Source organism: Ursus maritimus, unplaced genomic scaffold, assembly GCF_017311325.1.
Source record: "Ursus maritimus isolate PB19 unplaced genomic scaffold, ASM1731132v1 scaffold_27, whole genome shotgun sequence".
NCBI classification, from domain to species: domain Eukaryota; kingdom Metazoa; phylum Chordata; class Mammalia; order Carnivora; family Ursidae; genus Ursus; species Ursus maritimus.
Window position 1 is genome coordinate 26607760 of NW_024425230.1, and position 67974 is coordinate 26675733.

Consider the following 67974-nt stretch of genomic DNA (forward strand, 5'->3'; position numbering starts at 1 on the left):
TCGGAGGGGCTCCTGCGCTTTGGCCCGCGGCTCGGGGCAGAGCCCCCTCTGCCCGCCCCCATCTGCGCCTGCGCCGACCAGGCCCTGGCTTCCCCAGCTCCCCCCTAACAACCCCGAGCCTCTGACTACCGACCCGTGTTGGGGTGGGGGGCATCTGCAAGTGAGTTGTCTTTATTATTTCCAGAATGGGTCGCCTTAAACCCAAAACAAAAGGAGACATTTTGCAGGACCCAGGGAATGTAAGAATTGGGGCCAGTCTCTCAGGCCCCCAATTAGAGCATTCTCATTCTCTAGGCAAAAGCCCCTACATTTGGAAAATACTGCAAATCAGATGTACAACCAAGGACTTGTATCCAGAAGGTGTAAAGAACCCCCCCCCAACTCAGAAGTCAGAGTACATAGGTGTGAGGGTCTTGCAGGGGGTGATGCAAGTGTTCTAAAACTGAATTATGGTGATAAACTTACTAAAACTCCAGTTGTACACATAAAACGGGCAAATTTTATACTATGTATGTTATACCTTAATAAAGTTGTCTTTAAAATCTCAACAGTAAAAAAACTAAAACCCAATTTAAAGAATGAGCAAGGGTTAAAGAGAGGTCAGCAGATAGGGTGTCCGTAGGCAAAAAAAAAAAAAAAAATTACATGTAAAGATGTTCAGTATTATTAGCCGTTAGGGGAAAGCAAATTAAGAGCTAGCGGATAGAGCACTTTGCGCCCACTGGGATGGCTAGGATAAATCCATACCAAGTGTGGACGGAGATCCGGAGCTCACGTACCTTGTTGGGGGGGATGCAGGATGGTTCGGGGGCTCCAGAGCCCCGTCTTACCGCATCCGGGAAGTTAACATACATTCCCCGCGTAACCCAGCGGTCACACTCCTGGGTGTTGATGTAGAGTGAAAACTCACAGAAAATCCCATACCCGTGAGTGTTTGTAGCGGCTCTAGTCATAGCTGCTCAAAACCGGTCACTACCTAAGTGTGCGTCGGCTTTTGCAGGGCAGACTGCTTACTGCTCAGCGAGAGACACTGTGGGCATGGTGCTGAGGGACGGAAGCTGCCCTCTCCGAGGCTGCACACCGTGTGATTCATGAGCTTGGCGTTCCCGAGAAGACCAGACCCTGGTGACGGAGAGGCAGTCAGCGGTTGCCAGGGCCTGGCCGGGAGGGAGGTGTTTGGGGGATCGAGCTCTCCCGTGTCCTGATGACACCAATCTACACGTGTTAACATTCAGAGAACGATACACAAAAAGCCAATTTTATTGTATAATTTTAAAAATGGAATTTAAAAAAAGTCTTCTGTTGCACAAGTATTGTAAGAGCCTATCACGTGCCAGGCCCTGGGCAAACTCAGTGCGCCGACCAATCAGAGCATCTGTGAGGGAGGCAGCTCGCCTGGCCTTGTGAGCAGCAGGTGTCCCGGGCTGTGGAGCTCCGAGGAGGGTCCACTGCTCAGAGGGGGGCGTCTGAGCTTGAAGAAGGAACAGGAATCAGGCATTCATTCATTCAACCTTTATTAAGCACCTGCTGTGTGCCTAGTGCTGTCCTAGGCCCTGGGGGTAGTGTGAACATGAAGGACCAGGCTCCTGCTGTCACAGAGCTCACCCCTGAGTGGGTGAGATGTGGACAACAGACACCACCAGTGAGAACTTCCAGTACCCAGGAGGGCTGGAGGACGGCGGGGTGATGGGAAGGCCTTGCGGGGACATGACACTGGGACAGAGGATGAATTGGGTGCTGCAGCCACTGGGGGAGCGTGGGGGGCACCGGGGGAAGGACGTACAGCCATTGCAAAGGCTTTGAGCTGGAAAGGATCCCGAAGTGTGTGAGGGTCTGGCAGAAGCCCAGGGCACCTTGTGGGCAAGGGGAGCAGAGGGCAACGGGGTGGCCATGGGGCCGGGATGTGGACAAGATTCCATGCACGTCCTTCTCCCCACTTCAGGGAGGGAGACTGGCCAGAATCACACTGTCCAAAGCCCCTGCTGCTGGGGTTCCCTGCGGTTCCTCTAAGGCCTTCAGCTAGGGCAGCCCTGGCTTCCATCCTGTCCTGCCCTGGCTGTGGCTGTTTGGTGGGGTCGACGGGCGAGGGACTCAGGTCCTCTCACCCCGCAGCCCGGCACGCAGGGCAGCCTAGGGCCCCTCAGAGGGCGTGTGGGTCTGGAAGAGGGGAGGCAGGAAGAGCCCCACCGTGCCCAGCACACACACAACCACAAACACCCACAGGAACAGCCGGTCCACCACCATGGCCACGTACTTCCAGTCCTCCACGACCTGCGGGCAGACAGAGCGGCTGTTACAGGCGCCCACCCTCCTGCTGTCCCTCCTTCCCCCACGCGGGGCCCTGGCTGTGGGGCCAGGGAGCCCCCCTCTCGGCTGGTGTGGTCACCCCTTGCCCCTACCCGCAGCATTGTAGGACCCCTCCAGCACTCGCAGCATTGCAGGACCCCCCATCCCCGCCCTCAGCATTGCAGGACCCGCCCCCCGACGAAGCTGCTACGGATGGAAGGGTTAGTAATACTGGAGAACCACGAAGGTGATAAAGAAGACGGTGAGGCCCCTTCTCTTATTTTTCACCCCCAGCCTCCTGCCTGAGCTTTGCCCAAAGGAAGATTTGGGGCACGCCTCGCTGGGGGTGGGGGCAGGACACCTGGAAACCCAGCTCCGGAATCCACTCAGTTCCCTAAGGGCAGCAGCGTCTGCTATTCCTGAATGGAGACCAGCCTCCCTTGGCTGCATTGGCTGGATAGTCCCCCTCCCCGCCCCCAGCCCCCCCTTCACTTCCCAGAGCCACCGTAGGCACCCTGCACCCTGGTCTGTCGTCCCACCCCCGACCCCAGGTCATCTGACCCCCTTGCCCGTGTTCTCCGCTGGAGAGTGGCCTGACCGTAAGTCAGCAGAAGCTCTGGGCTTGGAAATTTGGGCTGTGGCGTACGAGCTGACGTCAGTGACCCAGTTTGTCGGGGCCCCTCCAGGGTGATCCCGTGTCAGGCGGCCCCCCCACCCCCCTCCTTCCGGCACCGGCAGGCCCCATGCAGCGTGCACCCCCTGCGCGGCCTCTGCTCGGCTCTCTGGGGTTCATTTTGACAGCCCTCATTTCAGACGACTGTATTTTTGGTGTGTGTATCTTTTCCCCTCTTTTCATGTTTTGTGTGCTATTTATAGTGACCAGTTAATCCGGGGGTGGTGGCGGTGGAGGTGCCGAAGATGAGGGGTAGCCGTGCTCTGAAGGGGACGAACTGGGCACGAGGAAGGCAGCAGCGTGCGCTCAGGGCAGGCAAGAAAGTCTAAGGACAGTGGAGAGATCTGCGTGTGGGTGGCTCTGCCCTGCCCTTGCTGCGTGGCCTGGGGCGAGGCAGCCCTCGTCTCTGAGCCTCGCGCTCCCTGACGTGGAGTGGGGTTCGCATACCTGCCACTTGCCAGGGTTCCTGGGGATTGGCAGTGATATAGGTCCGGTCCTGGCAGAGGACCCCGTGTGTGCTCGCAGCTCAGGGAAATGTGATCATAACAGGGGACCCCGTCTGGCTGCTCCCCACAATTGAATTAGAAATGGCGGGAGGCCTGTGAGTGTCACTGGGTGGGGGGGACCTTTAGAAGAGGACGGGAGCTCAGGGTGGGTGGCAGCTCAGCCAGGAGCACGGACACCCGGCTTCTCAGCCTGCATGTGTGCATGGAGCCCAGGGGTCGGGGTGACAGTGCAGGCTCGGGGGGCCTCCCAGAGAGAACGGGGCCCTGGTGGCCCCGGAGCTGGACCGTGAACAGTTACCCAGAGGCTCCCTGCAGCCAGCAGGGCCCCGCGCTGTGCGCCAGCACCCGGGGCCCAGGGGATTAGCCGACGCTGAGCTCCTGGATGGTTTAAAAGGAAGCACAACCACATGCATCTTTCAGAAAGCGAAATCTGAAGGTCTTCTAGAGCTGGGCTGCTCCAGCTGGCATGTGACGTGGGGTCTGCTGGAAATGCAGGTTCGGAGTCCCGTGCGGGCCAGGCCCAGGCTGCATTTCTGACAGCGGGCAGGCGTGCGACCCACGCTCCCAGGAGCTCCCGCCCCACGTCCGGTTGCTGATGTTCTCTTCCTCTTTCCCAGGGTGGAGGGGAAGTTCTGCAGCCCACCCCTGTCCCTCCGTGCGAACTACTGGAAACCCGTGAACTCCCCGGAGAAGGCGCCCGGCAGAAGGTGAGCGCGAGGCTGTGCCCTCCTTTCCTCCCGCAGCTGCAGGCCACCGTGTGGGCAGACCTGCGCCGGGGTCTGGTCTGTAAGGTGTGGAAATGCGGGCATTCGAGACACCGAGATTCACGCCCTCCGGCCCAGTGCAGACGCGTGCGGAAAAACCTCTAGGCCGGGCCATCTTGCTCTGAGGTCTGATACCACCAGGCCAGCCTGCACAGCCTTGGAGACCCTCTACGTTAGCGCCCCTGGCTGTGTCCTGTGACAGTAAACGTAACCTCTCTTTACAAATCTGTCATCGTCACCCTGTTCGACATCATTACCCTGCTAGCAGTGACGTTCTGATTGCTATTTCTGTACTCCCCAAAGCTGTCCTGCTTGTGTGGCTTCTTGGCAAGCTGGGTGAGCAGGGGAGCAGATGCTCTCGGTGCCCGGCCCACCCTCGTCCCCAAGGCTGGGGTCACCTTCCAGCCCAGTGACAGCCGCCGGCTCGGGGTGCCCGTGGCTCCTCCCCCCTCTGCCCCAGTGTGAGGCTGGACGGGCTGGGGAGTGACTGCCCGGGGCCACTGTCCGCCCTGGGTGTGGGAGCCAAGGGTGTGTGCGCCCCTGCGTCCTCAGTGCCCCCAGAGCCCGTGGCAGTCACGGGCAGCCCGCTCCGCCTTCCCTGGTGTCCCCTGCGCCCTCCCTGCGCTTCCTAGGCTTGAAGCTCACTCTGCAGGTGAAGTGCCTTTGCCTGGCCCTCGCCTCAGGGCTGCTTTTGGGGACCCCAGAACAAACAAAAAGGGATCCTTGGTACTCCTTCCTCTTCCTGATGCCTGGAGCTACAACAAAACTCAGTTCAGTTCTGGGTTCCACGCTCCAGCCAGGGGTCTGGGAGCTCTGCCCCTGTGAGTGAGCTGCGGGCAGCGGGGCGGGGACGGGGCTGGCGACTTACACTCTGGTCTTGGTCGTCACTCCTCATGTGCTGGGCAATGAAGCTGACGCCCTCTAGTGCGTCCTGCACCTCGTGCTGGAACCTCCCGGAAGACCTCAGCCGGAAATCCCTGGCCGTGCCCGCTGCGTCGGAGCCGGAGCCAGAGCCGGCCGGGGACTTGGGGGTGGCAGACGCCGGGTTCACAAAGTACATGGAGCTCCCGTAGAGGTGGGGGGCGCCGGCAGGGCCCGCGGCTGAGGCGGCGGCTGCCTCGGACCGGGTCGGGCGAGGCCGGTTGGGCCGGGGGCTCCTCGAGGGGCTGCTGTCCGGGCGCTTCATGAAGAGGAAGGCGGGCAGCTTGTGCAGGAAGCAGCGCCGGACCCAGGGCGCCATGGTGTGCGTGCTGGGCGAGCGGTGGTGCACGTTGAGCACGCACACGCTGGTGACGATGGAGAAGGTGACGAGCACCATGGTGAACATGAGGTACTTGCCGATGAGCGGCACGTCCAGGGAGGTGGGCGGCACGATCTTGGAGATGAGCAGCAGGAAGACGGTGAGCGCCAGCAGCACGGAGATGCAGAGCGTCATCTTCTCGCCGCAGTCGGACGGCAGGTAGAAGACCAGGATGGCCAGCGAGGTGATGAGCACGCAGGGGATGATGAGGTTGATGGTGTAGAAGAGCGGCTTGCGGCGGATGACGAAGTCGTAGGTCACGTCCACGTAGCTGGGGTCCCGCGGGTTCACGGTCCGCCGGCCCGGCAGCGCCACGATGTCCCACTCGCCGCTGGGGGTGAAGTCGTCCATGCTGGCCGTGGGCGTCTTGAGCACCAGGTCGATCTCGGTGTGGTCGTAGGTCCAGGAGCGGAACTTGAGGGAGCAGTTCTGCTGGTCGAACGGGAAGTGCTTCACCTCGATCTTGCAGGCGCTCTTGTAGATGGCGGGCGGCAGCCAGAAGATGCTGCCGTTGGAGCGCACGACCACGTTGGTGTAGAGGGACACCTCGTAGGTGCCGTCGGCGCTAGGGGCACGGAGAGGGCAACACGGTGAACTTGCCAGCGAGCCCTGGGGGCCGTTTCTCAGCCGCCACCCTTCCAGCCCCTGGCGCCCTCCCTGACAAGGCCGACCTCACGTGGCAGCTGCGTGGCACAGGGCGCCCTTCACGCGGATGAGCTCACGTGTGCCTCGTGGCCGTTGGAGGTACATTTTACTATGATCCCCATTTTACAGATGGGGAAACCGAGGCTCAGAGAAGTTAAGTGACTCCTTCAAGGTTGGAAAACGAGGAAGCCGTCCGGTGAGGACCTGAACTTGGTTCCTGCTTTTGCTGGGAACACGGGACTCTCGCTCCCTCCACCACCCAAGATATTTACGCTGCCAACACCCAGCACTGACAGAGCATCCGAGGGCCGACAAGATAGGTTGGAGGCCAGAAAGAGCACTGGATCTGGGGCCCAGACGCTGGCCCTGGGCCCAGCTGAGCCCGAATGAGCGAGTGAGGCTCTCCTCCCGTCTCTGGGCCTCCAATTCCCCACCTGTCATGGAAGGTGCTGACTCTGCCCAATCCCTCTTCCAGCCTGACCGCCTGGAGGTCTGAGCCAAGCACAGATGAGGCCCAGGGCTGGCCTCAGGACCCGAGGGCCCCCATGGCCGGGCCCGCTGCCCTGGCCTGGCCCTCGCCGCCCCGGCCAACCCTGCCACTAACTTGTTGTAAAGCACGATGTCCGGCAGCCAGACGCGCTTTGCAGGGACCCTCAGGATGTTCACGCCTTCGTAGCGGGAGCTGTTCCAGGCCAGGCGGTAGTCGGTCCACTCCTGAGCACACAGGCACGGCCCTGTCACTTGGAGGCCCGTAGCCACCAAGGGGCGGCCCTGGAGGAGATGCCTCGTGGGCTGGGGGTCCTGCGGGACACTTACCTGTTTCAGCCAGACATTGGTGGTCATGATCTGTTCTCGCTCATTCTGGGGAGGGAAACGGGGATATGAGTTCACCAGGTGGGAGGAGCCCCCACACACAGACCCCATGTTATCACGCAGAAGGCTCGGAGCTCAGGGCCATGTGCCCGGCCGCTGACCCACCATCTCTGGGATGGCTCAGAGGTGTTTCACACCCGGCGTGTTTGGGACAAAGCTTGTGATCGTCACCCAGATCTGGTCCTCCGCTGGCATCGCCTACCCCAGCCATGCAGCTCCAGGAGCCAGAAACCTGGGGGCTGTCTCTGCACCCCATTCTCTGATCCCCCCAGGGAGTCCTGTAGATGGCACCTCCTGTGTACATCTCAGACTTGTCTGCTTCTGTCTCAGCTGCTGGCGTCATCTGCAGCTGGATGACTGCTGTCGCCTCCCTGCCGGTCCTGCCCCCCACCCCGGGCCTCCCCGCTGGTCCTCCTCCCTGCCTGGGCCTCGCCGCTGGTCTTCTTCCCCACCCGGGCCTCCCCGCTGGTCCTCCTCCCTGCCCGGGCCTCCCCGCTGGTCCTCCTCCCTGCCCGGGCCTCCTTGTCCCCGCTGTCTCTACTTAGCAGCCAGGGGATCCTTTCAAAAGGCTCCTCTCAACTTCTCAGACTGTGTTGCTCTGCTGAAACCCCCCACTCCTTCCCCATGTCACCCAAAGTAGAAGCCGAAGGCCTGCTCAGGCCCCATATGGTCCTGGGCTGTCTGCCCCCTCCTCCGGCCTCCCCATCAGCTCTCCAGCCCCACATCCTCCATGTACCATATTATAGTCTTTTCTGCATTTTCCATCTTTTTCCTGTCATCTGTGTAGACATTTTCTATCACCCTCTCTTCCAGTTCATTAACCTTCTCTTCTGTGACCAATCTATTAACCTCATCCAATAAACTTTAAATTCTCCATCATCATAATTGTTTTGAATGTACAGATGGCTGTTGCTTTCCTTTTAGGAAAATTTATTTATTCAGGAAAGCTTATTATTAAATTTATTTATTTATTTTTGATAGTGGTAAAATGTGCATAACATAAAATTTGCCCCATTAATGGCAGTTGCTTTAGGTCTTGGTCTGATCACTCCAACACCTGAATCACCTGTGTGTCTGTTTCCATTGTCTTCTTTTTCTCTCGGTCTTTTCTCATTCCATCTTGTCTGTGTGCCTAGTGAATTTTTATCTGCCTTCAAAGGCTCAGGGAGTACTGACTTTGGCGCAATGGCGGGCAGAGCAGGGGCGGATCCCCTTCCTCTAGTCTGTGTCTGAGCTGGTTCACAGCAGCTTTAGTCGTTTTGAGGGCTGGTCTGTTTTTGATTCATTTTTACTCTTACGGGCGGTCTTTTCAGGGTCTCCCCATCTCGTGGGGCTCGAACGCTGGTATGAGTCCCCCAGCCTTGCGAGAGTGCCAGACACTCAGCTGGGCTCCAGCCTCGCAGCCAGCACTCTGCACTCAGCTCCTTAGCCCCTCGGGCTTTTACCGGGTACCTGTCATCAAATGCGGGGAAAAGCGCCATAGACCAAGGGTCACCTCCTGGAACCTGGTCCCTCGAGTCCTGGCTGAGCTCTCCAAGACTGTCACACAGAGATTTTTGGAGGGGGAGGCATTTTTATAAAGCTTTTCTAGTTGTACTAGTGGAAAAGTTAGTCTGCAACGCTTAACATCTTCATCTGTCTTTAAAAATATTTTTTTCAAGTTGCGGTAAAACGTACAGTGACGTGCATAGGTCTTAAGCAAACTATTTGCTCAGTTTGAACGAACATATGACCCACACAGCCCACTGCCGTTCGAGATCTATCATGCTGCACTTCTCTTGTGTCTCAGTCCTGTCCCTCCCTCTCCAGCGGTGGCAGACCTCGCCCGAGGACGCCAGCTCGAGACCTGGCCATCCCAGGGTGCTTCCTGCACACACGCCTTGCTTCCTCCCTGGAAACTTCCATCTTTAAACTGGTCATGCCCGTAACCTCCCTCCTGGAAAACCAGACCCTGGAATACCAAAGAAATAAACCCTCGAACTGAACACCTAGTCTCTGAACGGCGTCCGGGCTGATCACAGCTCACAGGAGCGCGCTCACAGCGTAGGTGGGAGGCCGGGTCCCCTCCTCCTTCTGGTAACTTCTGTGACCTCACGCGGCCCACAGAGTAGATCTGGCAGGGGCAGCCTGAGCCTGGAAGCGCCACCAGAGCCGCCTGCCTGTTTCCCCTCGGCAGGGCAGCAGCTGCGGAGCGCCAGCTGGGCTCACCGCATTAAGCAGAAAGCTGTGCTGGACCGTAAACCTCGACACTAGCCTGGCCTGGCTCCTTATTCTTTCTGGGAGGCCTGCAGAGGGGAGAGGGACAGAGAGCACAGGCTGTCCGTCCCTCCCCCATTGTCTGGCTATGTTTCCTCCTGGGGGGCCTCCTCCCAGCCTTCTGAGGGGCTTTGTTTGGAGGGGTGGGTTTGTGGCGACCACTTGTGCTGCGGAGAGAGGACAGAAGGCAGCCACCTGTCCCCAGGACGTTCAGCTCCCTCGGTAACCTCCTTCCCCGCGACCAGCCGCGGCGCCTACAATGTTCCCCTCACAGCCACTTCCCGGCCCTGTTCCCACCCCGTGGATGGGTCTGTGGGAAGGGCCACACAGGGAGGTTAACCGTGAGCTGTGGTTCCTCCGGACTCTCGGCTCAGACGCAAGGGGAGGCGGAGCTCCCCGGCACCTCAGCACCCCTACCCCTGCCCCACATCCACACCTCAGGAGCTGACAACGGTACTTGTGAAGTCTGCAGCCTGTTCCTCCTTTCCATGCCTGCGCAGGCTGCCCTTACCTGTCCAGACTCTCACCCCCCACCACCCCTCCAAGGCAGCAGCTGCCTCTGGTCCCGTCCCCACACCGGGCCTCGGCACCCATCAGGTCCCACAGCCTAGTTCCTATCTCCCCCGGCAAGTGGGGGGATGCGAGGTCCTCTCTTGGGTAGGCTAGGGGAACCTGATAATAGGGTAGAGCTGCCAGGACAAGGAGGACAAGTTTACGGCCGCGGTGGACCCCCACTGGTTCATGGCAGGCCTGTTGGCCGCCCACCCAGCGGTCATTCCCCCTTCACATCTTTTGTTAACAGAGCCGTGACTTTGTTAGGGTACTGGACACTCGTGAACTTCATGAGCCCTTTTCCGGCCTCCTGGCCAGCTGTGGCGAAGGCTCCGGCACGGGCTCCAGCCCCGGCCCCTGGGTCCAGGGCTCGTCCACAGGGCAGGTCTCTGGGACAGGTCACCTCCTCCTCAAAACGAGACCTGAGAGGGGGTCTGCCAGCTCCTGCCACAGACACTGTCATGTGAGGGTTTTATGTTTGGAGCTGTGGCTGCTGTCTGATGATTGTGGGGATCAACAGAATCGGAGTCCTGCCATCACGGACGGCGACCCAGAACTCTGACACCGCCGAGCCCCCGACTGACTGGCACGGACTGGCGACCCAGAACTCTGACACCGCCGAGCCCCCGACCGACTGGCGCGGACGGCGACCCAGAACTCTTGACACCGCCGAGCCCCCGACCGACTGGCGCGGACGGCGACCCAGAACTCTTGACACCGCCGAGCCCCTGACTGACCGGCACGGACATGCTGTCTGCTCTTGCTGGGTTGTTCTCAGTGTTTCAGCCACTGGGACTTGGAAGTTCTGTGACTTGAAGTTAAAGCATTTTCATGGATGTTACGATCAGGGATTAACAGGTGCCCTGAACGGTGGGACTGGTGTGCATGCAGCGGGCAGGGCTCGCCCAGCAAGGAGGGGAGGAATGCTGTGACCTTGTCTAGAAGTCTGGGCCAAGCCAGAGGTGCCCCCAGCCCCGCACTCCGGCCCCGCGGCCTGGACCGGGGCTGCCGGCACCTACCACGCTGATGAGCTGGGCCAGGGACAGCTGCAGCTGGATGGAGATGAGCTGGGCCGAGCTGGTGGCTGGGCGGATCAGCTTGTTGTAGCGGGTTCTGTTCAGAAGGTCATCTATAAGCCTCTCCTCTGCATTGGCCACGCGGCAGTCCCCTGGGGAGACACACGGTCAGACGTGCCGGGCCCTCACTGCTGGCTGTGAAGGGGAGAGCGGGGCGGGGCGCACAGGGGCCGGGGCGGGCTGAAGCAGCGAAGGTGGACTGGGTCCACCAACTCAGTACAATCGAGGCAGAGCTTCACTCTGCCCTCCCACGTGCTGCCCCTTCTTCCTCCCCTTCCCGCTAGGATGAAGGGCAGCCCACACTCAGATGCTGCGTCCAGAAACGGGGTGCTGCCTGCAAGTGTCTCTGTACCCCAGGTAACCCCGTCTGTCCTCCCGCTCCCCCCCTCCAGCCCCGGTCTGGCACCCTGCCCGGGCTCTTCCTGTAGCCTCCTTGCGGTCGTCCCCGCCTGACTCTGCCCCTGCCGCCACGTGCCACACAGCACGACAGTGGCCATCGCCCCTCCCCCCCCCCCGGGTCCTTCCCCGCCTGAGCCTCTCAGAGCTGGAGGCAGAGCGAGCCCTTTGCCCCTGGCGCCAGCGGACCCTCCTCAACCTGACCTTTTCTCGCCGTCCACGCGGATGCTCGGTGCTCTGCCATCCCTCCTGTGCTCTCCCCACCCCGTCCACCGTCGTATTTCGAGCACGCTCTCGGTGTTGGCCCAAGCCACCCACCCTCCAGTGTCGTCCGCCTTGTGCCAGGCACCGTGCGACGTGCCGGGGATGACAGCAAGCAAAGCAGCAGGAGTCCTGCCTTGGGGTAGTGGATGAGGGATGCTACCATGGGTTTGTGTGCAGAGTGGGGTGGAGGCTGGTGCGTTTACAGGGTGACCGCGGGGAGTGTCCCCAGTTAAGAGCCTCAGACAGCAAAGCGCCTTTGAGACCCCAAGTGCTGGGGTCCAGCTGGCAGTTGGCTCCGGTCCAGAGCTTAAAGGAGCGGGGTGGGCTCAGGGCCTACTCTGTGCAGCTCCGGTAAGAAGTGCGGCCAGCCCCTGGCCCCTTGAGCTCCCGCAGGCCTGGATCTCTTGCCAAGTGGGGTGCGGGTCTTGGTCCCATCTCCTTCACAGGTCTGGGAGTGAAGGTGAGGTTCACGGACCTGGTCTTGTTAACCCTGGTGTCTTCTGGGAGAATGTGTCCGCTGAGGGCCGAGGTGGGGGTGGTGCCTTGGAAGGAGACTCTGGGGAAGGTCAAGGACACTTGGACGGGAGAGCCCAGCAGCAGGGAAGGGGAGATGAGCAGAGCGGGTGGCATCTGGCAGAAGAGCAGGTGGGAGAAGATCAGGGAACAGGGAGGCTGAGGAGGTGGGGGTGGGGCTGCCGGGAGGGGCTCGGTCTCATCAGGGTTCAGATGACATCCTTCCCCGAAGGGCCAGTGGGTGGCTTTTTGCCAAGTCCCTCCCTCTGGGTGGGGCCAGAGGGCCCAGAGTGTGAACTGCCCAGAAGCTGGCCTGATGTGGCCTCCTGTGTGGGTGCTGGGCTGGACACACGGCCACGGGAGCTGCCGCCACGCCGGCCTGCTCCATGCACTTTCCAACTCGCTGCCTATCTGGAGCAGATGCAGTACTTAGTGCCTTGTGAACGATGCTCGATGCTCGCGGGTGCACCTGCTGCCTGCTGCCCCTCCCCCAGACTGCCCGGGGCTGTCCAGAGGGGGTCCTCTGGATGCGGCCTAGATTCGGAGCTCCGCCCCTCATGCCCTGGACCCCTCCCAGAGGCCAGCTGTTTGAATGCCCTGGAAGCCAGCCTGTAGCCCCAGGCTGGAGCTGGGTCCCTCCCACAGCCCCTCTTTAGTGTGTATATTTGCCCACGCCCACGGGCATCTCTGAGGCTGGCCTGGGGGGGTCAGAATCTGCAGCTGCTGGACCTATAGGGGCAGGGAGAGGCTGGAACCCACATCTCTGGGGCCCCAGAGGCTGGTCCCCCAGGTTCCTGAGAGGCCAGGAGTTCTGCGGGCTGAGGTGCTCAGGCTGCTCACCTTTGGGGCTGTCCTGCCTCCTGGGCATTCAGCTGGCCCAAGGGACCGTCCCCACCCTGAGGACAGGCCGTGGGCTCCAGAGTTAGGGGTTCTGGAAACCTCAGACCATTTCATGTGTTCCCTGTTTCTCACCCGGGAAACGAAGACCCAAGAGGGAAGGCACTTGCTTGAGGAGCCCCAGCAGGTCAGAGCAGAGCCAGGTCTCAGAGCCTCCTTCAGAGGCTCCTCCCGGACCCCAGGGCCTCCTGTCCTGCCCTCGTGAACGTCCCCAGAAGGAGACGGCCCTGCCGAGGCCATACTGGCAACCATAGCCGAGTGTGCGTTCCTTCGCCCACGTCTGCGCTTGTATGTGTATGCGTGTAGGGGTCGGGGGTGGGAATGACCAGCAGAGCTGCTGTGGGCTGCGATGTTCTCCCACCCCCACCGAAAAGGCGGCGGGAGCCTAGAACATCACACATTTGTTGCGTTCTGCCTGTGAGGCCTGCTGGGTTCGAAAGATAAGGGCCTGTCACCCCTCCGTGACAAGGGAGGCCCAGAATGGGGGGAGCCTCCTGGGCGCCTCTGGGGGTCATGTCCCAGCCCTGGGGTCGACACGAGTCAACAGAGAGGCCACCACTAGGGGTCAGTCATGACCCAGGGACTCTGAGGAGTCATGGGCTGCACTGTGTCTGTCCAGGGCCTGGCCTTTCTCTGGCAACCAGCTCTGCAGCAAAAAGGGATTAACATCTGAGAGGAAGCCACAGCTCGGACCCTCCACTGCGCTCAGTATGTGTCCAGTTCGCAAAAGCATAATCTTAACGGCTAATAGGGGAACAATGAAGAGAGAACAGCTCGTGGTTTGGAACATAAGCTGGAGAAGGTAAAGACCAACAGAATCTCCTGGCAACGCAGCACCCGGAGGACAGAGTGACTTTCAGTTTGGGGTGAGGGTCCCTGAGGAAAGGAACAGGAGACTTGTATGTATTCAAAGGCAGCTCTGGATTTTTTTTTTTTTTAAAGGTTGAGATTTTTACCGTTTACAGTAAGCTCCCCGCATATTATCAGTCGTGTGTAAGAATCACCTGGGTGTTTGTATAAGGCTCCAGGCTCTATTTCCAGAGATTCCTGTCCCATGTGGCTAGGGTGGGGCCCGGGAATTGGTATGGGGTAATCTGGATGCAGTGGCCCTAGGACCCCACTTAAGAAACACCACAACTGACTCACATCTGAGTCCCCAAGGACATAGGCAGGGCGTATCATTCCTATAGAACAGATGGGGAAACCGAGTCCCCGAGAGAGGAAAGGAATGGCATGGGGTCACCTGGCAAGTGTGACAGAGCCAGGACACACACAGAGTGGGGACACCGTCTTTGGTGAGAGCTTCACTTCCCTATAGGAACCTGCATGTCCTGGCAGCCCTGCCTCCCACACCCCAGTGGTGTGTCCTGTCCACAGCACATGTAGTCCCACCTGGTCTTCTGGGCTAACCAGGGCTCAGAGGACAAGCTTGGGCCAGACAGGAGGAGCTAAGGGTCCTTGGAACTGGGGGTTGGGGGGCTGAACCTGAGGCCCAGAGAAGGCAATCCTCATCACATCTGGACCCCTCCAGGGAGGGGCGGATAGGGTCTCCCTTTCAGGTGTCAGAGACTATGGCACTCGGCTTGGCCAGCCTGACCCTCCGCCACGCTGTCTGTCCAAGCCAGCCCAGCCCCAAGGGTGGGCGACCAGAGGCAGTGGTGTCTTAAAAGTGTGCTTCCCAGGAGACCCGCCCCACACTGCAAACCGTTCTGGGTCTGGCGATCTGGGCAAGCCCCTTCCCGTCGGGGCTGAGTTCCCCGATCTCTATCCTAGCAGCGTGGAGCCCTCTCTCCAAGGCCGAGTAGTGGGGCGTGCTCCCTGGCGTCTACACCTGGCAGGTGAGGAGCCTTGTTGGCACCTGACATCGGTGTCCCGCAGACCCCCTTCGCGCTGGTGCAGAGCCGGCGCCACGCAGCCCCGGCTCAGCCCAAAGGTTCTCGCTGCGGAGGCTGCCCGGGCAGGTGCACAGGGAGGAGAGGCAGTCCCCACCCCAAACCTTGGAGACCCACCGCCCTGGCCCGCCCCCGAGGCCTTGGCCAGTGGGCTCACCCCGCCCACGCCCCCGGCCGGCCGGTACAACCTCGGGCCACTCCCCCGGGCGCGGGCACCCCCCCCCACCTGTGGCCAGTGCTGCTGGGCGCCGCAGCCCGGGCGCTCCTCCCTCCTTGCCCGAAAAGAACTCACCGCGCCGGCAAAGGGCAACCAGGGAGAAAAGGACCAGGGGCTGCGCACTCCTCATGGCGGGCGGGGGCCGGAGAGGCAGCCGCGGCAAGCCCGGCTGTCGGAGCACGCGGGCGCCGGCGAGCCGCGAGCAGGCAGGGAGTGCTGTGCCGGCCTCGGATTCTGACGGCTCCTCCGGCGGGCACTAGGACCCGGCGGAGGGCGGGGGGGGGCGCGTGGGCGGCCGCGGTGAGCCCCGCCCACTCGGGAAGGGGTGGGGCCGGTTGGGGCTCCGGGACCTGCGGCAGCGGGTGGTCGCCCCCGCCGCGCTCTCGCCTGGCTCCCACCTGCTCCGGCCGCGCCCGCCCGCGCGTCCGGTGGGGAGATCCGGGGACGCTGGCACAGGGTCCCCGCACTGTTGGGGCGCGTGGTTGTGCCCCAGGGAGGGTCCGTACGCTGGGGTTTGCCGAAAGAAAGGGGCGTCGCAGGGAGTAGGGAGCGAGCCAGCTGGAGAGGGGCTCGGCTCTCTGCAGACGGGGGGGGCGCTTAGGAAAAGTGGGTGGCATTGGGGAGGGCGACTAGCTCAGGGTCCCCTGACCTGGCTTGGGGGACTGGGGAAGCGAGCAGAGTTGGAGGGATCGGATGGGGCCCGGAGTGGGCTGCCTGTGTCCCTCCTCTCCCCTTACGCCCTTGGCTTTCCACCGGGGCTGACCCCAGGCAGCTCAGGTGACTCAAGGGAGCACGCAGCCCCTCCTCCTGCCCGGTGGTCCTCACCGGGTGCTGGGATCAGTACTGTTTCCCTGGGGGGTCGGGGCCTTCACGGGACCGACATCAGCACTGGGGCAGCCCTACTTCGGGACTTGGCCAGAACTGGTGCCGCATTCCGGGATCTGAAAGGGCCTCCGGTGATTCCCGAGGCCCCCGGCACAGCCTGTCCCTCCAGCCTCTTACCTCCTCCCCGTCTGGATCCCAACAGGCAAACGGAACCACTGGAGGAACCAGGCCGGGGCGGGGCGGGGGCAGGATCTGGGGCAGTGATCGCCTTCTTCCCGGGGTTCTCAGTCTTGCTTTCATATGGCTTCCCCAGCGTCTTTTTGGTACGATGTGATCCATTCACATATGATCTTTTAAAAAGAACACTGTTGAAATGTAGTTGACTTTCACATTGGGATGGCTTGGTGAATTTAGGTTCGAGTGCACCCTCTCTTCCCCAAACTGCAACGATAAATAGGTGAAATTAAAAAGTCATAGCCAGGCTGAAAAATAAGATCTCCGTGAATCAAAATCAGAAAAGAAATGCAAAATGGTGGGGGGTGGAGCCTGGAGCCTGCAGGGTTCCAGAAGCCAAAGGCAGCGAGTGGCAGGTCCTTTGGGATAAAGGGGAACTGGAAGACTGGACTAGAAGCTGGGGGTTTGTGTGTCCCTCAGTCCCTGAAAGGAAGCTGGGGGGGGGGGAACCTGCTGCTGATCTGTTGCCTGAAGTCCTAGCTTTATAGGGTGCACGTTTCCCCTGATATACTACAGGATGGGAGCTTAAAAATGCCCAGCTAGAAGCAGCTGCAAAACTGTCAGGTGAGCAAAGGTGCGAGGGTAGGAAGACGGGGAGAGAATATAACGTCCATCGGAAATAGCCTACAACTGCCAGAAAGTACCAGAAGGGCTTGGGGAATGGTGGGGACATGTCAGAGGGACACGCGAGCCGTCTTGAAGGGGCTCCACCAACCAAATCTGGAACAATGTGAGCGTGAAAATAAGTAATAATATTGACGAATACTCATTGAATAAGAGCTATGAGCATGTATCAAAGTAAATAAATGATTGAAAGTTTGATAAGAAAAGGGATACCTACATAGTTTCAAAGTAGCTCCTCACAAAATAGCTATTAATTATAAGGGGAGAAAGTTAACTCTCCAGGGGAGAAGCCTGGCAGGTACCACCCTGGTAGGCTGAGGAATGACTCCAAAGACGTCCACGTCCTGATCCCAGAACCTGCAAATGTTACCCTATATAGTGAAAGGGACTTTGCAGTAGTGATTGAATGAAGGATATTGGGATGGGTAGATTCTCCTGGTGGGCATGATGGTGTCACAAGGGTCCTTACGAAAGGGAGGCAAGGGGTCTGGGTGGGGCAGTGTGATATGAAGAGGAAAGCAGAGCTGGAGTGGGACAGCCTCAGAAGCCGGAAGAGGCAGGGAATGTTCCCCTTCGGAGCCTTCAGAAGGACCCGGCCCTGCCAGTACCTGGATTTCATTCCTGTCAGACTGATGTTAGACGTCTCATCTCTAGACCTGTAAGAGAAAAAAACCTATGTTGTTTCAAGCCACTCTGTTTGTGGTGATCTGTTCCAGCATCAGTAGGAAGCTAGTCACCTCCTTAACCACGGGATCAACATTAACTCCATCGGTGGTGGGGCAAATCCCAATGGTGTGGCACCTGGTGGGATACGACGGGAAGAGCACAGAGTCCTCCTGTGATCTTCCTGCCAAAGATGGGTGACTCGAATCTAGCCGTGACGATACATCAGACAAAGTGAAATTAAGGGACATTCTACAAAATAACTGGTCTGTTGTCTTCAAAAATGTCAAGTTATGAAAGTCAAGAAAAGACTGAAGAGACGTCCCAACTGAATGCAGGACATGGTTCTGAAGTGGGTCTTTTCGCTGTCTGTGACGTCGTCGGGACAGCTGGCCAAACTTGAACGGGGTCTCGGGGGAGGATGGCAGTAATACATCGATGTTAGTTCCTTGCTTTGAGGGCTGCATGTTGGCTGGATTGGAGAACATCTTGTCGGGTACACACAAGACAGTATTCAGAGATGATGTGGCACGTGCGTGATAAACGTAGTCCAAACGATGCAGCGAGAAAGAATTCTCGGTATGGTACTTGCAGCTTTTCTGTAAATTGGAGCTTTAAAAAAAAAGCAAAATGAGCGTACAAACTAAGATTCGACATATGACTAAGAAAAGAGAGCCCACAAAATGAAGAAATGAGCAAATTCACTGCAGGCGAAACCAATTTTTATAGAAGGCTGATAAATATTTTTTAAAAAGAAAAGAAAAAGGAAATCTCCATGGAGCCTATTTGTTGAGGAACCTGTAATCAGGAAGTAGGATACACAATTAAAGAGAAGACTCCGAATTACGGGTCTTTGCCACAGGGAGGGGCGGTCTAGTGGTTAGCGCGTGGCTTCTAAGTCAGGGGTCTGGATTTGTATCCCGTGTCACTACTGACATTCTCTGTGACCTTGGGGAAGTAACTTGACTTTTCTGCACCCCCGTTCTCTCGTATTTCAAAGGGAAAAATACCCTTCACGCTAAGCATTCTAGATGGAAATGAAATGATTCATGGAAAATGCCTTAATGATGCCTAGAACATACAAAGCAGCTAATAACTGTGAGCTGCTATTAGCTATTACGAATTCAAAAACTGTAATGAAATAACACCAAGTCGAAGACAGCAGTGCATGAAAAACTACCGCATCATGGCAAAGTAGGGTTTATTCCAAGCACACGAGAGCGAGTCAACATCAGATACCCACTAATGTGATATGCTACCCTAACAGATCACTCACTAGAGCAAACTGTTAGCAAGCTAGCTTTCTTAACCTAGTAAACACGTAGCAGTGATCACACTTCATGGTAAAACTTGAGAAGCAATTTTCACCGAAGTCAGGACTTCGGCAAATGTGCTTTCTATCGATGTTTCTATTCAGCATTGCACCGGAGGTCCTAGGGAATGTGGTGGGTTAAATTACATGAAACTGATGTTGTTTGAGGTCACAGACTGCCCCACAGCAGCAATTTATAGATTCAATCTGTAATAGAAATAAAAGAATTAAAACTTCAGAATTGGAACGGAAAATTACCCCTATTTGCAGACGAAATGATTGTGTATGTAGAAAACCCAAGAGAATATACAGATAAATTGTTAGATTTGGTGGGAGAGTAGGGTTGCCGAATTGAAGGTCAGCTGTAAAAAAAATGACTAGCATTCATATTCATATATATGAGTAATACCAAATTAAAAATCTAATAGAAAGATTCTATTAGAAATAGCAAAAAACCCCGAGAGACTAGAAATATACATACTTATGAATGGGAGGGCCCAGATTACAAATACTTCACTTCTCACCAAATTTATACATTTGATGCAATTCCATCCAAATCCCAACAGAATTCGTTTTGGAACTCAGGCTCGTTGTGAAATCCGTGCAGAAGTCAAGGGACCAGGAATAACGTAGCAGACAGCGCTGGTGCCCTGCCCACACCCAGCAGCATCAGCAGCCCCGCACACGCGAGGGTGGGGTGCTCAGCGTGTTACTTACGCCAGGCTGTCTTCTGTGTTTTCTGATGTTGGGACAGCTGGGGCCTGGCTGACCCTGGAAGGCCTGCCCCTCCCGCGGTGGCCCGGTTCCTAGAGACAGTGCAGGACTCCTTCGGAAGGGCAGCTTTTGTGTGCAAACCAACCAGTCCAAAGCCAGACCCCTCAGCCACCTCCTCATCAGGCTCTTATACTCCAGGTCGCCACCCTTCTGCCCCGATCGCCCCAAGGCCGGGTAGTAGACAAGTGTAGACAGCGCTGTGCCCGCTGAAATGATGCGAACCGGCCAATCCCAAGCCTGCTCACCTTGCCTTGTCTTCCCTTTCCTGCGGAGACCACAGTAAGGGCTCCTAAGGCTGTCTGCCCCTCCCTCTGTCTGCCTCCCGGCTGATTGTGGGTCTTGGCTGTGTGAACCTGCAGAACACGCCACGCCTTCCGTCTCAGGCGTCTGTGAGTATAAAAGCTCCTTCCTCCGTGACAGTTGCTTCCATGTCTGTGTGTCCTATCATAGCGGATGAAAACAGGTCCTTGCTACAGTTTTAAACAGCCGATAAGGAAGGGGAGTTAGGTGGATACTCCCGCTTCTCCGCCCCTCAGCTGGAGTAACTTGAAGTGCCCAATGAGACTGAGCTCTGGTCACTCCGTTTTGCTCGTCGATGCACCTTCTATTGGCTCTATTCCCTGCCCTGTCTCGCTTCCCCACCTTCTTATGTGGCCTTCCTGGAATCACTTTCCATAGATAATCCTTGCACCAAAATCCTTGTCTCAGGCTCTGTATCTAGGGGAACCCAAATGAGTCCATTTTTAAAGACTAAGAGTGACACGGGGGTGGTGGGTAATGGAACTCATTAAGATGTATTTATTATTTAGACAATGTCATAGAAGTTAAGACAGTGGAGTGTTGTCAAGTGGATGAACCAACAGACCCACAACACGCGGAAACTTGAAACAAGGCAGAGGTTGCCTTGTAGATCGGTGGGGAAAGGGAGGGTTATTCTGTGAAGGTCAGGCAGACGGGGGTTCTCCATATGGAAAGTAAATACACGTAGATCCCCAGCTCACATTGTGTCACAGATAAACTCCAGGCTGATTAAAGATCTAGTTGTGAAATAGAAACCATGAAAACCTTTCAGAAGGAAATGGAGGAGGGCATCAGTGTGCCTGAGGTGGGGTCTCAGTCTTGGCGGCTGTAACAGGACTGAGTAGCTTCAATAAACAGTGTTTCCTTGTGGTGCTAGAGGCTGCAGGTCTGCGATAAGGGCGCCAACCTGGTGAGTTCTTGGTGAGAGCCCTTTCTACAGAAGTCCTCTTCTCTTTGTGTCCTCACATGGTGGAGAGCAGAGAAAGAGAGGCAGTGAGTGCTCTCCTGTCTCTTCTCATAAGGACACTGGTCCCAGTCATGATGGCCCCACCCTCATGAACTCATCACCTCCCAGAGGCCCCCTCCTAACACCATCACGTTGGAGGCTGGGGCTTCACACAGGAAGTTTAGGAGGACACAAACATTCAGTCCATAACAGGTAGAAAGCAATATCTACAAAATACTAAAAACTAAAGCCCCAAAGAAAAATGATAGATTTGACTTCACTAAACTATTTAAACTTGTATCCAACCAAACACCCTACAAGTTGAGTTTAGAGAAAAGCCATAGACTGGGAGACTATCTTTGCAAATCATATAATGAACAGAGAATACACTGCAGAATATTTAAGGAATTCCTATGCACATTAGTATTTTAAAGATCTTATTTATTTATTTGAGAGAGAGCGAACATGAGTGAGCCAGCGGGGGAGGGGGCAGAGGGAGAGAAGCGGATTCCCCACAGATCAAGGAGCCCAATGTGGGGCTTGATCCCATGACCCCAAGATCATGAACTGAGCTGAAATTGAGTGGATGCCCAACTGACTGAGCCACCCAGGCATCCCTGCACGTTAATATTTTAAAAAGTCAACCAACTGGGATGCCTGGGTAGCTTAGTTGGTTAAACGTCTGTCTTTGGCTCAGGTCATGATCCCAGAGTCCTGGGATAGGGTCCCACATCCATCAGGCTCCTTGCTCAGCAGGGAGCCTGCTTCTTCCTCTGCCTGGTCTGCCTGCTGCTCTCCCTGCTTGCGCTCTCTCTCTCTCTCTCTCACTCACTCTCTCTCTGACAAATAAATAAATAAAATCTTTTTTTAAAAAAAGTCAACCAACCAAAAAGAAAAATGGGCAAGTGCCATGCGCAGGTAATTCACAGAAGAGGAAACTCGTATGGCCTGCAGGCCTAGGAAAAAATGTTCAGCCTCAGTAGGAACGGGGGAATGCAAATAGAAACAATAATGAAATGTTATGATGTATTATTTTGAAAGCCCTGTCGCGAGGCTGTGGGAACGCTCGTAACCGGCTGCTGGCAGTGTAAACGGGCACGGACCGTCTGTGGGGACATTGGCGCTGTCTCGTGACGTCGAAGATGCTTGTGTTTGATGCCAGCCTTTCCACCTGTGGATGTGTGTTCACACACCTACACAATGATGTGCGTCGTCCTGTGTGTGACGCTGCTCGGACCACCTGCAACGTCCATCTGTAGGAACCTGGAGGAATGAACGGTGGGAGACTCCTACAGTAGAAGAGGACCTGGAGCCCAGGCTGGCCCAGGCCTGTGCTCGTACAGGCTGGAGCTAGGAAGACGGTTCCTGCATTAGGAAGGGGCTGGAAAATCAAAACAGCTACAAGACAAGCCAGATAAAGACCGTGCGGCAGAGACCAAATGTGGCCTGCGGAGCCTGAAATATTTACCAGCTGCCTTTTTCCCAGGAGGGTTTGCTGATCCCTGATGTAGAGGTATGTTAATAACACAAATAATTCTTTCTACAAAATAGTGTTGAACACAAGAGTGAGTTCTGAGTAATCTGTACACGTCACATACGTGATATGTGGGCATGTGCTCAGGAACTAGTATTTAAAACCGTGTTTCGAGGGCGTCTGGGGGGCTCAGTCGGTGAAGCGTCTGCCTTCGGCTCAGGTCATGATCCCAGGTTTCTGGGATCAAGTCCCGCGTCGGGCTCCCTGCTCAGCGGGGAGCCTGCTTCTCCCTCTGCCTCTGCCCCTCCCTCCCACTTGTTCTCTCTCTCTCTCTCTCTCTCAAATATATAAAATCTTTAAAAAAAAACCCCATGTTTCAAGATACCCACTTAAGGTCGTAGAAGAGTAAAGATGGCACAGGAGCGATAAACTCTAAATTCATAGTAGTTACCTCCAGGGGCGGGAAGAGGAATGAACTTGGGGAGGGGTTCTGGGGGTTTTTCTTGTATCTAAAATATTCCAGGAAGGTGGGGGGTGGGGAAACAGGTGGAGGGGATGAAGCGCGTGTCGTGATGAGAATTCCTGAATCGCTGTACTGTGCACCTGAAACTCCGAGAACAGTATACGGTAACTCTACTGCAATTAAATTTTTAAAAACTATTAAAAAGGAAAAAAAAAGAAAATGCTTTATTTCCTTAAACAAGAAAAGATCTCAGGCAAACACAGCTAAACGTGAGTAAGTTCTGATGATGGCGGACGGCAGTACGTGGGTGTTCATATGATTTTCTGCAGATTCTGTCTGAGAAGTTTTTGTGAAAGGCGTGCTGTTTGGCGAGTGGGCCCCGGAGAGCAAGAACTGTGGAGAGGGGCTGAGCCCTCCCTGCCGTGTGCCGGGTCCCTCGGGTGGCCTGGCCCCATCTGCAGGCTGAGCGCTTGTCCTCGGGCCAGATAGACAGGCCACGTGCTCCTCGTCCAGTCGCCTTGGCCGGGGGCGAGGGTGGGTGGCTCGCAGCTGAGGCCCCGCGCACAGCTCCTGCCCCACAGACAGTGGAGCAGTCTGGATCTGTCACAGAGGCACGGCAAGACTCTCCATGTGTGAGATGGTACAGTGTGTGTGAGTGGATTCCTCCCACCGATCTTCCTGCGTCTGGCGTTGGTCCTGAGGCCTGTGGCTGCTGGCTGGGCTCCAGCCTCTCTACCCCAGGTAACAGCAGTCAGCTGGTTGGGCTCCACGTTCCTGGCTTTTAACACCCATCCGCACTGCCCTTCCCATCAGCGTTGGCTCCCCAGAGCGTACATACGCCTGCACATGGCCGGCCCCACGTGCACACACACGCACACGGACGCACACACACGCACGCACACACATATGCACACGTGACATGGACACACACGCACACGGTCATATGCACATGGATGCACGTGCACATGGTCACACGCACACGCATGCATGTGCACACGCACATGGACTCACACGTGTGCACACCTGCCCCCACACACGTATGTACATGCACATATGCACCCACATCCTTGGGCATCGTCCAGCCAGAAGAGCCCTGACTCGCCTGTCCGCACTCCAAGGACAGCTCGTCTGTGGAGCCTTGGGCTCAGCGTGGGACAGATGTGTGCAGACAGACAGATGGCGGACTGATGGGCAAGGGAGTCAGTTCAGTGAGAGGTTCATTGTGGAATCTAGGGGACGGGTGGTTTGGAGCTCACTGTGAAGTGGTTCTGACTTTTCTTTTTCCTTGTTTCACTCATGGTGGAACCGTTCCCCGATGCGTGTCTGGGAGGCTGCTGATCCCCGTGCGAGAGCTCCGGCGTCCCTGTGGGCGTGGCGCCCATCCCTCATGCACGTGGAGTTCTTCCCGGTTCTTGGCATGACGAGGGCCTCTCGATTTGTTCTGGACGTGTACATGTGTGGTTTTGAGAGCCTAGATTTTATTTCAGTGTGTGCTTGGTGCTAAGTGGGTGGACGCCCAGGTGCCCGCTCGTGCAGTTGACCCCAGTCCGGCTGGGAAGGTGGGAGGGGAGGGATGGCTTGATCCCCCTCCTCAGGGACCCCAGTTGACGCCCTGGTTGGGGGAGGGTGTGCAAGGATGGAGGCCTTTGCTCAGGGTAGGAGCTGAGGCCATGGCGTTTTGGGGGGTGCATGGCTGGAGAACTAATATTGTTTACCTTGCTGTCTTGCTGGGCTCTGCGTTTCCCCAGTGGGGTCAGAGTGGGGTCAGAGATCGGCCTTCCATGGAGGCTTTTGTCTGCGTTTCCAGGTTGCTGGCCCCTCGTGCCCCAAGTTGGGCATATATCAGGCAGAAAGAAAACCCAGGGTCTTAGCCAGTCCGACGTCTCTCCACCTTTCGGGGTCCTCTCCTCTCTCTTCTCTCCCCCGCTGCATTCGGGAGGATATGGACAGTGCTGTCTTTGAAACTTTTCTTCCGTTGGAAATTGTGCAGAATAACATGGGGGCAAAGGTTATGAGCACCGGGGGCAAGTTAAAGAGAGGAAAAACAGACTACCAGTGCCACCCCCAAACCAGCCCAGAACAGCCCTGCTGGGAGAGCGTAAAGGGAAGCAGAAGGTCAGACCCCTGGAGCCTTACGCACTCCCTCGTTCGTGACCTCTCAGCGGTTCCCGGGTTGGTGGCAGGGGAAGGACGGGAGCTGGTGCTGGGCTGGTCTTGGGACAGGAGGAGGGCTGCTGCCCAGGGCCCAGAAACAGCCTCCAAAGACTCCCTTGACGCACGCTGCCCCCCCCCAACGCTCACAGTTCGGAACACCGACCTTTCTGGCATCTCCAGCGGCCCTCCCAACAACCCGCATGGGAGGCTGTCCAATCTGGCAGAAGTATGACCCAAATACTGCGCAGGACATCCTTCTACTGAATACTTACTCACTGTTCATCTGAGATGTGGATTTGACGGGTGCTCTGGACTCGGGGTCACAGCCTCTCTCAGGCCGCTCACACTGACGCGTCTCGTCCTGTTTCGTTAGAAGTCGGGTGAATGGAACTTAGCTCCCTCCTCGTCCTCCTCTTCTTGAATTCAAGGAGGAAAGACGTGGGGCTGAGATTTTAAATTCATCCTTTGAAGAAGGCTGTTTTGAACCTCTTCCTTTGGAATATAAAGGAGTAGGTGTTTGGAGTAACGGCCCGTTTAAAAAGATAAGAATACCACCCTGTCCTTTATCTGTACTTGAAACTGTCTCATGGGGGCTCTGTGCTGACGGGTGTGCCGGCTTTCTGCAGGGGGATGGTCTGGGACCGGGAGGAGGCGCTGGTCACGCGGCTGTGAACGCTGGACTTGAGAGTGACTTGTGACGTGAGCTCACCATCGTGTGGTGTACCCTGGGCCAGCTTGGTTAAGCTGGAACTCTGGTTTCCAGAATCCCCTTCTCTGTTTGCTCCCGGGGTGAAGTGGGCCGCAAGAGGGACCTGCAGATTCGGAAGGTAGAGGAGGCCGTCATTCCTCTCTGAAGGCTGCTGTGGTTGTGTGTTCCGTGATGGATGGAGTCTTCCTGCCTGCCGACCCTGCCGACCCTGCCGGCCAGCACTGGCCCCAGCCCCACCACCAGACGCCCGGGGGCAGACCTGTGGACGTGGGGGCTCCGGGGAGTCACAGCTGCCCACAGAGCCCTGCAGGTGCTTCCCTTGGTGGTCCCACGTGGAAGGCTGACATGGCTTCTCAGACTGACCTTTTGGTGGCCTGTTCTCCGATTGTCCAGCCCTTCCGCTCCCCCAGCCCTGCCACAGCCGCGGGCAGTCTACGTCCTAGAACAAATCTAGGTGGTCTGTTTCTTCCCTGATTGAACCCTGATGCTTCCCTCCAGGCGTGCTTTCGTGGCAAGCACTGGACCAGGACATTCCCTCCTCCTCCTCTCTGCCCCTCCACAGCTCTGAGTCCGCCCCTGCCCCTCTGAAGGGGCCCCTGGACAGGATGCGATCTGAGCGCCTCCTTTCTTAGGGCAGGTAAGGAGGAAGCCATAACATGCCAGGCCTCTGCAAGGTGCTAGGTACCTTAGGGTTCGTTGTCCGATTTTGTCCTCACAAGACTTTGTTGCTCCGTTTCACAGCAAACTAAGGGGTGGGAGTCCGTGGAGCTGGTGTTTGGCCCCAGGACAGCCAGGTGCTGTGCCCCAGGCCCCTCCACTTGCCCTCCACAGGGGCTCTAGCTGGGTCATGATTTCCATCCCAGTCTGGCCTCTGTTGGATCCCTTGGCCCTTGCTCCGACCCCGCTAGTCTCCGCTTCCCTCTCCCTGCACCTGCTCCCTCTCTCCTGTGGGCGCAGTTCGGCTCCGCGCTCAGCCACGTGGGCAGGCACAGCTGAGGCCCCGGAGCTTGGGGCTTGGGGACATGGGTCAGGCGGGGGGCCCCGGACTCAGACCCGAGACCCTGTGCGTGCAGCCACCCACCCGAGGGCTGTGAGACAAGGAGGGCGGGTCCCTCCAGCTCTGGCCCAACCCAGGCATGTCGGAGGGCTCCATCTGGTGAAGCCATGTCAGTGCCTGCTGCTGGCCGGACACTGGGCGCTCTTAGAGACCCCTGCCCGTCTTGTAGCAGGTGGGAACAGGTTTTCTCCATCATCCTCCCGGGCCCTGTGTGGCTTCCAGATGGTAGGGTGGTGGTGAAGGCGGTGAGGTCGACCGACGGGCGCCCCCACCCTGCTCTGCCCCTTGGGAGCTCTCTCCCGTTGCCCGTGTGATGCCTGAGTGAGGGGCTTGGGTGAAGCACAACCGCTGGGCCCTCGGCAGGTGCTCGGAAGACGCCCCCCAGGGGCAGCCATGGCACAGGGAAGGTGCGAGAACTTGGGTTCAGGTCCCCGTAACTGAGCCGCTGTGCTGGGCAACTTACCCTGGCTTCTCCATGTGTGAAGAGGGCGGGAATCACTGGGCTGACCAGGGTCGTGATGGTCGTGAAGGGCTCAGAAGACAGCACATGGCCTCTTCCCTCTTTTTGTCTCCTGCATAGTCTGCAGGCATGCAGTAGGTGCTTAATAGGTGGGTTATCCTCTCATGAGGTAATGCTGGCTTCTGCTTCTTCAACCTCAGGGTCCGTGTCTCAGGCTCTCCTAACCCCGGCTTTAAGTCCTACGCGCCTGCCCTATTTTGTCCCGACATTTCTGTCCTTCCCATTTATCACTGGTGTCTGGGCATTCAGGGCTCACCTCCCATGTCCCTTCCAGGAAGCCTGCCCTGATTACTCCCAATCTGTATGGTCTCAGCTCTTGAAGGATCTCCTGCGTCAGTATTTATACCTGGTCCCAGGTGGCCCCTCCAGGTGTCCCCGGGCACCCAGGCCAAGGTGGGCTTTTCTGGCTCAGAGGCCGAGCTGGGTGCCCAGTCCGATCCTGTTTCTCCAGCAGCGCTGGGAGCAGGGCAGGCAGGTGCAGGAGTGTTCCTTCCTGTGTGGGGTGGCCATCCCGGAGCTCCGATCTCGAGCTCCGGGGATGCAGTCAGCTGCTGTCTCCTGTGGCTCGTGTCTTCAAGTGTCACCTCGGCCTCCTGGGCAGCGCCTGCCAGTGACTGAGCACAGCAAGGAGCCCGAGCCTCTGAGCCCCTGGGCTGTGCCTCTGGCTGTGGGCACGTGCGCCCACAGGGCCCTCGAGCAGCGTCTGCAGAGCTGGGCTCCCATCCTCCCTTCAACACTGTTTCTTAGCCCGGGCTTCCTTTTCAGCTTCTGAGAGGAGTAGCAGGAAGTTCCCAAAACACACATGTTGCACAGATGTGTGGATGGAGATTCAGAGCCTGGAAAGCGGTCTTATCCTATACACGCTTCGAGGGAAGCTACGTATCTGAGCAGGCATGGGAGGTCCCGGGCCCGTTCCCATAAAGCCAGAGGCATCAAGACTGAAAGGAAGCTGACGGAGGTCTACGTGTCAGAGCGGGTCCGCCCATGTCACTGGGGCCTTACTGAGACCACAGCTGCCAGCAGGACAGGCGCGGGCATTTCCGGTGCTGGGGACACAGGTGTCCTTGTTCCCTGCGATGGCTGCTGCCTTCTCATTCCCAGGTTCCCCTGCTAGTCCTGGGACGCAGAAGATAGAACAATGACTAACAATGCTCTGAGTACCGTTACTCTCTGTTTACAGGGGAGAAAGCAGGTCGGAGGCTGCTTGGCTCGGAAGCAGCAAAACTGGGGTGCAAACCTAGTCCTCCAGGTTCCCAGAGAGACCAGTGGACCCCCCCCCCCCATTGCACCAGGAAAGATGTGTCTGCCGTGTACAGATCTCATTTCATTTTCCTCCCAACTAATTGTTCTTGAGTGCTTCCTGCCAGGCACTGATAACCGGATGAACCGAGATTGGATGAAGCTATTAATGTCCTCCTGAGAGCGCATATGGTGAGCCGCAGGATTGGGGGGGTGCTTTTCTCCCGGGACCCTGACCTGAACCAGGTTGTGGTCGTCTCAGGCAGTGGCCCTCCCCTGGAAGTTCAGGTCCGTTCATCTGGAGCTCATGTCTGGGAAGCTCTATTTGAACCGCTGCTTTGGGCTGCCGGGGTAAACAGCCCGGCTCAGGAATGGTCCGATGGGACTTCAACGGAAGCCTCACAGGGGCGAGAGCAAGCCTGTCTCTCCTCTCTTGGTCTGTAATCTTTCACTGAGCGCTCACTAGGTCTCAGTTACTTTTCCAAGTCTTAGGCATGTAGGAAGGAAGACGGTGAGGCTCTGTTTTCGGGCTTGCTTGGGGACAGTGGTCAAGTACAGGAGTAAACGCAGAGGACGGTCTCTGATTGTGGCGGCTGGTGGCCTGGAGAGGTCGAACACAGNGGGGGCAGGAGCCACAGGGAGAGGCCTACCGCAGCACCCCGCGGGGTGGCGTTTGCTCCGAGACCGAGTGACCGCAGGGGGAGAGTATCCCAGGCAGCGGGGGCAGGAGACGGCCCCTCCGGATCCAGCGTATGGAGCGGCAGACTTGGCTTCTGCATCGAGCACAGCGTGAACAAGGGGGGCCGTCCACAGTGTGCTGAGACGGGCCAGCGAGCATGGCGCATCTCACCGAAGGCCTCACAATCAAGCGGGAGGCTTAGATTTTCTTCCGCGGGGTGGGACGCAGGGGAGCGACATGATGTAATTGTTTTCCTTGGCGTGTGCTGGTTGTTGGATAAAGACGAGTGTCTAGGGATCCAAAGTCGTGGCAGGAAACCAGTGAGGAGGCTCATGGGAGCCCAGGCTAGAGCTGCTGGTGTCTCAGGCCTGAGTGGGAGAGGCGGAAGTGGGGAGAAACGTACTGGTCAGGGGTGGAGCTGCCAGGAGGCTTTGCTAGAGATTGGAGGCTGGATGTGTGGGAGGCTAGAGGCTGGAGGCTGCATGTGTGGGAGGCTGCATGTGTGGGAGGCTGTAGGCTGGATGTGCTGGAGGCTGGATGTGTGGGAGGCTAGAGGCTGGAGGCTGGATGTGTGGGAAGCTAAAGGTTGGAGGCTGGAGGCTGGATGTGTGGGAGGGTGGGGAGGCAGGGTAGGTCAAGGATGGCTCCTGGGCATGGACCTGGGTGACCGGGTGAATGATGAGTCACGTAGTGACGAGAGAGCTAAGGGGGCACTGGGGCAGATGGTGTCTCCCTCAAGTTTAGGTTCACTGACAGACTCCTCTTCTCAACTGGGCGTCCACTTTGGTCTATAAAGACTGCAGACTCTCAGCATGGAGGATTTTGCCCACCCCGAACCCCCACACGAAAAGACTTGAACAAACACAGAGTTTCTAGCCGTGAAGGCCGTGTCTCCGATGACCCCGGCCCCTCGTAAAGTACCAGCCAGAGAATGCACAAGGCTGCCAGGAGAATTGCTGTGTGTTCCAGCCAGAACCTGGTGCCAGACAGACCCCCTCCCCTGCCGAACTTCCCTGCCCCCAGGCAGTTACTTCAGAAAGCTCAATAAATCCTCTCTCCCCTTCGATGCATCTTCCCCTTCCCAGAAGCCCTTCTCCAGGGCCTGAGACTTGCGCCTCGGGAACGCACACATCCCAGGCGGTGACTCCCCGTTCTCTCCGGCCCCACGGGCACCTGTACCACCACCTCCTGTCACACAGGCGTTTGCTTCTGCAGGTGAGCGCCAGCGAGCGAACCTGTCTCTGTTGGAGCCCTGGCTCGTCCCCCCCTCCCCCCCCCCCGCTCCCCCTGAAATGCCTGGTCACCCCTGCAGATTGGCGTTGAACTGGGGACCCTTTCCCCGTTGCCATGCTTCTCACCAAAGAGTCTATTGCTACAGCTTTAATGAGCGTTTGCCGTATGTTTGAGCCCACCGGGAACCTGTGAGTGTGACATGTTTGGAAATGGGATCTTAGTAGAGGTGAGGCTCCTGAGATGGTCTGCTCCCAGCACCCCTGCCGAGGACACAGCACGACCCAAGGGGGGCCCGGCTTTCTGATTTGTGACAAGTTCCACCTGCCAGCTTCCAAGACAGCCTCGGCCGGGGGAGGGAGCGGGGTGGGCAGCAAGGAGAGAAATGCAGGGTTGAGGCCCGGGTCTTTGGGGCGTCTTTGGGGGAAAGATGACCTCGTTCAGGTTCTACTTGTCTTTCTCTTCTATCTTGTCTTTAGAACCTTCGTTAATCTCTCCCTCTGTCCTGCAACAGTATAAAGACAGTCAGCTGAGCAGCGGGACAGCTGGGTTCTTGCCCTGTCCAGGGAAGCCCACCCCCGCAGTCAGGACCCCAGGGTGCTGGCGGGCGCACTCCCTGCCTCTCCCTGCAGCCCCACGTGCCAGGGTGGGGGCCAGCTGTGCGGAATCGCAGTTGCCCATTGCTTGGGGGCTGGCAGGGGGCAGGTGGCATGGGGGGAGAGCCGAGGAGAGGCCCTTCCTACTTTCTAGAGCTCTGGCCTGGACCGCGGGGCACAGGAGGTAATGAAGGCAGAGGGACCGCTTCCTCCTAACTCGCATTCAAGGCTGGGGTGGGGCGAGGGAGACGCTGGGCTCACAGCACGGCCAGGAGCCCACTGGACGCACCACCTTTAACTTTGGTTCTTTTTTACACGCTCTCACGTGGGGCATCAGAGAGCCAGAGAGAGAACAAGGTCTGTGAATGGGAAGTTATCTTCAAGTTAATTCATGAGTTCCAGTCAGTATGTAAAGGAATTGTTTGGCAGGAGGGGAGTGGTAGTGAATTCGATCAATTCATTCTAAACCTTACTAGTAACCGGGAGAAAATAGTCAAATAAATATGGGAAGAAGGAAAAAGAATATTGTAGGAGGCTGTGATACTTATAAAAGATATGCCCGGAGGTCCCAAATATACTTCCCTTAGAATATGACACGTGGGGAACTTCAGAAGGGGTAAGAAATGAATAAATGTGGCTGAGAAAATTAAGGGTTTTATTTTCCCTGAACCACATACTAACAAATTCCAAATGGGATAAAGAGTTAAATGTAATAGGTGATATCGAAAAGATAATAAAGTAGAGGAAAATATTTATACAATTCTAAGTTTCTAAGTTTAACACTGTGAGCAGAAACCAGCAAAATGTGACAGCAAAAACATTTTGTGCGTTAAATTAAAAAATATCATGAAGTTAATAAGCAAAGGATAAAGGGGGGAAGTCAGTATGTATCCGACAACGGGTTAATCTTGTTACAAATCAGTAGGAAGCAGACGTCACCGCGTGGACGTGGGCAGTGCGCATAACAGAGGTGGGATTGAAAAGTACGGCGACCATTTATAGCGGGGATAGTGGTAAAGAAACGCAGCGGAGAGCGCCGGGTGCCTCTTTTTGCTCATCTGGCACCTGTCCGAAAGGTACCTTCAGCAGTAACAGGGAGAGTGTGGTACACCAACGCTGACAACCTGCGTCCGGGATTATAAACTGGTACGACTGTTGTGTTGGGCGAGAGTCCTAAAAACTTATCATGTCTTTGCTCCAGAAATCCCATTTCTAGAAACTGACCCTAAAGAAACGATTGGGTGTGCAAAAGGAACGCGTGGAAACGTTACATCGCAGTGGGCACTCATGCCTGGGGGATGACGGCTGGCTACACGTGGTCCACATGTGCACAGACCCCTCCAGACCCCGGGCGGCCCCCAAGACCTGTATCCAGCTTTCAGGGCTTGGTCTCTGCTTTCCTTGGGGTGGGGGGGCAGCTCCCAGCGCCATGGACCACATTAGCTCTGTCCCTTAGAGCTGGGTGTCCCTGCCGGGGCCAGAGCGGGCGGCAGGTGCTTTCCCTCATGGTCCTGGTGTCCAGAAGGAATAGAAAGCTTCCTGTCTCCCTAGGGACTTGCTTTGTTTCTAAGACCTGGCCTCTCAGTGCTCTTGGGCCCTCAGAGCCCCACGTGGTCTGCTCACCCCTCGCCCCCACACCCCTGCGAAGCTGCTGGATAGCTCCAGCCCCACCCGCCCGCCTTCCTTTCCTCCTGCCTTCCTCCCTCCCTCCGTCCCTTCGTGTATTACATACGTATGTATGTATTTTTCAAGTAACATCTTTTATTAAGATGTGAATGGTGTATACATACGTGTAGAAGCATATGGGAATATTGCTGTACTCATTGAAACTATAACCCTTTCTTTCTTTTGTTTAAATTTAAATTCCAATATAGTCGACATACCGTGTAACACTAGTTTCCGTGTAGAACTTAGTGATTCAACACTTCCATGCAACACCCAGCTCATCGCAAGCGCCGTCCGACTCCCCATCCCGTCCCCCCACCCCCCCCCTCTGGTGACCAGCAGCGTGTTCTCTGAAGTTAAGTGTCTGTTTCTTGGTTTTTCTCTCTTCCCCACCCCCATGTTTGTTTGTTTTATTTCTTGAATTCCACATATGAGTGAAATCATACGGGATTTGTCTTTTTTGGACTAATTTCATTTAGCATTACGCTCTCTAGCTCTATCCATGTCCTTACAAGCGGCAAGATTTCATTCTTCCTGCTGGCTGAGTAACGTTCCATTGCGTATATGAACCACATCGTCTTTATCCATTCGTCTGTCAACGGACATCTGGGCTCTTTCCATACATTGGCTGTTGTGGACGTTGCTGCTGTCAACACCGGGGTGCATGTGCCCCTTCAAATCTGTGTTTTTTATCCTTTGGGTAAATACCCAGTAGTGCAATTGCTGGGTCGTAGGGTAGCTCTATTTTTAACTTCTTGAGGACCCTGCACACTGTTTTCCAGAGTGGCTGCATCAGCTTGCATTCCCGCCCACAGTGTAAGAGGGCTCCCCTTTCTCCACATCCTCGCCAACACCTGCCGTTTCCTGACTTGCTATCTGGAGCCATCTCTGTCATTTTGGTTTGCATTTCCCCGATGATAAATGATGTTGAGCACCTCTTCATGTGTCTGTTGGCCATCTGGATGTCTTCTTTGGGAAAATGTCTATTTATGTCTTCTTCCCATTTCTTAACAGGACTATTTGCTTTTTGAGTGTTGAGTTTGATAAGTTCTTTACATATTTTGGATACTAACCCTTTTTCATATATGTCATTTGCAAATATCTTCTCCTATTCCATAGGTTGTCTTTTCGTTTTGTTGGTTGTTTCCTTTCCTGTGCAGAAGCTTTTTATTTTGACAAAGGCCTGATAGTTTATTTTTGCTTTTGTTGCCCTTGCCTTGGAGACATATCTAGAAGGAAGTAGCTATGGTCAATGTCAAAAAGATGAATAATTCTTGTAATATATTAAAATTCGCTTTGCTGGTATGTTATTGAGAATTTTAGCTTCCATGTTCATCAGAGATACTGGTCTGTAATTCTCTTTTTTAGTGCAGTCTTTGGTTTTGGTCTCAGGGCAATGCTGGTCTCGTAAAATGAATTTGAGAGTTTTCCTTCCATTTCTATTTTTTTAGAATTGTTTGAAAAGATTAGGTATTAATTCTTCTTTAAATGTCTTGTAGAATTCCCCTGGGAAGCTATCTGGCCTGGACTTTTGTTTTTTGGGAGAGTTTTGACTATGATTCAATTTCTTTGCTGGTTATGAGTCTGTTCAGGTTTTCTATTTCTTCCTGTTTCAGTTTTATATAAAGTTTCTAGGAGTGTGTCCATTTCTTCCAGGTTGCCCAGTTTGTTGGCGTGTAACTTTTCATAATATTCTGTTACAGACGTTCCACTTCTGTGGCGTTGGTTGTGATCTGTCCTTTCTCATTTGTGATTTTATTTATTTAGGTCCTTTCTCTTTTCTTTTTGGTAAGTCTGGCTAGACTTGACTTACCAATTTTATTAATTTTTTTTCAAAGAGCCAGCTCCTGGTGTCATTGATCTATTCTACTGGGCTTTTTGTTTGTTTCTATATCATTGGTTTCTGCTCTAATCTTTATTATTTCCTTTCTCCTGCTGGCTTTGGGCTTTATTTGCTGTTTGTTTTCCAGCTCCTTTGGTGTAAGGTTAGGTTGTGTATTTGAGACTCTCCGTGCTGCTTGAGCAAGGCTCGTATTGCTGCATACTTCCCTCTTAGGACTGCCTTTGCTGCATCCCAAAGGTTTTGGACTGTTGTACTTTCATTTTAATTTTCATTTGCTTCCATGTATTTTTAAAATGTCTTCTGTAACTTCTTGATTACCCCATTCATTCTTTAGTACGATGTTCTTTAACTTCTGTGTATTTGGGGTCTTTCCAAATTTTTTCTTGTGTTTGATGTCAGGTTTCATAGTGTTGTGGTCTGAGAATATGCATGGAATGAACTCAGTCTTTTTGTACTTGTTGAGGCCTGATTTGTGACCCAGTATGTGACCTATTCTGGAGAGGTTCCATGTGCATTTGAGAGAAACGTGTGTTCTGTTGCTTTAGGATGGAATGTTCTGAATTTATGTGTGAAGTCCATCTGGTCCAGTGCGTCATTCAAAGCTCTTGTTTCCTTGTTGACTTCTGTTTAGATGATCTGGTCATTGCTCTAAGTTGGGTGTTAAAGTCCCCTCCTATTGTGTTATTATCAAGGAGTTTCTGTAACTTTGTTATTCATTGATTTCTATATCTTGGTGCTGTCAGGTTAGGGGCATAAATGTTTACAATTGTTAGATTTTCTTGTTGGATAGACCCCTTTCTTATGATATGGTGCCCTTCTTCACCTCTTGTTACAGTCTTTGGTTTAAAATCTAGTTTGCCTGATATAAGTATGGCTACTCTGGCTTTCTTCTGACGTCCAGTGTTTCTCCACCCCCCCACTTTCAATCTGCAGGTGTCTTCAGGTCTAAAATGAGTCTCTTGTAGGCAGCATATAGATGGGTCTTGTGTTTTTTTAATCTGTTCTGACATCCTGTGTCTTTTGATTGGGGCATTTAGTCCATTTACATGCAGAGTGATCATTGAAAGATATGAATGTGTGCCATTTATTACTTGTTTTGTGATTGCTTCTGGAGATTTTCTCTGTTCCTTTCTAATCTTTGTCAGTTTTGGTCTTTCCTTCCCACTAAAAGAGTCCCCTTTAATATTTCTTGCAGGGCTGGTTTCGTGGTCACGGACTCCTTTAGTTTTTGGCAAACATTTTATCTCTCCGTCTGTGCTGAATGACAGCCTTGCTGGATAGAGTCTTCTTGGCTGTGGATTTTTCCCATTCAGCACGTGGAGTACATCATGCCACTTCTGGTCTGCCAAGCTTCTGTGGACAGGTCTGCAGCTGGCCTCATGGGTCCTCCCTTGTAAGTTAGGGACTTCTGTTGTCCTTCTGGTTTTAGGACTTTTTCTTTATGGATCTATTTTGCTGATTTAATTACAATATGTCTCAGTGTTGGCCTGCTTTTGTTGATTTTGGTGGGAGTTCTCTGTGCCTCCTGGATCTGGAAAGGTGTTTCCTTCCCCAGATTAGGGAATTTTCAGCTATAATTTCCTCAAGTAAATTTCCTGCCCCTTTTCCCTTCCTCTTTTTCTTCTTCTGGGACCCCTCTGATACCAATGTTATTATGTTTGATGGAGTCACAGAGTTCCCTAAGTCTGCTCTCGTGACCCATAATTCTTTCTCTTTCATTCAGCTTCATTATTTTCCGTTATTTCCATTATTTTCCAGTCAGCATCTTCCATGTCACTGATTTGTTCCTCTGACTCTTCTATCCTTGTGATCATTGCAGCCAGTCTGTTTCAAATCCCAGTTACTGCATTTTCCTTCCTGATTGTTTCTTAAGTCTTCTATCTCTGTGGTAAGGGTCTCACAATGTCTTCTATTCTTTTCTCAAGTCCAGTGAGTATCCGTACGATTCCTGCCTTAACTTCCCCGTCAGGCCCATCACTTGTATCTGTTTCTCTTCAGTCTCTGGCCACGACTTGATCCTGTTCTTTCATTTGGGATGAAATCCTCCGTCCTGGTGTTTTGTCCAAGTCTCCGTCTTCTCTGTGTGAGAAAAGCCAGTCACGTGGCTTGCTCCTGGGAGTAACGGCTTGAGGAGGAAGAGGTCCTGTAGTGTCCAGGGCCTGAATGCTGCCTTCTTTTAGATCTTCAGACTCCTCATGCTCCCTTTGGCTTTGCCCCTGACAACCCTCCATCCCTCCGCCTGTTTACTTCTGAGCTCAGGTGTCCTGGTGCCAGAAGCCCTGTCCTGGCCTCAGTTTCCATGGCCTCCTTTTGTGGTGTGCATTCCAGGAGTTGCTACTGTCCATTAATTTATGCAACTGCTTGGTTTCACTCTCTCTCCCTCTCCCTCGGGTTTTTAAGGGCCAAGAGGCAGGACTGCATCCGTTTTAGCGCCAGTGTCCACATGGTGCGTGATGGACGTAGGGACTCAACATGGCCAACTGTGGCTCTGGGAAGTTCGCTTTTATCACTTCTTGGATAATTCCTTCTCCTTCATGTTTCTCTACTCTCTTTCCAGGATGCCAACTGCTAATCAAGATGTTGAACTTCTTGAATTATTCCTCTCAGTATTTTCTCTCCTCTTGTATATTTTTCTTTTGGCTGTTCTGTTCCATGTTCTGGAGGTCTCACCAGCTTTATTTTCCAAATCATCTATTTAAAGTTTTATTGTGGCAAGTATATTTTTTAATTTAAAAAATGATTTCTTTTGTATACGTACACCCATGTTCATAACAGCATTATTCACGTTAGCCAAAAGGTAGAAATAACCCAAGTGTCCATCAATGGATACGGCACATATATACAATGGACTATTTCTCAGCCTTAAAAAAGGACATTCTGACACCTGCTGCAACATGAACGAGCCCTGAGGACATCATGATGGAGAAATAGGCCATCACAAAAGGACAAATGCTGTACGATCCCACTTGTATGAAGTCCCTGGAGCCAAGTTCATATGGACAGAAAGCAGCGGGTGGTACCAGGAGCTGGGGGAGGAGGGCTGGGAGCTCGTGTCTGACGAGTGCAGAATTGCACTTTGCAAGATGAAATGAGTTTCGGTGATGGACGGTGGTGATGGTTGTACAGCAATGAAAGTATTTAACGCCACTGGACTATGTGCTGAGAAATGGTTAAAATGGTAAATTTTGCATTATATATATTTTACCACAATTTTTTAAAAAGTTATTTCTTTCTCTCATTATTCCCTTTTTTCTTAACCTCCCGTTTTTTCTGAGATGCAGTATGTTCTCGAGCTTTCCTGAGGATAGTGATTTTCTTTAATCGTTGTGATCTCTGCTTTATTGCGGTGCTCTGGAGCTTCTCCGGGACACGCCTGCCTGCCTTTCTTTCCAAAGTCATCTCTTATTCTCTGCGTGTTCCCTGAGGACTTCTTTTACTTTCTCCTTCGTGTCGGAAGCGTTTGTCAAGTGTGTGGGGCTGCCAGGCACCCTTTGGTACCTGCACGGGCAGACCTGGGGTGTCGCGTGCGGGGTGCGGAGTGAGCGGGCGGGAGCCGCTGCGTGCTAGACCGCGGGGACTTAGTCAAGGGTGCTGATCCCCTCTCCCACCAGGCGGTTGGTCAATTATCCATAGAGAGGAAGCTCTGGATTTCTTCCTTGGCCTATGTGCCTGGCTGCGTTCCTGAATTGGGGAAGCGGCATTAGTGCCACACCTGGAGCTCAGTGGGCCCTGTGGGACAGCCCGGCTTCTCGCTTTGTGCTGCTGGTCTCCGAGTTCTGCTTCTGGACTTGTGCTCCCTGTAATCTGCCCCAAAGGCCCTCACCTCCCTCCCATGTTCCAGAAGCATGCTGAGAGCACTTGTCTGCTCCGCAACCCCCCCACCCCCCCACCGCTTTGCTGCACTGATGCGTCACGAATGAGGGAGAGAATATAAAGCTGGCTTCTCGGTGCCTGTCTTGAATGGGACCCTGCTTGTCCTGAGACCTTACCCACCGCCTGTCCCGTTGTCACGGGGTGGGATCCATGCTGGTCGCAGCTTGGAACCCCTGAGTACCCAGTCACCAGACCACGCTGTGGGGACACTCTCCGCACCCCTGTGGGGCCCTCCAGCCTCCCTCCCCAGGACACGCTGCCAAGGGATCTGAGCGGGGTGCTTCCCTGCTTGAACTCCTCAGCTGACCTTTAGAGCCAGCGGGATCAGTCTATGCTCCTTAGCGTGACATTCAAGGCCTTCTGTGAGCTGGACCCCGCCTGCGTCTCCAGCCTCACCTCTTTGTAGCTTCTCGCTGAGCAAAGCTGGCGCCTCCACCTTCCGGGCCTTTCATCCCCAGATGTTTACCTTTACCCGCGGGGGAGGGGCTCCCATGCCCCCTCTTGGTGCTTCCTTCCGTCTGGGGGGACTCCCACCTCCTCACGACCGCTTCCCCTTGGGTCACGTCTTCCAGGAAGCCCGGGGCACCTGCCAGGCTGGGTTGGGTCCCTCCTCTGCCCTCCGTAATCAGCTGTATGCTTACACAGTGGGCACAGTCGTCTTTTCTCTTAATGGCCATGTGAACGACGCGGGAGGGAGGTTCCTGGGCCGTGATTCAGGAAGTCCCCTGGTACCTGGCGTAGAATATCTGTGGGTGGTGTCGCAGGTTCCTCGGCCCCCCCCAGCCCCCTCCCCCGAGACGGGCCCTGCAGACAGACAGGGCAGAGCGAGCTCAGGCTGGTTGTGCTCCTTTCTGCACGGCCCACATTCACCCGTTCCGGGCCGGCCAGGCGTCTAGACCCTCATCCCGTGCCGTTTGGCACGGAGGCAGCAGTGCCCGTCCCCAGCAGCTGGCCAGCCCTATGTCCTCTTGGCTTCCCCCTCCCTCCCCACCCACTCTGGGCCACGGAAGGCTGGCTGGCAGGCGACCCTCGTGCCACCCTCCCCTCTCAGGCGGGCCTTTGTTCCCGAGACTCCAGATGCTTGTAGTCCTATCACCAGAGCAGGGGCTCCGTGTCCCCTGTAACTGACCCTGTCCTCCTCTGTGTCCCCAGAACTACACACATACCTCACAGAGAGACACTGGGAACTCGTTTGTGTGGACATGTTGAAAAGAAAACACCCAGAACACACAGCAGGGCACGTATGGCACAGCGTGTCCCCACGTGGGGGCCGTGTGCGACGTGGGTCTGCCACGGGCTGGGCAAACCAACCTCGTGTCTCCATGTGCTGTGACCTCTGCTGTTTTCAAGGAAAACAATGGACAGTCCTTGTTGGCAATGATAAAATTTGAACTTTGAAGCAAAGATGAGAATTTGGGAAAACTTGTATCCACCACCACAAGCTAAAACCTTTTCAAAACGTAAAAGACTTTCTGATGAACTCTGTGATAATATTAATAAAGTGATTTTTTGGAATATTGTATAATAAAATGTGTCAGCATTTGAAAGATCTGCATAACTCAGGAAGCCAATATTTTCCAGAGGACCAATGCGTGATGTCACAAAGGGTGCACGAATTAAAGATTCATCCGAAGTCCGGACAGATGGACGGACTTGAGCGTAAGACTACCAGATTTTCATCAGCGTGGTCTCAGATTCCACGTTGCCACTAACCTTAAAAAGCTACCACTTGCGGATTTTTAGCATAGAATTTCAGAAGACTACCCACAATTACCTAAACAGATTATTAAAACACCCCTCCCGTTTCTTACTACAAATCCCCGAGGTCGTCTTTTCTTCATCATTTCCGCCCAAACACCGCATTACGACAGGCTGGATGCAGAAGACGGGATGAGAATCGGGCACGTCAACGAAAGGCAGACGTGAGGAGAGATTTGCCAAGCGTGAAGCAACGCCAGTCTTCTTGCTACGCCTTTATTACTTTGGAAGATATATTTGCCTAAAAACACGTATGTTAACGGACGGTGGTTGTTATCTTCAAGTGCATACTTCAGAATACTTATCAGTTTTAATATCTGCGCTGGTGGACCGCAATAGATAGAGGTCTTAGCAACGCCACCTCTTGGAATCGACCCTTTCCCGGCTTTACTGAGCTGTCCCTCATGTGTGATATCGTGTGAGTTTAATGGGTACCGCGTGCTGGTTCGATACATTTATATGTTACAGAGTGACTGTGGCTGCGCACAGCCCGGGTCTCCCTCCTGACACGGAGTTACCACACCCTTCTCGTGGGGAGCGGTTAGGACCTCCCTGGCTTAGCCTCCGGTACGTGATTCGGTGTTATTAGCTGCAGTCCCCGCTGCTCGGGAGACGCGCAGAATTCCTTAATCTCGTGCCCAGGTCTGTACCCTCTGACCAACACCTCCCCCTGCCCCCACACCCGCCACTCCACCAACGACAGTTTCTCCGAGGCCCGCTTCTGTAGATCGCACCTGCGAGATGCTTGCCGGTTCTTCAGTGCCTCACCGCGGCCTGGGGCCCGCCTGCCTTCCTGCGGGGTGGGAGACGCTGCCCTGGGGCTGGGGGGACCAGCCTGGGGGGGGGGAGATGCTGCCCTGGGGGGGGGGACCAGCCTGGGGTGGGAGATGCCTCCCTGTGTGGGAGACCATCCTAGGGGTGGGGGACCGCTGCCCTGGGGTCTCCCCGAGGCTGCAGGCGGAGACCAGCTGTGGGCGGGGGAGGTCGCCCCAGCCAGGCCCACCTGTGGTCGGAGATCCCCTCCGAGGCTCCCGGTCGGTTGTTAGACCAGGGGTGGCCTGATGCCGCTGGGCCTGGGCCCGTGCTGGCAGGGGCAAACACAGGACAGATTTCATGACCCTCTCAGCCCTCTGCCGTGCGCACGATGGGAAGGAGTCAGCCGGCCTGAAGCCGTTCTCAGGTCTACTTCCTTTTCCCGGCCTTGGACCAGATGCAACGGAGCCTGTTTCCCCCAGGTACGTCCCCAGGACATAGGGCCCACCCCCAGCGGGGCAGTTAGGGGGAGCTCTGGGGACCCAGCCTCAGGGTCTTGGGGCTCGTGCTGCAGCCCTGGGGGCTCCCTCTTGCCCTTGGCTTGGACTTGGGCTGCTCTTCCGGGGCTCCCTGGACTCCTGACGGAGGAGGCTCCCGGTGTTTGCGCTTGTGCTAAGAGCCAGAGGGCTGCCCGGGGACATGGCCAGCACCTGTGTGGATGCTACCGCGCTTGCGCTCGGGAATCCAGCCACGCGCCGGGGTACGTGCACCTGGCCTGACACAGCGCTCGCCCCTCATTGGACCGCACCCCTCCCAGCGTTGGGCAAGGGAGCGTGCTCCGTGGGCAGCATCCCACCCAGGAGTATCTGCTTCCCCAGACAGACAGAGGAGAGGACCGGCATCGCAGACTTGCTGTGTGACCTTGGACAAGCGGCCTCCAGTCTCTGGGCCTCAGTGTCGGCCTTGACCATCCCTGAGGACTGACAGAGGGCAGCTCGAGACGGCTGTTGTGGACACATGTCTGGACCTAGGCAAGTCCAGGCAGAGGAAAGTTGACTGCCTCCTGCTAAGTTCGTCCCTCTCTAAGAGACCTCGGCAGCAGCCGCTGCCCCGGCTGAGCTCCCAGGAGGGGGGGTGGAGTAGGGCGAAATGGCGTGATTCTCATCGGACTCATAGAATCTTGTTGGAGCCCAGTGTTTGTTTCCACCAGCAGCAGACAGGTCTGGGCAGCGTGGGCGTGGGTGGCATCTCTGAGCTCACGTCTCTGGGCCTATAAAATAGGGCTGAGTCCGAGGCCCCGCACGTGGGGGGGGGCAGTCTGCTCTCTGAGCAGAGGGAGCAGGTAAATGCAGGGTGTCTGGGGCACCCTGAGCGCTCAGGGTGCTTCATACTTACCAGCGTCCGCTGCGGCTGACACAAGGACCCACTTAGCGGGGGTGCGTACGGCTCCAGGGAGAGATTGAGGGTAATTGAAATTAACTTGGCTCCTGCCATTTTTTCCCTCCTTCTAATCACCGGGAAATCTGCTGCTGGCCGGGCGGGAGGGCCCGAGGGCCATCGCCCCCGGGAGTCCAGGGCTCAATTAAGCTGTAGCAAATTGGATTTCTGGCCGTGAGGCCACAGGGCTGGGGTTGGCATTGAGGCATGAGCTGCCAGATGGTATTAGGCCAAGGGCTGGCCAGATGGGTCCAGCAGCTAATTCAATCTGGCTTCCCAGAAACAAGACTTGGGAGGGCCGAGCCGTGGGCCTGGAAGCTGTGACCCTGGCTGGGAGGGCAGGGCACAGTGTGGGGCTCGAAGGACCCTGACAGCCAGGGATGGGGTCAGACAGGGAGGCGGAGAGAGACCCAGACATGGAGACACACTTAGGAAAGCAGGAGCAAAGACAGGAGAGAGAGTGAGAGGGACAGAAGCCACAAATTCACTGCAAAAGTGATGTCTGCAAAATGAGTGTTTTGAGGGGTAGAAGGGGGAGGCGATTCAGCCGGGAGGGCCAAGGGACGATACAAAAAGAGGCCGTGAGAGGCAGACAGGCCCTCGGACAGGTGGGCGCTGACGTGCATGGAGAGGGCGGCCTGGGCAAGTGGGATTGGGGTCCACGTGGCCGGGGCGTGGAAAGGGCAAGCGTGCTCTTGAGAGGCAGCTGGGGGGAAGGCTCTCGGGTGGGAGACGGGGCTCCCTGCCTGTAATGCTGGAATTGTATTACCTTTTAGTGGCTGGCGACATCAGAGCCTTTATTGTATTTTAATTAAGAAGAGTCCCTGACCTGGGCTTAAACCCAGCTCCCAGAGGGTCAGAGAGGGCTTGTGCTTCCTCCTCCCTGGAAAGGAGTGGAGTGGTGGCTTTTCTCCAGCTCCAGGCACAGAATTCCGGTTCTGGCTAGAGCTGGCTGGGCCTGGAGCTGCAGCTCCTTCAGAGCGCACTGGGAGGGGGGGGGTGCTTCTTTCCCGCGAGTCTCCAGAATTTTCAGGCAGAACACCTCACTTCTGGTCACCAGATGTGGGGGTTCCTACCCAGCACGTCTCTGCGGCACCCGCCGGGTGTCCTGCAGGGTCGCTCACCTCTGACACCGCCCCCCCTGCAGGCCGTGCCGCACCCGCAGGCTGGGGGCTCCGTCCTCCAGACCCCCCTACGCAGGCGCAGGTCAGAGCAGCACAGCCCCGCCACACACAGCCTGTGTTGTGTTGGCTGCAGGTGGGTGTTCCTGTGACCTCCTCCCCTCAGACCTGCCGGCAGGGAAGCGCTGGCTTGTACCAGTTTATTAGAGGACAAGACAAAGAGTGCAGGTGAACAGCCACAGGAAGAGGTACAGAGCCCGCTCTGGGAGGGTCCCGAGCACAGGCAGGAGCTTCTGTCCCCATGCACTTGGGGTGCGTCACCCTCCTGGCACGTGGATGTGTTCACTGACCCAGAAGCTTCCCAGACCTCATGCATGTGGGATTTTGATGCGGGCTTCCCCACGTCAGCATGAGCAATGATTCGCTCCATTTCCAGCCTCTCTCCCTTCTCAAGAGGATGCGGAGGGGGGCCGAAAATTCCAAACTTCTGATCGTGGCTGCTGGGTCTTTCTCATGACCAGACCCCCTGGAGGTCACCTCATGACCGGAGCCCACCTGGGGTCACCTCATTAGAACGAAGGACACTCCTGTCACCCAGGAAGTTACAAGGGTTTCAGGGGCCCCATGCCGGGAACCAGGGGCAGAAACCAACAGATGTGTTTGCTGTTGTCTTGTAGGGGGAAACGTGGCCGTGCTGACACCCGGATTTCAGGCTCTGGTCTCCGGAAGGGTGAGCACGTTTCTGTGGTTTTAAGCCATCGGGTTTGTAACAATTTGTGACAGCAGCCACGAGAACCTAGTACAGTCTCCCCAGAAATGTGTTGTTGGCTGCAGGGTCCCTCGGCCCTGGCAGCTGCCCCACGAGGGTCCCTGCAGGGAAGTGGGAGGTCAGCAGCCCAGCACGCCTGGAACCGTGCTGCTCACGAGGCTCAGACACAAGGGCCTTGGGGGGCAGGCACCCCAGTGTTGGGGCCGCGGCCTGGTCCCTCTCCTCTCTGGGCCATAGCTTGTGTCTCGAGTCTCAGGGAGAAAACGCCCCTGGGGGGTCAATGCCTTTGAGGCCAGGACTTGGCAAAGCTTGATGCGGCTTTTGGGGTAATATGGACACCCCCCCTCCTGCCCTGCCCACAGCGTCAGGGCCCAGATTTCCAGAGCTGATGGCCAGGGTGGAAGACTTAAACCGCCCCCCTGTGCCCCCCTTTCCCCCGACGGAGTCCTTTCTGTGGGGTATTTTCAGAGCTTCCCTGAGGCCCATGGGCTTGCATCGACCGGAGGCCTCTGCCCGCCCTGGAGCCTCCTCGCACCCCAGTGAGGGCCGCCAGCCCCCAGATTAAAGCACAAAAGCTCCCCGCCACCCTCCCACCACCCCGCACAAAGATTGAAATGAGTTGAGACTGTAAATCTAGGGAAATTGCCGTGAAAACCTTTACTGAGAGTAAACGTGTGCAAGCCTTCTTGGCCTGGTGTTTCTCCGTGTGGAGGCTGCTGAGGGAGGAGGAAGCAGGGAGGGGGGGAGGGTGGTCCCTGGAGGGACAGGGCAGCGGGGGGATGTGGCTGGGATGTGCAGAGTGATCAGGGGAGAGTTGGGGTGCAGGGTGGCCTGCTCCCCAGTAGCTGTGAGGAAGGCTTTGTTGTTCTGCACACGGAGCCGGTGGTCCCCGCGTGGCTGTCCGTGGACAGATTCACGGTCTCTCTGTCTGCGGTGGCCGCCCCCCTCCAGCAGCCTGGGAGCCTCCCTACGCAGGGCCCGGCGGGTGAAGGGAGGACGTTGAACAAACTCCGGCCTGTTCTCCATCCAGATTTTATTTATTGGAGCCGAGTGGAATTCTCGTTAACTGTAGTAAATTACACGTAACAGAAAATGGACTGTTTCCGTTGTTGTAAAGTGCGTGATTTAGAGGCATTAAGTACCGCTGGGGTGTCGTGCGGCCGCCTCCACCGGCCCCGAGATGCTGGCACCCAGGAGTGTGTCTCCATGGATTGGCCCCCGAGTCAGGGATCTTGGAGTTCCGCCCAAAACGCAGACGACCCATGGCATTCTCAGTTTCTTTCATTTCAACACACCCGCCCGCCCTCGCCGTCCGCAGTGTAGAAATCATGTCATCCATCTGTGCTGTGGGGAAACCGAGACCTCGGTTCTGAGCCCTTCTGTCAGAAGCTCTGTGACTTTGAGAGTCTCTCCGTCCTGAGGCACAGGAGTGGGACTCTGCTTGCGATCTGCTGGCCCCTCTGCTCTGACCTCGCTGACCTGACCCCTTGTGCATGGGACCTGGGGCCTGATGCCGGGAGGAAGCAGGGGTGGAGAGGGGATACTGCTGAGGCCTCTGGACCCGGACCACCTGCCCACCATTCAGCCCAGAGCCAGTCCCGTCCACGTCAGCTTCCTGGCCGGTCCCAAACCCCGGCCGGGTCCTGTTGTAAGGCCTGCTCCACCGTGAGCGTCCTGGGGGCCTCCAGCAGTGACCGCCTGGGCAGGGGGAGGCCTGAGGGGGAATGGGGAGGCTCAGCGGCCAGGGCATGGGTGGGCTGCAGGGTGGGATGCAAAGGTCTGCATCAAAGGCTTGCTGGCCCTGCTTGCTTGTCCCCAAGCTCGCCTTAAGGGAGCCGGTCCAGGATCTTTGCAGGGCCGGGCGGGGCTCAGCGCCACCTGCAGAAACAGTGTCACATCTGTAGTCACCTCCCTTCAGAGAGCCCCGTGGGCTTTATGTCCTGTTTTGGGGCTTTTGCAGTGAGATTTGCTTCTGTTTTTCAGTCCTGTGTTGGGCTGGCTGCGTCCCAGTTGCTCCGGGTCGGACGTCTTCAGCAGGATTCGCCTCTGCTCCATTCGCTGAATGTTGGGGCTCCGGGTCTGCAGGCTGCTGTGAGCACTTTGTAAGCCCTTCTGCAGTAGGAGGCTCTCAGATCACTTCTTCGGCCTGCAGCTCTGTTCCCTGAGCCCTGGGGTCTCCTGATGGGGTGACCCTGCACAGGGTGGTGTTTGAGATTGCTCCCAACCCGCCAGCCAAGGCAGCCGGCCACGGACAGAGGCTCTCCCCAGCCCCTCCCCAGCCCCTCGCTGTCCCTCGGGCCCCCGTGGCCGGGCTCCTGCACCTTCTCCCAGTCTGCCTGGCGTCTGCTGTGCCCCCACTGGGAAGCGGGTCTGATCATCCGAGCCAGCGGTCGCAGGGTTCCAGCCAGGGACAGTGCGGTCGGGCCCAGCGGTACAGAAGCACTTGGCACAGGAAGTTCCTCCGTAGGGAAGTTTCCAGCTGCAGCACCGAGGGGACGTCTGTGACCGTGTGTCCACTCGTCCAGCTCCGGCCCTCGGCCAGGGGTGGCTTCTTGGGGGCCGGTTGGTGCAGCCCTTAGAGGAGGGAGGGAGGTCCTCAGCGTGGGTCCTTGGCCGGTCCCAGCCTCCCCAGTGACTCACTGCGGTCTCCCTGTGGCCTCTGACCCGCCTGCCACGTGGGCACTGCTGGGGAGTCTAAGAGAATGGGGCAACATGCTTAACACGAGGCCCGGTCCTGGGATGTGCTCCCACAGCAGGGCCTCGCCTCCCAGCCCAGATCCCGGGTGCACAAGAGGGACCGCTGGCCTTTATCGGCTCCAGTGCTACCTTTGACTTCCTGCCACTCACCTGTGCCTTTCCCGGGTGGACAGCTGTGCCCCTGCTGCGTGGCCGTGTGCAAAGTCAGGGGCCTTGGGGGTGGGGGACGCCTTGTCCCTACTCACCCTTCCACCCGGGTCACCACTGAGACTTTTCTGTCCGTCGTTTCTGTCTGTGGCCAGGCCAGCGTGGCCCTGGACACATCCCGGGGCTGTTCCCTGTGCTGCTGGTGCTGGTCGCGGGAAGTGACGTGGAAGAGGGTTGGGGGCTCTCCACTCTGCCAGACCCTTTTCCCCCACCCCGGAGCGGCAGCCCCGAAGCTGGCAACCAGCCCGGGTGGGGGGAAGTGAGAGAGCGAACATCTCGAAGCACGCTCCCACCGCAGTCATCTGTAGGCCACGGGAGGCCGGGCAGCATTTAGGGAGAGACGAACTCCTGGTGGGGCAGAGACGAGGCCGTCTGCCTCGCGTGCTGCTCCTTTCCCTGTGGGGACATAAGCCGGCGGCCCCTCCCTAATTGCTTCGTTGCTTTGAAGCCAATTAGCTGAAAGGGGTGATGGGATTTCGCAGCGGGCTCCCTGGCCAGGTGGCTCAGAGCCTCCCCGGGTACACTTGAGGAAGCTCCGGGGGCGACAGATGTCTCTGGCGACATCCGGAAGCCCTGCAGACCTGCTTGCTCTTGGGCCTGGGGCCCCGATTGAGAGGGCGGGCGCTGGGAGGACCGACAAATGGGAAGTAGTGATCACAGACCCGTGCTCTGCCCGCCGGCCCTTTTTGTGCCGACAGGACAGATATGTTTCCAGCCGGGGAGGTGGGGGAGGAAATCGGGGGCCCGTCACCTGTTGGGCAGGTTCTTGACTCAGAACTGGAGGGAGAGCCATGCCTCTTTGCTTGTGGGCCGAGATCCTGCGGGCCCGGCCAGGGCCTGGTGCCCGCGTAAATGCTTTCTAGGTCTGGGAGCCACATCCCCCCGCTGATCCTGGCAGTGGAGACGCCCACAGGGGCCTCAGCAGAAGCGGGAGCCCCTGGCTCTCCCTCCCTGTCCGGGACACAGTGGCTGGGCTCCCGGGCCAGCCTCTCCAAGCCAGCGTCAGAGAGCGGGGGAGGGGCCCCCACAGGCCCATAAAAAAAATGACAAAGCCCTGCCCTTTCAAGTCTCAATTTCCTCCTCATTTCCGTTAAACAAAACAAAACAAAAGCCATACAAAGTAAATTTAATATTCTTTACTGAAGCCCGTGGTTAAAAATGGAACTGGACTTTCGATTTTCATGCTCCCTGCAGAAGGGAGCTGTGCGCAGGGAGCGTGGGGCAGCCTCTGGATTGCCGGGGACACCTGGCTGGGGCTCTGTAGGCTTTCCCGGGCGTTCCTGCAAGAAGCAAGCTGTTCTCCGGGCAAGGTGCAGGCCAACATTTGTAGTTTGGGGTTTCACTGAAGGGAGCATCTGGGAGATTACCACTTACTGGACAACGGATTCACGGAACAATTACCCATTTTAACCAAACACGCGTCTCCTTAGACTGTGTCACCCTCACTCAACTGTCCTTGTTCATTCGACAAGCTCTTACCGAGCACTCCTCGTGGCAGACATCGTTCCCGGCTTTGGGGACATGGGTGCGAAGAAGGCAGGACCCCACACGGATGCGCCTTAACCTCAGGGAATGCCGGCCCTCCGCCACCACGGCCTGAGCCATTTAGAGCGTAGCCCCCCGTCACAGTGACTGGAAGCGGATACTTGGTCGTCAGTGTTAGAATCAGAGTGAAATATAGGAGCTTTCTTGTTCTGGATGCTGCAGAGGGGAGCTGTGAGATCGGGAACAACTGCAGTCGTTTTATAACTATGAGGGAAGCTGGACAGGAAAGGAAATGCCTCAGACGAGAGCAGAGCCCAGGGAATGCTGAGAGACAGAGCCAGTGCCCTGATCAAACCCTGCCTGAAGCTGCACCGGTTGCCAGACTTTGCAGATTTGCCAGCCTACTCATCCCTCTATTTAAACCTATTTATAGACAAAAAGAGTTCTAACTGAAATGGGCAGGTGGCTTGTGCCGCCATTTACGTGACTTAGTGCTCACACCAAACCCTTAATGTGCAGAATGGTGGCCCCATTTTACAGATGAACGTAATGAAGCCAGTGGTTGAGGGGTGTCCTGGGGTCACCCCATTAGTAAGTGAGGGAGTGTGGGTTCCACCCAAAGAAGTTCCACACCAAAGCCTGTTTTCTGCAAAACAAGGTTGACGGCTGTGCCGACAGGGAAAGTGTCCTCAAATTCTTTTCTCTTTGGGATCCTTCCGGGGCTGGATTTTTTTGGATTTTTTCCTGGAAGTAGAGAAGTTGAGTCTCTCAGGTGAGTTGAGCAAATCAAAAGAGGAAGCAGGCCTTAGGAGGAGAGGCCATGAAAGGTGACCCCCGGACCTGTGCAGACAGCTTGGGGAAGGCGGTGGGAGGCGTGCATTTGCAGGGCTGGAACCAGGCCTGGTGAGGTCTCAACAGGCAGGGGCACCAGCTGGGCTCTGAGCTTTGTAGAGGAAATGTCTGCCCCTCCTGGTGGGAAGGGCTTTCTGCCATGACAATTCTCCTCATTGTTGCTTCCCCAACAGGCTTGGCATTTAAACAGATTAATTCAAACTTGACATTTCAACCAGAGGCACTATTAACCCCGCCCCTCCCAGGGGAAAACAGCGTGTGGAGCCTGGCCGGCGGGTGACCCCATCAGGGCGTCCTTGTCTGTCGCAACATCTGGCTGGGTATGATGTCACCTCCATGACTCTGAGAGCTATGGCCAGCGGGGAGCACAGTTGGTGTCCTGGGCTCACTTCTCACGTCAGCCGCTTTGGCTGGAGATGTGATCAAAGTTAAATCTCAATTTGTGGGGCAGCTGGTGGTGGACCCGCACCTGGGCTGTCAGATGACTGCCCCCCCCCACAGCCTTTGGAAGCCAAATTCAGGGCATAAAAGGGAAGAACTTAATTTTGTTGACTCTTGTTTTATGATCCCCTTCATGAAATGCTTTCCCTTTGCATGTTCCCTCTCTCCTGTGCCGGCTCCTCTCTGCAGCCCTGCAAGGGGACAGACACACCGAAGACAGCAAAGCACAGAGAGGAGCAGTCAGCTGCTTGGGGGAGGCACAGCGGTCAGTGGTCAGCGGTCAAGTCCACGCTTTCAGCCCCCGACAAGCCTGTACCCCTTGCACTATTCATCGCCACTTTCTGCAAATTTAGAGGGAAGCTTAAAGGGTGCACCCAACTGAAAATTGAACAGGGCTCACCCCTGTCCCTTCCGTCCCCGTGATGAGGTGGTGGGATATTGGTGAGTGTAAGCCTCTAAGGATTTTGGAAGCAAGGTTTCCAGGACCTTGAGGGAGGCCAGCTGTTGGTGGGAAAAGGTCATTTTTTACCGTCTAATAAAACCTCAGTCATGAGACCTTCAGATGTATATCGGTGGGCCTTATGCCTGGGGGATGATTGCCAGCAGGTATCTTTGCGGAGGGGGGGGTGGTTAGAGATAAAGGAAGTTTCCAAAGGAACTTTCATACGTTAAAGTAGACTTACAGCATCCTGGGGTCAGGCTAAGGCTGCCTTTGGCCCTCGGCAAGTATTCACATCGAGGCAGCTGAGCCCCTAGAGGAAGGTCACTGTGCCTGTTGCAGGGACTTGTCAGTGGGCTGTAGGCAGTAAGGAGATTTCATTGTGTCTACATACATTCCCCTCTGGAAGCTAGGTTACCGAGAGCTTCGTTCTTGTAAACTGCTAAGACATTTGTAAACTGAGGGAGACTCAAGTCTTGCAGGAGTGTGGTCTCTATAGGTTAACTGTTTCTTTGTCCTTTAGGGCAGCCGGGAGTGCCTGAGGAAGGTCACATACATTCCAGGGGGAGAGGGGGTGCGGGTGTCAGCTTCTGCTATGTCCTCAGCTTGCCTTCTGCTCTCTCATCAACACCATCTCCCCACGGAACTGGGAGCCAATCTGGGAGGCAGGAGGTGGTGCAGAGCTCTCCCCACCCCATGGAGAACTACTGGTATTGGGACTGGATCATTGTTTTTATTTTATTGGCTGCCCTGCCCACTGCAGGACCCTAAACCCCACTTGTGCCTGTCCATTCCCTAACGTCACCCCCTGAACAGCTGCAGACGTGTCCAAATCTCCTGGGTGGGAGTGGGGACAGGAGAAAGGGCAGGGAGTGCCTGGTTGAGAACACGCTTTAGGAATAAGATGGCCAAGCCTTCAAACTGTGTCCCCGCTCTCTGTAGCGCGAGAAAGTCAGGCCTGGCTTCTGGAAACTTTACCCCAGAGAGCGATCCTGACGATGAGATGAGCTAATGGGCCCAAGGCACGAAGCTCTGTGCCCACATGAGAAGTTTCTATTAAGTAACTAAAAAAAGTAACAAAACGAGGTCTTGCCCTTGTAAGACTCAGCCCTACTGCGTGTGCCGTAGGTGCCAAACTCAGCGACCTCGTGCTGTGCGGTCAGCGCCTCTCTCAACAACCACATCACCAACCAGCCAGACGTGAGACTGGTGGCCCGTTAGGGGTGACCCTGTCGGGTAGGTGTGATGAGGGGGCAGAAGGCACACTGAGCACTGAGCACGAAGCGGAAGGTTAGCCGCATAGCCCCGCACCCCCAGGGGATGTATGTGACCGTCCTCAGGCAGCCTGGTGGCCCTAAAGCTACGGAAAGGAAAACAACGTCGTGAGACCACAACCCTGCAAGACCTGGGTCTCCCTCAGTTTACAAATGTCTTAGGGTTCTACAAGAGCAAAGCATTTCTACCAAAAACTTAGCTTCCAGAAGGGAATGTGGATTCGGTTAAATGTCCTTATAATCTGCAGCCCGCTGACAGATAACTAGGGGCATGCAGAGTATCAGGTTCCTGCAGGAAGCCCCCAACTATCTTCCTGTTCCTGCTGTCCTGGAGGAGTAAACCACCTTCACTGGACAATGGCAGGGCCTCCCCTGTCCTGCGAGTCTCTAACATATGAAAGTACTTTCTCAACCTCCCTTTTCCTTACCTCCCCCAACCCCATGGTATGTCATCAGCCACCCCTCCCAACCCCGGCAGCAGCTCTTTCCGCCCATGGGTCCTGTCCCCGTGATATGATAAAACACCATTTTGCACCAAAGACTCAGGCACCTCTCCTGGGGTGGGGAGACCCTCTGGGGCGGGGTCCGGGCGGGATCAGGGAGGACCCTCCTGCAGCACCACCTCCCAGGGACTTGGGCCCTATTGGGGGGACTGAACTTGGATTAGGGCTCATTTATTTTCGTCTCTCCACGTCTTTCTTCATGGCTAACTCATTTGGTGAAACCCATGATGCTTTCAGTCCTCCCCACGAGCTGCTTTGTCATGTAAATTGGCTCCTGCAATTCAATCTTGGGATGACTCATTTAGTCCTGGGTCTGCTCTGGGTCTGCTCCCTGCCTTTAGCCCTCTGGCTCACTCAGCGCCTGCCTGGTGCCCACACCGGCCCCCGCACACCCCTCCCTGGCCTGGAGGCCGCCCCTTCGCCGCTGTCCGCTCTCCTGTGCCCTCGCCTGCAGGCCCCACCACCTGCCGCGCGGTGGGGAGGGCGTGGCCCAGAGCCTTCTGGTGAGGAGGCAGGAGGTGCTCCCCAAGGCCCTGCGCTAGGAAGCCCCCTCTGCATCCAGCTAGTGCATACTTAGTGCTCTTCATAGGCCAGGCTTTTCACTTCTCGCAGGACCTAGAAGCGGCTAACAGTAGGTGCTACTGATGAGGTCGGGGGTACAGGTGAGGTTCAGCGGGGTGGAGTCCAGAGCCGACGACCAAGAAAGAATTCTTGAGGCATCTTTGGTGCAAAGTTGGTGGTTTATGAAAGCACGGGGACAGGACCTGTGGGCAGAAAGCTGCACCGGGGTCATGAGGAGTGGCCCATTATAGACCCTCAAGTTGGGAGGGGGTTAGGGACAGTGTAAGCCTCTAAGGAATTTTGGGAGCAAGGTTTCCAGGACCTTGAGGGAGGCCAGCTGTTGTTGGGAAAAGGTCATTTTTTACCGTCTAATAAAACCTCAGTCATGAGACCTTCAGATGTGTATCGGTGGGCCTTATGCCTGGGGAATGATTGCCAGCAGGTATCTTTGCGGGGGGGGGGGTGGTTAGAGATAAAGGAAGTTTCCAAAGGAACTTTTATACGTTAAAGTAGACTTACAGCATCCTGGGGTCAGGCTAAGGCTGCCTTTGGCCCTCGGCAAGTATTCACATCGAGGCAGCTGAGCCCCTAGAGGAAGGTCACTGTGCCTGTTGCAGGGACTTGTCAGTGGGCTGTAGGCAGTAAGGAGATTTCATTGTGTCTACATACATTCCCCTCTGGAAGCTAGGTTACCGAGAGCTTCGTTCTTGTAAACTGCTAAGACATTTGTAAACTGAGGGAGACTCAAGTCTTGCAGGAGTGTGGTCTCTATAGGTTAACTGTTTCTTTGTCCTTTAGGGCAGCCGGGAGTGCCTGAGGAAGGTCACATACATCCCAGGGGGAGAGGGTGCGGGTGTCAACTTCTGCTGTGTCCTCAGCTTGCCTTCTGCTCCCTCATCACTACTGTTGGTCCCCGCTGATGGGTGGAGTCCGGGCTCAGTGGGATGAAGTAGCTGGGCCCAAGACCACACGGCTAGTGGGCTGTACTGCTGTCCTGAGACCTAGGGTCAGAACCCAGGCAAGTGGCTCCCCTGGCCGAGCTCACCCCGTGGGGCCTGCCGGGGTCTGCCCAGAACAGCTCCCCAGATGACGTGAACACCGAGGGCTTCCTGGAGGTGGTGTGTGACTCAAGGCCGGAGAGGGCGGCTGGCTGCTGGTCTGTCTTCAGATCTTTAGTGTCAACGTGGCAGGAGGCTCTGCAGTGACCCTGGACAGGCTCTGCTGGTAGGAATTCGGTTCCACTGTTAGTTTTCATCTCTTCCCGCGTGCCAGGTGAGGTTCTTCCCCAGGTGTCCCTGGCGGCCCCTGCTGCCACCAGCTGCCATGGTCTGCGTCTCTGGGGCCCCTGCTCAGGCTTCCGTAGCCCACGTCCTCCTCTGCTGGGATGCCCATTGGACGCATCCAAGAGCCCCAGGGCTTGCCAGCCACAAGCCCGTGGTCAGGGAGGGTCTCGTCCTGCTCCCAGCCCTGGCCAGGATGGCTTCTGCCCGCCAGGGTCCCCCCAGCACTCAGCTGAGCCAGGCTGGCGAGCCCTGAATAATGCATCATCGAAGGCCTTCTGGGAGGGTGAGGCCGCGGAGCCCTCAGCGCGGGGGCAGGGAGCGGTGATGCCGGGGAGTCTGCAGTGTTCCGGGAAGAGCACTGGACACTCCTGCAGCCCTTCCCATTCCCGCATATGCACAGGGGGCCTGGGGGCTTGGGGCCTAACGGTGCAGCGCGCTGTGTGACCCAGTAAGCGGGTGAACCAAGGTGGGCCAAGGCTAACTGCACGGCCGGTACGCCCTCCGGGAAAGGGCAGAGAGGCGTGACTTTCAAGTTTCCTTCGGACTTCCGCGACTGGAAAATTTGGAGGGAAGCCACGTTCTATCCAGCGTGTGTATAAATATTGTGTTCTGTGGTTTGTAGTTTTGTTTTTTATTTTGAATTTCCCCCTGGGGAGTAGCACCGTAATACCTTTAGTGCTTAGGCCACCGAAGGCTGAAATTCAGCACGGGGATCCCTTTGCGACCGTAGCCACATGGATGAGCAGAGCCAGGAGGGCCCGCACAGGGCACCCCATCTCCCTGCCCCAGAGCCTTGCAGTCTGGACAGTTCAGGCCAACTCACAGACCCCCTTCTGATTCTGCAGGGCAAGTCTCAAGGCTGGACTGAGCTCGAAGGGGGTGGGTGAGGGGATGGCGTGGCCCCGGCTCCCTGTTGGCTGGGCAGACCCTGGGGGCCATGCTTCTCGGCCTCTCCAGCTGCTCCTCCTTCCCCGTGCGCCTGCCTGCCTGCAGCTCACCATCCCCGGTCCGCTGGTTCTGCCGAGTCTCCCTACACCCCCTGGAGTAAGCTTACTCTCTCCTCTGGTGCCTGTGACTGTTTGTGGCAGCTGGCCGCACGCTGGCAGGAGCCCTGGACACTCTGAGTGAGTGCTCTGGGCACAGCCTGAGCACTGAGCACCGAGCATTCTCCAAGCCCTGCAGGGCGTTCGATGCGGAGCTCAGCAGGCCTGGGGTGCTCACACCGGGCTCGTTCCAAAGAAAGGACTGGCCCTCGACCAGCTCCTGGGACATGGCCTCTGAGCCCTTGGAAGGTCCTGCTTGTTAAGACTTTGTACGCCTGGGGCCCTGGGCCTTGCGGGACCTGGGTGACTTGTCTAGGGGCTGGAGCCGGAGCAGCAAGCCGGTCACCCAGGGTCTGCATGCTGACATGCCTGACCCCCGAGCCCTGGACACCGAGGCTCGGGGGAGCTGCGCTGCTGAGAAGACGTAGCACGTGTCCTTGTGCAGGGCGGCTGGGAGGATGATTCTGGTCCTTGCAATCGCCCTGGGAGGAAGGGTCCCTGGTGTCTCCGGAATCCATCCATGCTGCTTTCCCCTTTGCTGGCTTTACTCTGCATCCTTACACTGTAATAAACCATAACCACGGTGTAAGAGCTTTTCCCAGTCTCTGAACCATGCTAGCAAATCACAGAGCCTGCAGCTGGTCCTGGGGAGCCCCCCACGCCCCCCAAGGCTGGGAACGCTGATTACTACAGTGTACATGTTGGGGGACCCCACTCCCAGGTGTCCTGACTCAGGGAGCCTGGGGAGGGCCTGGGAGCCTGGTTAAGAAGCACGGGGACAGGCAGCCAGGACGGAGAAACGTGGATGATGCGCTGGGGACTGTGGTCTGCCCGCTGGGCCACTGTGCACGTCCAGTCAGGGGGCTCCGGGCCCCTCTGCTCCCATTTCAGGGACCACACACGGCCACGGCTGCCTGCTCCCTTCCTTCCTCCCTCCCTCCTTCTTCGTGGCACCCCAGTGCAGGCCACTAGCCACGCGGTGGCCACACTGGCCTTTCCTTTCTGCAAAGGCATTCAGTGGCTCCCTAAGTCCACGCAGCCCACAGCCTTGGTGGCGCTCTGGGTCTGTCTCTGCCTTTCCAGTCTCTCCTGGGGGCCCACGGAATTCCTTGCGGCCCCGGAGTAGGAGGCCTCTGTCTGTAATGCCTGTGCCCCACCCCCCCCACCGTGCCAGGACGCCCTGCACAGCCCCTCCCTGTGTCCCACCGCCTGTCGCCCACCTGCCCCCTCCATCCTGGACCATCCCAGGGCCTGGCTTCTCGTAGAAGAACTCCAACCACTGTTGGCCTACGGAGCAGATGAGAATCTTGTTCATCAGAGCCCAGGGCCTGGCCTGGTGCTTGCACATAGTAGGCCGCATTAACGAGAGCCAAAGATGTGGGTTCTGCCCTTCTCCCTTCCTTCGTTCCTCTCCTTCCCGTCCTTCTCTATCACTGAGAACCCTAGTGCTGTCCCTGCCCCGTGATTCTGCTACCCGGGCCCCTGGCCAGCGGGGAGCAGAGGCTGTAAGGGGACCAGTGACAAGGACTTACATAGAGTTGGGCTGTCATATGACCCTCCTCCAAGTTTACCGATGAGGAAAGAGTTTAAGTTACCAAGTTTAAGATGAGGAAACAGGTTCAGAGAGGTTGAGTGATTTGCCCATGGTCACACAGCAGCTTGGTGGTGGTGCCAGCAGGGGACACAGACCTCCATTCCTAAATCTTCGCACTGTCGTCGTCAGCCAGACACCAGGGCCCCAAAGGCCCCAAGAAGGATCTCGGTCTTCGGGCGGGTCAGTGGTATATTCACTCTGCCGGCCTTTCCTTCCTAAAGGGCTGCCCCTCAACGCTGGCTGACCACCGTGAAGGGAATGCAGTTTTAGCCACTGGGTCAAGGCGGAGACCAGCTCAGAGCTGGGGGGAGGCCGGCTGGGAGGTGGCTCCTTCCCCTGGATGTGGGAGCGTGCCTCACCCCCCCCACCCCCACTACCTGCCACAGCCCGGGTCCTGCACCAGCAGCCGGAGCCTCTCCAGCTCACTTTTCCCTTCTCTCCGAAGACCTTCCTCTGCCTGAAGTCCAGCTTTGGGCAGGCGTTCGAGGCCCTCCCCTGATGCCGCTGTGACAGTGGGTCAGATACACATGGCATCTGCAGAACGTGGCTGAAACACACATAGCACCCCAGGGGTTTGCTGGGACTTTGGGCTTTGCTCGTGCCAGCTCCGTGGGGGCAGCTGAACCAAGGAAGACAAACCACCCTGGCCACCCCCAGGTAGACCAGTCAGCCGGGCACAGCAAGCCTGGAGCTCTGACTCCGGTCCCGCTCCCATCACTGTCTGCCTGCCTTCCCTTGCCTCCGTTCCCGCTCCTGCCAAACACGGTGGCTTGACCACATCTGTCTTATTTTCTTACTTTAGTTTAATGCTGGTCTAGTTCACATGCAGCGCTGTGTTGTTTCAGGCATATAATATGATGATTCAGCACTTCCATGGGGGGGGGTGGTGTCATCACGACAGGTGCCCTTCTCCATCCCCATCACCTGTTCCCCGTCCCCCATCCCCCGCCCTCCCCTCATCGTCTGTTCTCTAGAGTTAAGAGTCTGTTTCTTGGTTTGTCGCTCTCTTTTTTTGTCCTTGGCTCATTTGTTTCCTAAATTCCACATATGAGGGAGAGCATATGGTCTTTGTCCTTCTCTGACCGACTTATTTCACTTGGCATCATACTCCGTCCGCGTCGTTGCAAACGGCAAGCTCTTGACGGGATCGTTTCCAAGAGCCCCTCCTCCAGAACGTACACGGGAGGACACCGCGATCTTAGGTCGACGGCATCGCTGCTCTTCAGCCCACGAGCTCTGTCCGGGGACTTCAGCATCCCCCACGTACCTTTATGATCTCACTCCCCGGATCTTTCTCAGCCCTCCCCGGCCTGTCCAGATCCTCCCGTCTTCACAGCTTTCCCCGACCCTGGCCACCCGGAGCGGGTCCTCTCCTCACACCTCTCAGGGCTTTCCTGTCTCACTCCGTCCATTCCTTTACCGGCCAAGCGTCCACTCCGAGTTCTGAATACGTGTGCTGTGCTGGGTATCGTAGGACATACAGAGTGAAAAGAGGAAGCCTGGCCCTGAGGTTGCTTTCCAGTCTTGCTGCGTTAATGCAACGGGGACAGAACTCCAGCCCAAAGCCAGATGCGAAAATGCCCAAGGAAAGTATACCCAGAAGGCGAAGGCCAGTGTGCAGAGAGACAGACACAGAGACAGAGAGGGAAGAGAAGGGAAGGAGGGAGGGGGGCAGGCCTTCTTTTTGGAGACAAAGTTTTTCTATTTGGTCCTCGGACGACGGCTGTAATTTGGACTTGAAGAGAAGGAGGAAGATGGCATTTAGGGGAAAGTCGTAGTGTAAGCAAAGGCCCCGGGGTGGGGAAGATGGGTCCAGTGTGGCAGGGGCCTAGGGGAGGCCACGTCAGGAAGAGCCTTGCATGCCAGGCTGAGGCTGGAGACATTTCCTGCAGAGTGAAAGTGCCTTGGGTGGGAGGGTTCCACAATGGGAAGGGTATCTGGGGGAATGAACCTGATGTCGGTGGTGGGTGGCCGTGAGGAGTGAGTGGGGCTGGGAGCTGAGACCAGCTGGGCGACTGGACATACAGCCCCGAGGGTTCTTGAGGCTTCTCCGGCCTGTTTGCGTCATGAGCCCCCGTGGAGCCCAGCAAGGGAGGGGATGATTTAGAAGACGAACACCCCCCTCCCATCACCACAGTGTCTCCAGCTGAGCTCCAAGCCAGGGTTCTAGAAGTGGGGCGGCTGGCCTGCCTCCGTCTCCTGTCTTAGCAGCAGGACCCTCGAAGACAGCTTCCGCTAGAGCACCGACGATTTCTGTGAGAACGCTGCCCGTCACATGTTCATTTCCAAAGCTCGTGTGATTCGGTGTATCTGAATCCAGGGGGGAGAAACCCTCTTAAGCTCCGTGTGCAACCAGTGGCCTTCCGCTCTGCCTCCACCCGTTAGAACTCACAGGCTCGTCTCCTGCTTTCCAGATGAGGAAGGAGACCAGGGTGAGATTTTCTGGTAGATTGTGCCCCTCACTGAGCCCGTCTCCACTCGCTAAGGAGGAGAATTGGACTCGGCGTGTGACGGTCCCGTCTGCGGAAGTCCCAGGAGAAGCAAACAGTTACTGTTTAAAACCAGGGTCTTGTCACTTACTCAGCAAAGCCACACATTCGTCTGGCTCTCCCACTTCAGTTGGGTTGTACTCTTTGAAACGAACTGATGAGATTTGACTTATGCAGAACGTGCCACCAGGCTGATCAGAAGGAAATTCTCCAGCTACAAGAAATGTTGTGCTACACAGGGGGTGTGGTGGGGAAGTGTGAGCCCGGGTTCCAGCCTGGCTCTACCACCTTAGGAAACCGATTTGACCTCTCTGTGCCTCAGTTTCCCCATCTGAAAAGAATAATATTGTTCAGGAAGGGGGCCCAGGTGGCTCAGTCGGTTGAGCGTCTGACTCTTGGTTTTGGCTCAGGTCATGATGTCAGGGTCTTGGGATTGACCTACATTGGGCTCCGTGCTCAGCGGGGAGTCGGCTGGAGATTCTCTCCCTCCCCCTGTGCTCCTCCCCCCTCAAATAAATAAATAAAATCTTTAAAACAAAAGGAATCAATAATACACGTAAAGTGCTTTGAAGAGGAGGAGGTGCTCTGTGTCGGCTGTTCGTCATTTCAACACTTCAGAGAGTGGGTGTTCGACCCTGTTGTCCAGGCAACAAGCCCCTAAGCCGATGACACAGTGATGAGTTTTAAGGTCCCTGAAACAGGCGTGAGGAGGAAACTTGCTTTAAGACTGGGGGTTTAGGAGTCTCAGGGTTTTTTGTCCTCTAAAAACTTCCTGAATTCCATTGATTTGAAGATTTTAAGTATCAATCCAGCTATAAAGGACCAATAGACCCCACAAAGCATTGCATTCGACATACATGGGAAAGTAATGAATAAAATATGTCAAGCTACAGCAATGAGAAATAACAACATGGATAAACCAGACGCATGTTTTGGGAAAGCAGCCACAAAAGGGCACGTGCAGTGTGATCCCCAATACGCAGAATCCTGTATATTTCAAGAACAGGTAAAACTGGGGCGCCTGGGGGGCTCAGGTCATGATCCCGGGGTCCTGGGATCGAGCCCCGCCTCGGGCTCCCTGCTCAGCCGGGAGCCTGCTTCTCCCAGTCCTCCCCACTGGTGCTCTCTCTCTCTCTCTCTCTCTCTCTCAAAAAGAAAAAAAAAAAAAAGGTAAAGCCAATCTGTGGTGCTAGAGGTCAGGATATTAGTGTGGAATATTACTGGAAGGGGGCATGGGGGAGACTTCTGGGGTGATGGAAACTTTCCATTTCTGACCTGGGTGGTGTCTGCATGAGTTCATCCATATGTAAAGAGTCACCAAGTTGTACACGTAAGATATGTGTGCCTTACCTTATGTCAGATGTACTTCACTAATAACGGAAAAAAATGGCCAATCTCGTCACTAGAAAGGATGGTTTAAGATTTTACATATTTAAAGCCCAATTTTCCTCTTGCTCACACAGATATTTGGGACCATGAGATTCCTAGCTGAGAGAAGGTCTGTTAGAAACAATTTAATTTCTCACTTACCTACTTCATTCAGATAAATCCAAATTTCTATCTTAGATTTTAGATTAGGACTGAAAGTCATAGCCTTTCGCAGCCAGTGTGAATGATACAGAGATACCCATTATTAACTAGCAGAACCCAACTATAAAAATAAATTTAAGGGCACGAGTCTTTACTAATGAGTTCCCCAGACAAATCCTATTACTTGGATGTCAATGAATCAACTAAAAATGGAAGTGAGGAAAGTTTGAGCCCTTTTTGCAATGGATCAATGTCTATGAGGCTAAGAAAGAAGGGGATAAATGTCATGCTAATTTGGGGTTGAACGGAGTAATGGGATGATCTCGGACATGTAGGAAGACTGTTTAATGGGACTTGTCTATTTGCAATTCAGTAAACCAGTATACTTCCAGTCAAAGCGAAGGACCTGTGCGCTCAGAATACAATTAGAAGAATGCATTCAGGAAAGGGGCCTGTAGGAGGGGAGGGCCACTGCTGCAGGCGGGGTCTCCCCCTCTGGAGTCCTGGGGAGGGTGTCCCAGGAAACACAGACTCTGCCTGGAAGCTAAACCCAGTCTTGCAGGGGGTCCCGGAGGCTCTGTGCAGAATGAGGCTACAGCAGGTGCCGCAGGGTCTAAACCCCATCGCAGGGCGCCCTCACAGGTGCTCGGGGAAGAACAGTCCACGTCGGAAAAGGACAGAATAAAGAAGAAACAAGAAAGTGGCCAGCGGGGTGTGTGTGTGTGACAGGAGGTTCAGGTTTGCGGGATGGGGGGTTCGAAGCCTGTTGTCCCGCTGCAGTTGGTGATGGAGCCCCCGTCACCCTGAGTCATACGATCACCCCACCGCGGAGAGGACACCAGTCGGAGGACCGGTGCGGTGTGGCCGGAGGGCGTGGACGCGCCCCGCCCCCCCCTCGTCGCACCCGCCTCGTGAGCGGATCCCCCAACGCCGCCCCGTGCGCCACCCCCCCGCGAGCCCCGCCCCGCCCCCCGGGCGCTCCGCGGCCGCGCGGCTCTGCTGCCACCTGCAGGCCAACCCGGGAACAGGCCTCGCCCCGCCCCGCTCAGCCCTTCACTCCCAACCTGGGACTCAGTCCAGCGCGGCGAAGCGGGCGGAGGGGCGGGCTGGAACCCGGCTGCGAAGCCCGGTTATGGAGGCGGACGGGCCCAGCTGGACCCAACAAAGCCAAGCTCCCCCTCTTCCTCCCCACCTCTGCCTAATTTTATAATCGGGAGACTGAGACCTACTTCAGGGACGAGATTGGCCAGGACTGGGAAGCAGGGAGTGGGAGCCTCCCCAGTACTACTCCCCCCTCCCGGTCCCCCATCTTTAACAAATACATTAGGATAGCGAGGAAGGACGGGGACTGAAATGACTAAGCTCCTACTATGTGCTGGGCATAGAGGAGGCACTTCCACTCATCATCTCCAGGCTCACACGTGCTGGGAATTAGGTGGCTACGTAACAGGGATGGCGGGTCAGAGTGGGCTGGTCACTTACGGGCCCCCGGCTGGAATTTGAATGCAAGGCTCGGGGTACCCTTTTCAGGTGTCTGATTTGAGCAATATTTGCAAAATGCAAAGTGTCCCATGGAAATCTAATATTGCTCCGTTGTAAGGCTGTATTCCAAACAAAAACACAGAGTGTCTCCTTAGGGCTTGGATTATCTCAACGAAAATGGAACTCTATGGACCGTGGGACACCTCCTAGAAAACGAATGAAGCAGGACTTTGAATGCAATTTGTTTGACAGACGAAATCTACCCTTGTAGGTCCTTCCTGGGTGGTAGAGAAAAGAAACCACTGTGCTGGACATTTTCCAAGAAGTTTTTAATAAAATGTCTGGGTCTCAGAGCCCCCACGTTCCTTCCTGCCCCTGGGGTAGATTCCCCCTGCCTTCATCCCACTTCCCGGCATCCTGTCCACCAAGCTTTTAAATACATAAATACAACGCCTTGATAAAATCAAAATCTTGGTGGGGGTGAATATCAGTCATTTACACCTTAGTGAGAAGCACCTCAGGTTCCCTTCTCAGACCTTCTAGCTGGGGTTGGTCTTGAGATAGGATGGGGAAGGAGAGAAGAGACGGGGTGGGGCAGGTACTGTCGGAGCTAGGACTGGTTCTCCCCAGCTTCCTGGCACAGTGTGGTGTCGGTCTAAGTGGGGTGCTCCTTATGTTCTCTTGTGTTGTCTTTGCAGCCAACAGCAGATCCCAAGACAGAGTCCTAGGGGGCGGCCTGGAGGGCCTAGAAAACCCCTTAGCTTTGGATCACAGGTCAAGTTATGCTGGGGACTTGCTGTGTGAGCTTGGGCCAGTCCCGTCACCTCTCTGATCTTTGGTGACCTCATCTGAAAAAGACTGGTCTGGATAGGTTTGTAATTTTCTTTAGGCTTGGCAATTGCTTTTTCTTAAACATATTTAACTCTGATCAAGGTAATACATACACAGAGTTTTAAAACTCCAACATAATGAAAGGCTGACATCAAAAAGCCTTTCCTCCCTTCTTCCGCTTCGGACTTGTAAATTCTAATTCCCAGAGGTCATCCTTTAAACTCATTTTCTTCTTCCCTCTGGAATTTATAACCTTATTTCTAAAAAAAATTAGAATTAACTTTTGTTGCAATTTTTTAATTTTTCTTTTTTTTTTAGAGATTTATTTTATTTATTTGACAGAGAAAGAGGCAGCGAGAGAGGGAACACAAGCAGGGGCAGAGGGAGAGGGAGAAGCAGGCTTCCTGCTGAGCAGGGAGCCTGATGTGGGGCTCGATCCCAGGACCCTGGGATCATGACCTGAGCCAAAGGCAGACGCTTAACAACTGAGCCACCCAGGTGCCCCTAATTTTTCTTTCTTTCTTTTTTTTTAATATTTTATTCATTCGAGAGAGAGAGTGAGAGAGCAGGAGCGGGACTTGATCCTGGGACTCCGGGATCATGACCTGAGCTGAACGCAGACGCTTCACCGACTGAACCACGCAAGCGCTCAATTTTTTTATTTTGTTGATATTTTTTTACTTCCTCGGACTTACCTCCCTTCTGCGGTCTTATCAATTTCCTTGCTTCCGTCCTACCAATTTGGCTAGATCGCAGTCTCTTGAAAACAACAGCACTTACGTTCTCGTGGCTGCCTCAGTATCCCCTCCTCACCGGAGCACTTCACTGAGGCCGGTTCCTCTCTAGACCTGATAACTACCTCGGATTTTTCCCCTTCCCCTGCTTAGCTTTCTTTGAACCTGTTGTCGTCTCTTTTCCAAATGCTCCAACTGCTTCTCCCCAATGACCCCCCCCCTATAATGATCCAGACACTGCGATCCGACCCAGCAGGTGGTCTCCCGGCCCCATCCTTCTCCCGGAGCTTCCCTCCCCTCCGGCCTCCTGCCCCAGGATGGATTGCCTGCTTCCTCCGCCTGCCCCGAGCTGCCCCCCTGAATTTCCGGCCTCTGCTCTGTGGATCCCTTATTTCCCGAACCCCGCGTCCTCTTTTTCCCTGGCTTACTCCCATCTTGTTAGAACTCCTCTTCCAGGGACTTCCCAGGGAAGAACGCATGGAAGGCGAATCTTCTGAGCTCTGGCGTTTTTGAGGATGTCGTTCCCCGGCCCCTGAAGACCCACCTGGCTGGTGCAACGCTCTGCGTTGGAGGCCGCCTCCCCTCACGTGTGGAAGCATCGCTCGATTGTTACGCAGTGTCGTCACGGTCACGGGGAAGCCTGTGTCGTGCCGAGTCTTGGTTCCTTATATGTGACTTGTTTTTCTTTGTGAAACGTTTTAGGATTTCCCCCTCTATCCTTGAATTTCTGAATTCCCCACTGGTGTGCTCTAAGTCTTTTTTCCTTCACTGGGCTGAGTTTGTGGACTCCTTTCACCTGGAGAATTTCATCCTTCAATCTGGGAATCCACGAGCGGCTCACGTGTGCTGAGTAATCCATCCTTGTCTTCCCAGGACTTCCCACGGGGGGTGGGGGGGAGGTCTTGCAGCAGTGAGTTTGTGCAGGGCTGGGATCTGCTGGGGGACGCCAGGCACGGGCAGACTCAGCGCACCTGCTGCTGGTGGCCTCCCATCCCAGGCTGCACGTCCTGCACGTCCGTGCATGCAGGGCCAGCCCACCGGCAGGTGTGGTGCAGGGGTGGGGAACATCCTTGGGACAGTGAGGACGTCTGCAGTGCCGTCCGCCCCCTCCACTGGCCGCTGAACCCCCTCGTTTGATGTGCAGTGTTTGCCTGTTATGGACGGTTTATGTCCCGCCCCGGGTTCATCTGTTGAAGCTCTAAGCCCCAGCGTGACTGTATCTGCAGGTGGGGCTTCTGAGGAAGGAATTAAGGTCATACGAGGTCATAAGGCTGTGGCCTTGTCAGGATTAGTGTCCTTATAATTCTGTTTTTTTTTTTTAAACAGGTTCCATGCCCAGCGTGGAGCCCAACGTGGGGCTTGAACTCGTGACCCTGAGATCAAGACCTGAGTCAGGAGTCGGATACTTAACCACTGAGCCGCCCAGGTGACCGGGATTAGGGTCCTTAGGAAAAGAGCCGGAGCTCAGTGTGTGCACGCTCTCTGCCTCTCCTCCCCGCCCCCCACCCCCGCCCAATAAAGAGGTCACGTGAGCACACAGTAGGACGCCTACAAGCCCAGAGGGGAGGCCTGAGGTTGAGACCGCCCTCGCTAGCGTCCCGCACTGTGGCGGGCGGGNTGCTACGCCTCCCGCTCTACTCCGCAGGACGGTGGAGGGCCTGGCGGCTCCAGTGTCCCGGCCACGCAGCCTAGGCTGGACCTGCCCGGCCGTGAAGCTCACCTTGCATTTCTTCGAGTGGGAGCTCATGAAGAGAAGCCTCGTCCTTTCTTGGGGGGGCAGAGGCAGGAAGATGCCGATTCCCACCTCGTGGGAGAAGTGGCTCCCAGAGAACCAGGCTTTATCCCAGCCCGCGGCAGAGATGAGGGAAGGAGCGTGCAGACCCTACGGCTGAGGACCCTGGCCTAGGCATTACTGAGGCCCCGCTCAGCTGTCCCTCCCGTGGTTTACTCACCAAGCCAACGTGCACACGTTTTCTGTCACAGCTGGAGAGCCCGCGCTGAAATGGTAAGGACATGGCTCTCGAGGACAGTGGACTGGGGTGGGTGGCATCAGGGTGACAAGGGCACAGGAAGGGGGGGACGTAAGGCCTGGGGCCATGGGGGCTCCGTCCAGCACAGCTGTGAGCCGGCTGCGGGGGGGGGGGGGGCAGGGTCCGCACTCTCCTGTTGGTTTCTCTCTCTCTCTCCGCCTCCTCCCCCCAACTTCCCAGGTGTACCGTGTAACCCCTTATACCAAGGACAGGGACAGACCAGAAAGAGGCCGGCTGCAGGTTGGCAGGTGGCAGTCTTTGTTTTTTTTTGACAGGAGGGGTGTGTGTGCATGAGCAGGGGGAGAGGCAGAGGGAGAGAGAGGGTCTTAAGCAGATGCCACACCCAGTGCGTAGCCTGACTCGATCTCATGACCCTGAGATCACGACCTGAGCTGAAGACAGGAGTCTTAAACGGCTGTGCCCCCTGCCCCCCCGGGCGCCCCAGTGGGTGTCAGTTTTAATGACAGCGGAGGGAACTTACCCAGGAGGCTTGTCCCCCGTGGCGGCAGGAGGGCGGACCCTGCACCTGCTGGGCTGGTGCCGTCAGCCATGCCCTGGTGGGAGCAGGGAAGGCGAGTGGAGACCACATTCTGAGGTCGGGGGTGGGGGGAGTGAGGCGCTGCTGAGTGCCCTGTGCGGAGGACGGGCCAGGTGGGGGTCAGCTCGCAGGTGTGTCTGGTCTGTGGGCTGGGAACTGAGCCGCGGTTCGGCAGACTGACCCGGTAGACCAGCAAATGCCCGTGTGGGCGCCCTTGAGGCCGGCACGCTCGCCAGAAAATCCCCCAATACACTGTTTGGACCCCGTTGCCACGTGAGTTAGTCTTGTTTTTATTTTGAGTTCTACTTGACGGTTGAACAACTCGGGCCTGAACTGTGTGGGTCGGCTTACAGGCGGATTTTTTCCCGATAAATACACGGTGCTACTATGCATTTTCTCTTGCTTGTGACTTTCTTTCTTTCTTTCTTTTTTTTTTTTAAAGATTTTATTTATTTGACAGAGATAGAGACAGCCAGTGAGAGAGGGAACACAAGCAGGGGGAGTGGGAGAGGAAGAAGCAGGCTCCCACGGAGGAGCCTGACGTGGGGCTCGATCCCACAACGCCGGGATCATGCCCCGAGCCGAAGGCAGACGCTCAACCGCTGTGCCACCCAGGCGCCCCTGCTTATGACTTTCTTAATAACTGTTCCTTTTCTCTAGTTTACTTTGTTGTAGGAACATAGTACGTAGTACGCGCACATACAGACTAGGTCCTCCTCGACTGTTCATGCTGTTGGTAGGGATTCGGGTCCACTGTGGGCTGTCAGCAGCTACGTTTTGGGGGAGTCAAGTTCTATGCAGATGTGTGGCTTCACGCGGGGTCAGCGTCACTGACCCCACAATGTTCACAGGTCAGCTGCATTTCAGAGCTGGGGGCAGACAATCATGTCTACGGGGTCTTGGGCCTTTAAAGATCTTAGGTCAAAACTCCGATTAGCTGGGATACTGGGCCGTGCAGCCGAGGGAGGCCTTTCTATGATGACCTCAGCCTGAGAGCCCAGGAGAGGGTGGAATTGGGAGCAGCTGAGGTCCAGTGGGTCGTAACCTGGCTGCAGGTGGGAACCACCTGGGGAGAAGCACAGATGGGAGGAGAGGTGGGCGCCCGGCTCGTCTGGTGATCACCGCATGTGGCTGGGGTGGAGAACCCTTGCCCTTGGCCGTGTCTGCTCTGAGTGCCCCGGATGGGACCCGCCTTGCAGGCTCCCAGGCTGATCACCTTGCAGAAGGGCAGGAAACGGGCGTTAGCCCTCCCACCTAGCCACTCTCTCCTGCCCTGCTGAAACTGCAGCTCTGCCTCTTAATGCATGGACCTTGTTAATCATCAGTGTGGGGATCAGGGGACAGGAGGGGGACTCCTGGCACAGAGGACAGAGTGTGGGCTTTGTGGCCAAACAGATGGGAGTTGGAATCCCGACTCTGCCCTGCACCAGCTGTGCCATTTGGGGAAGGTTCTGAACTGCAGTTGCCCCCCCTGCAAAGGCGGCGGAGGGGGGGGGGGTAATGCCACTGCTCTGCGGGATCTCGTGAGGCTCATGGAGTGGAGGCTGGAAGATGCGTGAGCCCCTCTGCCCCAGCCCTGCAGCTGGCGCACGAGGGTCTGCCTGGCTCTGCCGTCGTGGCAGCAGCCCTCCTGTGCGCACGCCGTCTCATTGGCTCCCTCAGTTTCCCACCCTAGGTCAGGCTCCCGCTTCTCCCCACAGGTTAAAACCCCCTCCCCACTGCCCCTGCTGTGCCAGTGTCTCACTGATGCTCTCCGCTCGCCTCCCTTCCACCGTGGTTCTGCCGTGCCCGCGTGCCCTGCAGCCTTCTTGCCTGCGTTGCCACTTCGAAGCC

At 56.0% G+C, this 67974-nt stretch overlaps 1 protein-coding gene across 2 annotated transcripts; it reads right to left on the reverse strand.

Annotated features, from left to right (window-relative positions):
* Window positions 1–1237: 1237 nt before the first annotated feature.
* On the reverse strand, window positions 1238–15329 carry CHRNB4 (cholinergic receptor nicotinic beta 4 subunit). Of its 2 annotated transcripts, XM_040642928.1 has the most exons (6): window positions 15186–15329; window positions 10875–11023; window positions 6991–7035; window positions 6779–6888; window positions 5098–6094; window positions 1238–2271 (listed from the first exon to the last, which is right to left on the reverse strand). In XM_040642928.1, the coding sequence occupies exons 1-6, from the start codon at window positions 15238–15240 to the stop codon at window positions 2131–2133; spliced, it is 1497 nt and encodes a 498-aa protein (XP_040498862.1). In that variant the 5' UTR covers window positions 15241–15329; the 3' UTR covers window positions 1238–2130. The 2 variants fall into 2 exon arrangements, with proteins under 2 accessions (XP_040498862.1, XP_040498863.1); XM_040642929.1 differs by lacking the exon at window positions 5098–6094.
* Window positions 15330–67974: the final 52645 nt, after the last annotated feature.

Bases quoted from the DNA above. Each gene is read 5' to 3' on its own strand.
- CHRNB4 (XM_040642928.1), bottom strand. From the start codon at position 15,240: ATGAGGAGTGCGCAGCCCCTGGTCCTTTTCTCCCTGGTTGCCCTTTGC. The intron at 7,036-10,874 runs GTAGGTGCCGGC...TTCCCTCCCCAG, and splicing joins TGGCCCAGCTCATCAGCGTG to AATGAGCGAGAACAGATCAT. The intron at 6,095-6,778 runs GTTAGTGGCAGG...CCGTGCCCCTAG, and splicing joins GACATCGTGCTTTACAACAA to CGCCGACGGCACCTACGAGG.